This window comes from Podarcis pityusensis (genome assembly GCF_964106645.2).
Source record: "Podarcis pityusensis genome assembly, chromosome: 8".
In the NCBI taxonomy this organism is placed as follows: Eukaryota; Metazoa; Chordata; class Lepidosauria; order Squamata; family Lacertidae; genus Podarcis; species Podarcis pityusensis.
Genome location: NC_138033.1, coordinates 41355830 through 41427918, shown reverse-complemented (window position 1 = coordinate 41427918; position 72089 = coordinate 41355830). Strand labels below are relative to the sequence as shown.

The 72089-nt window shown below is 43.3% G+C and overlaps 2 long non-coding RNA genes across 4 annotated transcripts in view; one reads left to right on the top strand and one right to left on the bottom strand.

Moving 5' to 3' along the window:
• The window catches only part of LOC308482924, a 92537-nt gene extending 81747 nt beyond the window's left edge, over positions 1–10790 (bottom strand). Inside the window, exon 1 of the long non-coding RNA XR_013989506.1 lies at positions 10191–10790. This is a non-coding gene — a long non-coding RNA (uncharacterized lncRNA). The remainder of the gene's footprint in view (positions 1–10190) is intronic.
• A 7657-nt stretch (positions 10791–18447) lies between these two features.
• Positions 18448–51101, top strand: LOC308482922. Of its 3 annotated transcripts, none has more exons than XR_013989501.1 (4): positions 18448–18512; positions 20604–20832; positions 45673–45727; positions 50973–51101. It is a non-coding gene; the product is annotated as an uncharacterized lncRNA (long non-coding RNA). The 3 variants fall into 3 exon arrangements; XR_013989502.1 differs by lacking the exon at positions 50973–51101 and adding an exon at positions 47486–47539; XR_013989503.1 differs by lacking the exons at positions 45673–45727; positions 50973–51101 and adding an exon at positions 25500–26588.
• Positions 51102–72089: the final 20988 nt, after the last annotated feature.

Genomic DNA, 72089 nt, shown 5'->3' with positions numbered 1-72089 from the left:
CCTTTCAACATGGTGTCTGGAGAATGAATCTTGCTTTGCCAGATAATAGAGGAGACAAGAATAACATGAAGCCTGCAGCTTCTGGGTAAGGTAACCCTTTAGCCTCCTTTGGTCTCAAGGAGGCAGAAGGGGTCCCTCTCCCTGACTAGAGGGGGCCACAAAGCTTCGTTTTCTGCCATCTATATGCAGCTTTCTAGCCACACCCACTGCCTCCATTATCTTGCTCATGAGTAGGCCCACAAGCAGGTTACTGCTCATGAGGAAGCATTCAGCTAGGGTTGAATTTCCCAGATTAGGCAGTCGGGATTATTGCCCGGGTGGAAAATCACTGAGTGTCCTGGAAAATCCTGGGCGTATGGCAACCCATGTCGACTACTTTGCATCTCCATTTACAAAGATCAGGTAAGAGGTAAGATCTTTGTAAGATCTTTGCCTAAATCCACGTAGAGCTGAAGAGACAGTATTGGATTAGATAAACAAATGATATAAGGCAGCTTCCTTTTTCTCCCTTTGTTATAACACTAGAATACAGGTCAAGCACATCAGGCCGAATGTTGGAAGATTCAGGACAGACAAAAGGAAGTACTTCTTTGTACAGCACAGAGTTGGACCATGGGATCTGATCTGACAATAGCTAATGATGCCCACCAGTTTGTATGGCTTTAGAAGGGAGGCTTTGGCAGATGACGCTATCAGTAGCTACTAATCTTGAACTGATAAGGGGTTAGGGTTTGGACTCCACATTCTAATATGTGTTTTAAAAAAATACTCATTGGAGCCCTTGGCACCTTAAAGTTTATCTAGTTCTGGCTTAAGAGACTTCTGGACAAGGACAGTATTGGCCAGAGCCAAATCTGAATCTGCTACAGACCAAACACAGACATTGAGGACCAAAGACAGAGGGAGCAGCATGAGAATGGACTGGCAAGGAATTAACCTACCACCCCCACCCCCCACAGGGGCTCCAACATTCCGGAATTTTGCAGACAACCAACTTGCTTGGTCTACTTCTGGGACTAAGTTATTACTCCAAGTACTGAAAGGGCAGCATGTGTATATTCTCAAAATATTTTCTTGGGACCACTTTAGAGATCACCTGGAGTGGCATGGTTGCTGGTCCTTTTGGCATTGCTTCCAAGCTATTCCAGGTTCCACCCATGTGGTTAAACTGAACTTGTATGCCTACATAGTGTGGCAGTAAATGGGGGTTATTTTTCATGTTATAAATGCATGCATATGCCACTAAACCATGTGGGTGGAAGCCTTATACATTCCTGGAGTGGTGTGGGAGCAGTCATGGAGGGGAAGCAACTACATGGGCACCAGATAATGTATAAAGCAGTCTTGAGTGATTTGAAATCAGGATCCTGGACCACTGCCAATTTGGGTGGCCAGGTGTCCTACATTACAAAGGCCAACCCTCTATTTGAAGGACTGTCCAGTCCAAGTTCAGTTTCAAGATAGAGAATGGAAGGAAGGCAAAGTAGGGGCAACTTGAAGTTACCTGTCAACTGTTAGCCCCTGAACAACAGAACAAGCAGGGGCATGGTTACAGTCTCTAAGATGTATAGTATTTCTATTGAAATTATAACCATTAGCAATTATTCCTTTGCACTGAGCTGCGTAAATCAGCACATGCAAATTGTATGCAAATTTGCATGCTTTTTTGTGTATACCCCTTTTTGAGCTGAACTATATTTGTCCAGGAACTGTCTTCCTCGTTTCACTGCAGCATCAGCTTTTATTGGTGACTATGGTGTTGATTTAATTTATCTCATATTTTTTATGATAAACACATCACATTAGAATAATACAAACATTATTGTGCAAATTAACATTGTAGTCCAAATTAATAGTCTGCGTTATATTTACCAGGGAGTATGGAAAAAGGTCGTGTAGGAGGAGAGTCATATTATGGGCCCTGATTAATCATACTTCATTAGTGCAGACAGGAAGCCATAAAACAAAATTACATTTGTGAGTCAATTGCTGGAAGAAGCAGGGCCAGAGAGTTGTAGTACAAGAATGATCCCCTTTCCTCACTCTTTCTCCCAGTGAAACACCTCTGGAACACTCTATAATTGACCATGAAAGAAGCCGCTTTAGATGGGAAGCAGATTAAAAGACTTAAGGAACTTGTTTGCAAAGCTCACCTCCTATCCATTCCACAGTATTCAGGAGCCAGGCTTGTGCATGAGCTAAAGTTAGGTTAGGTTGTATTAAATTCACAAATTGCTTCCCACAACAAGAAGTCTGGAAGCAATTTAAGACAAACAAAATATACCAATACAAATCAATAAACGTACTGAAAACCCTACCAAAGAAAAAAGAAAAGAAAATCATGGGTGCTGTCCAAATGCCCAGGAAAACAAAAATGTATTTTCCTGGTGCCAGAATGATGATGCCAGGCAGGTCTCCTTGGGGATAATATTCCATAGATGGGAGCTACTACAGAAAAAGCCTATGGTTTCACCACCACCCTCTAGACATGCCTTGGAGGTGACATTCAGAGAAGGGCCTCAAAAGATGATCTTAGGACCTGGGAAGGGTCATATCGAGAAAAGGCTGTCATATAGGTACAGTCATACCTCGGGTTGAATGTGCTTCAGGTTGAGCACTTTCGGTTTTCGCTCCATGGCAACCTGGAAGTAATGGAGCGTGTTACTTCCGGGTTTCGCTGCTCGCGCATGCGTATAGGCTCAAAATGACGTCACGCACATGCATGGAAGTGGCAAAACACGACCCGTGCACGCACAGATGCACCATCGTGTCTTACGTTCTATTCAGGATGTGAATGGGGCTCCGGAACGGGTCTCCGTTCACATCCCGAGGTACCACTGTATAGGCATCCCAAGATGTATAACACTTTAAAGGTCAAAACCAAAACTTTAAATTCAGCCTAGAAACAAATTGGTAGGCAGTGCAGTCAGGCCAGAACCAATGTTATAGGTTCAGGCCTGTCCCAGCTAAAAATCTAGCCACTGCATTCTACACTAGCTACAGAAGTGACTTGCTTGGTAGGGCGAAGCTGCTATGATGTCTTCCTGGCAGGTGGGTCACAGTTGCTTACTGGGAAGGGGGGGGAGCACCAGGGAGGTTGGCATGGTCAAAATGGAAAAAAGGTATATTTTGTAAAACACCATTCTCCACTTATCTGGGAACCATGTACAGTATACTCACCCTAGGTGACAAGGTGAAGGGCCATAGCTACATGGTAGAGCAACTGCTTTGTATGCAGAAGGTCCCAGTTTCAATTCCTTGGTATTTCCAGGTAAGGCTGGAGGAGACCTGTATCTGTAACCTGGAGAGCCACTGCCAGTCAGCATAGACAATACTGAGCTAGAAGGACCAATGGCCTCACTCAGCATAAGGCCATCTTCCTATGTGTGGCTATCTACATGGTTACATCTCTCTTTCATTATCTGGGAGTCTTTACACATCTTAGGTGGGCTCTTTAACTTAAGCCATTTGGTGCTATACTGCATTTCATCTCAAAAGCCTTTACTGTGTTCTCTGGTGGTTATCCTTATAGGAGATCTGTAACTGCTTTCCATCTGATGAACAGGAGGCCTTAAAAGTTCAGTGTGTTTGTGCGTGTGTTCTTGGTTTGGGGGCTGCTTGTCTTCCTTTCCTTTCCTTTTTTAAACGTGTCATCATGATATATGGGCATTGCACTCATTGTGGCTTGTCAGGCTAGATCAGGCTGCATCTTGTCACACAGAGAAACAAATGAAGGCAATATGACTGAGTTGCAGATACATATCACAGGCCATTATAAAGTTAATAAAAACTTTCTTTGATGGGAAGTGCATTTGATGTGTTCTCTGAATGTGCCTCGGATCATGTTGCCTTCTCCCCCGCCACAAGTCAGAATCTCCAAATCTTTCATTCTTCCATTTAAAGTACTTAACTGGTTGAATTCCATGTTACTGAGGCATGCATCAAACCACCCTGCCCCTGATTCCACCCCTCTCCTTTTTCTTCTCCCCACTGAGCAATACTGTTGTTGAGGATACTGCAGAAAAGCAAAACAAAATTCTAATGAAGGTGATATTGTAATAAAAAGAAGTATATTACAATGTTAACATTTATTAATATTAATGAGATTACTATGGCTTCTTATTCATATCTGTATTAATTGACTCGACAACTGGCAGAGGGAGCCTGAGAAAATGAATGCATAAGCAGGAAGTAGAGACAGCAACTCTTTGACATTTATTGAAGGGAAGGGTGCCTCTTAAGTGTAAAAGATGAGTGAACTGGTTTTAGTGGGGGAAAGAGGGATCTGAAGGATGGACCAACCAGGATTGGAGGCAATGTGCCTCTGAATGCCACTTGCTGGGAGTGCTAGTGGGGATTCAGTTTGCATTTAAAGGTGAGCGTACCTAATTTGTACTTTCTGAAACAGTTTGTGAACCAAAAACACACGCATCCTTCAAAATTCGCACTTCTCCGAATTTTTCCATGCAGTTCTCCAGCAAAGTAATGTATGCACAAATGCAAAAGCATGTTTGAAAAGCATATATCACTGAAAATGATATACAAAAATGCATTTAAATAGGCCCAATTGCATGCAGAGATGTATTTAATAGGAGAAATTTGTACTAAAATGCTGGTGAATTTTCGCGAAGATTCAAAAAGAATTGCAAACTGACGTGGAAATTTGGGGTACTGAATTTAAGATTGGGAAAATGAGAAACAAAGAAATCAAAGCTTGTCAGATTTGCCCATCCCCAGCTGTTGTGTTATGCTGTTGTGTTATGTTATGCTCAGGTCCTGCTTGCAAGCTCCCTGTAGGCATCCAGTTGGCCATTGTGAGAACCAGATGCTGGACTAGATAGGCCTTTGACCTGATCCAGAAGGGCTCTTCCTATGCTATTATGATTCATTTTTTAGAGTCACAGAACTGTAGAGTTGGAACAGACTCTGAGGATAATCTAATCTAACCTCCTGCAATGCAGGAATATACAGCTGTCCCATATGAGGATCTAACATGCAACCTTGGTTTTAATGCCAGTCACTCTTTTGATTTAGTTCACCCGGTTCATACATTACTTTTATATATATATATTTAAAAGAAGCATGAATTTTAGATGAGAATTTTCTATCTTGCAAATCAGGAGCAGGCAGACTTCAGGCTAGTGGGTTCAGCTTTGTCTTCAAGTGAGAACCACCAAACCTGGCCTGCTTCCAATTATTAATAATTAAAGAATTCTGAGAACAGGAATTTGTTCTGAGTACCAGAACTCAATGGAGCTCACAGGCTCACACATATATCCACTCCCAATTATCCCAAGTTTTCTTCATTTCATCAAAATTTATGGTGACAGAGGGATGGTCGTTCTGCTGCTATTGTTAAAAAACTGGAAATCAGAAATCCTTGTCAACCACCCAGAAAATCTGGTCACAACCACACTATACATTTGAAACACTCTTATACACCACTTTAACAGCAATGGAGAATCCTGAAAACTATGGCTTTCTAAGGGCGCTGGGAATTGTACATTTGTGAGGTGAGAACCCTTAACAAACTACAGTTCCCAGGATTCTCTGGGAGAAGCCATGACTGTTAAAGTGGTGTAAGAGTGCCTTAAATGTACTATGCTGATGTGTACAGGGTGTATACAGGGCCCATGATCACACATACATGCAATCTGTATGCATGTGGACTCTTTTGCATCATCACTTTCACATAAGTTTGTGTGAGTGGAAGCAGGGCCTGTGGGCATGATCCTCCTCTTGCCTCTGTTCAATTGAACATGTGAAAGGGGCTTCTGTGCCTCCCAGTTCAAGCTGCATGATGCTATCTCCTGGCTGCCCCCACCTCGGTTGGGCACTGTGTTGCAAGGGCTGGAGAGATTCCCCCCAAATCAGGAAGCCATTATTATTCTTGATGAAACATCTGTCGACCTCTAAGATGAACATCAATCAATTTCTGAGCAATTAACCCAACAAAGACTAGTACCCACCATTTTGCTCTGTTTCAGCAATCAACAGGGAGCTTATGTTAAAGTTACTACATAAGTAGTACCTCACACTGTGTAGGCTGTAATACTTGAACCCTGATTCCTTGCCGAATGTAGGCAGGGTTGCTAGGCAATAGGGACATATTTACATCTATGGTGGGAATGTCCAAAAACCAAAGCTTTAAGGGTTATTGTTTTCTAAGCAATTGGATCAATTGTTTTTGGCTATACATACCCTGAAGATTATTGTATGCATTTTTTTTATACTTGCCTAGTTTTGGTCTTTGTTTGTGCTTGTGCCTGCCCCCCCCCCCCCATTATGAAATGATTTTTTAAAACCTAGTTGTGTGAATTATTGTGTAATTGATCTCATGTGTAGGATTTATCAAAACTCAATAAAAATCTATACGAAAGAGAAAATGAAACAAAGAGATGCAGCAACATTATCTCTTTTACAAAAGCAAGAAGCAAACTGCTTTGAGCCTAGGGAAACATACCAAAATTTCATTCTTAAGCAAAAAACATTATTTCCTTTTTCAACCTTTGATTTATAGAATTGGGATAATTTCATTTCTCACTGGTTTTTCAGAGGTTAAAGCATTTTAAGATGTTAACTAAATGATATCAGTAAGAATATTATGGGGAACTGGGCTACATTCTAGGGGAGCCAGGTTGTTCAGGAAGTACCTGGGAGGTTGTTCCACAGCACCTGAACTATGCTGTGCCTTGGTAACTGAAGCTTACAGGAAGTTTTGGATGAAGTTATATAAGTACAACTACAGTATATATGCAATGCCTCTTTTGTTTAATATATGCAACTTGCAAAAGTATGAAGTGGCCACAGCCTTCATTTTGCCAGCCAGTTGGATGGAGACAGATTTAAGAGAGATACCTCAAAAGGTGTTCTATTAGGCAAATTTACAGGGCTCAATGATTAATTATACCCATAATAATCCACTCCCATAGCCACAGGCCCAAAGCGGCTATTACTCAGAATATAAATACCAGCCTCTTTCTCACAGGCAACTCAAGACACCATGGAGTCTGCATTAGTGAAAAACCCTTGGAAAACATTCAGTGACTTTCCCATTCATACTAATCTCAGGAATAAAATTACAGTCTGGAGCTGCATGGAAGGGAAGGGCCATGGCTCAGTGGCAGAGCATGTGCCTTCCATGGAGACTACCTCAGGTTAAATCTGAAGCATCTCCAGGGAGGACTAGGAAAGGAAGTGCCTCACCAGGTGGGGCAAAGCTGTTATGCTAGCTTCTTGGCAGGTGGGTCCCTGTTGCTTAGTGGGTAGAAAGGGGAGGCAGAGGGGAGGCTGGTGTGGTGTAAACACAGCAGCAGGAGCGGCATATTGGCCTCACTAGTCTGTTTGCACCATGCCAACCATGCCAACACTTCCATGCATGTTTTAAGAGTCATCTGCCCACCCTCCTCTCAGGGATTTAACTTCTCATGTCTTCCAGGGGAGGGGGATGAAATCTGAACAACTCAAACACATAATGTATGCACATTAACAATATTTTTGAAATGGTATCCCAGCATGGCCACAAAATGCCAAACTGGGACATTGTCTTAGCAGAAACAGGTGCCAGAAAGTGGGGGTTATCCCTGGGAAATAGGAGAGAGTTGGGAGCATACATGTACATGTGTGCCAGTCCCACCCCACAGGAAGAATTTACCTCCGGATTCTTCCAGATGTTCTGCCTGAGCAGGATGATTCAAACTCACAGCAAGTTTCCCTCTGGGCAATATTCGGTGGCAACTATAGGCAAGAAATTACCATTGCCAAGAAACTCTGGTTATAGGGAATGAGCTTTCTACTGTGGAATCTGCCTTTAGCCTTTGGAGCATGGTAGTGCAATTAGGCTCATAACCAGAAATGCTGTGGCAAGAGGAGGTCTAAGGGTGTCTGGGGGTGGAGTGAGGTAAATCAAAGCAAAGAAGTAAGAATCTAAATATCCAGAGCTTAATAAAGTTATTTATCCATTTAGTTGTTACCTGGATAAATTCATCCCTCCAGAAGGAGCCCAGGGTGATGTACAATAAAAGATTAAAAACAACCAAATGCATCAAATAGATAAAATAGAAAAGAATGAAGCCATTAAAGCACAGAATTCAGTTGCAGCCATTGGTTATTAACCCAGCAGCATTTCATTTTCTAAAAAGCCATAGTAAACAAGGAAATCTTCAGATGGTGTTTGAATGTAAAAAATGAGGAGTTAAAGCAAATGCAACTCCTGGGGGGAGGTGTTCCGATGTCAGGGGGCCAGGATAAAGAAGACCCTGTCACACAATTTGAACCATAAGTCCTAGTGGAGTCCACAAGCAGAATATCCTCCCACCTGATTGGGTTGGCTGGTATTGGAGGAAGCATCCTGCAACTACTGGGACCCTGAGCTCTTTAGGCTTCACAAACCAACACCTTGAGTCAGTCTGGTACCACACAGCCAGTTATGTCCCTGCATTCCATATTGAGTAAATGTAGTTTAGAAAATGTAAAACGACATGTCTAGTGACTATCAGTTGTCTCAGTCCCTTTGTATTCATTAGCCGGAGCAATGGAAGATTTTTGTGGTAGAACAAAAAAACAACATGGCTAATTTGGTCCCTTAACCTGGCAATTGGATAGAATTGCTTCACAAATAAAAGGTTCAGCACTTAAAAGAAAGATAATAAGGCTAAAGCAACTCCTCCATGAGGAAAAGTTACAACGTTTAGGGCTTTTGCTTAACAGAGCAAGAAAGGCAACTCACTACCTGGCGCAGGGCTTACATGCCTTATAGGAACTGCTGCTGTGGCTACCACCCAGGAGGACTCCCCTGCTCAGTACCTGAGGGCCCCAGTCCTGCAACTCACCACCTGGCCCAGGGCGGGGCCTGATGGGCTCTATAGGGGATTACTGCCGCTGCCGCCGCTGGGCAGAGAAGGCTCCATTTTGTTTTGTTTTTGTTTTTTGTTTAAATTGCTGTTATTTTTTTACCTATGTCATTTTAAACTGTGATATTAATGCTGTATTCTTAGTTTTAGATTTTGATTTATGTGGAAATTGTTTCCCATTTGGTTGTGTATTTTTTGATGTGGTTTATTTACTGTTTGTAGGGACGCGGGTGGCGCTGTGGGTAAAACCTCAGCGCCTAGGACTTGCCGATCGTCAGGTTGGCGGTTCGAATTCCCACGGCGGGGTGCGCTCCCATCGTTAGGTCCCAGCACCTGCCAACCTAGCAGTTCGAAAGCACCCCTGGGTGCAAGTAGATAAATAGGGACCGCTTACTAGCGGGAAGGTAAACGGCGTTTCCGTGTGCTGCACTGGCTCGCCAGATGCAGCTTGTCACACTGGCCACATGACCCGGAAGTGTCTTCGGACAGCGCTGGCCCCCGGCCTCTTAAGTGAGATGGGCGCACAACCCCAGAGTCGGACACGACTGGCCCATACGGGCAGGGGTACCTTTACCTTTATTTACTGTTTATGGCTTTTGTAATTATGCAAATCTTGTTATGCTGTAAGCTGCCTTGAGCATTGTTTTTTTAACTGTGGAAAGGCGGCATACAAATAAAAAATGATGATGAAATGATGATAATGGGTGGGGACATGACAGAGGTGTATATAATTATGCATAGTGTGGATAAAGTGAGCAGGGATGTATTTTTTGTCCCTCTCTGAAAATCCGAGAACCTGTGAGATTCAAGACAGACAAAAGGAAGTACTTCTTCACCCAGTTAAACATAGGATTTACTACCACAAGATGCAGTGCGGGTCACCAACTTGGACTGCTTTAAAAAGGGACAATTTATTTATTTATGACATTTATATCCTGTCCTTCCTCTCAAATGAGCCCAGGGCAGCAAACACACAGAGAGAAATTAAAAAACAATATAAAAACAAATTTAAAACATTTGAAAACTGTTAAAAACTTCTGAAAGCAAGAAAAACGCAATAAAGCATCCAAGGCAAATTTAAGAACAGGCATAACCGAATCATGTGTCTGGATACAGAGATCTTTTCTGCAGGTGCCTGAAAGTAACAATTAGGTGCTTGCCTAATGTCAATAAGCAGGGACTTCCAAAGGACAGGGGCTGCCACACTAAAAGAATGATTCCTTACAAGTGAAGAGCAAACATTGTGTAGCACTTGAAAAGTGGAACATCAGTCAAATTAATCGAGGAGAAAGAAGGCTACCAATGGCTACTAGTCATGATAACTATAGTCTATATTACCTCCAGTATGAAAGATGGTTTGTGTGGTGTTTGCCTCCTAGGATGCGTCAAGGGAAGGGTTAAAATGGGTGTGATGTGATTGGCCAGTGAGAATGCAAGAGGGGAGTAAAAGATAGAGTGGGAGGTTTTGAAAGTCAGTTGAGGTTTGGGAGTTGGGAGTTGAGGGTTGTCAGTTGGGAGTTGAGGCTTGGGTGTTGGAGAAGGAAGAGGGAGGCTTAGGTGTGGGTTGGTAGAGTTGTATTGTGAGAAAGTGAGAGGAATTGTTAGGTTGAGTCAGATAGATAGTTGGAATAATCAGTTTGGAGTTGTTAGGAACTAAGATTAGGAAACTGACAAGAGAAAAATAAACTGTAACCATACGCTTGTTCCTGCATTTAAAAATAAAGTTGATTATTTGTCTATGTTAACAACTGTCTGGACTCCGTGTGTCCCCGTGAGCAGCGGGGTGGTGGCAGCGAAGAAAGCTAACCGCAGTGGTGGCACAGGGTTAATAGACAGTCAAATGTCCGGGGGCCCTGTGTGATCGCCACAGTTTGCCTCTGAATACCAGTTGCAGGAGAACAAGAGCAGGAGCAGTGCTGTTTTTCAAGACAAAATGGTGCTGGAATGCACCTCCCTCAGAAGACTCACCCCAGAGTCCAAAGAGGATGTATTTGGGCTGGGGGGGGGCAGGTCTCCTTGCCAGCCAGAGGGTAGTTGAGGCTGCTCAGCTGAGGCAAGCGGAACCTTCCTTGCCTGAGCTGAGCAGCTTAAAGCCCCCCCCCCACCTTGTGTGAACTAGAACAGCTGGGGGTTTGCTCAGCTGAGGTACAGCTTCCCTGTGCATCAGCTGTTAGCTGGGTGGTTGAAGAGCCTCATCAAAGCTCCGCTGTGCCTCCAACTCGGGAGGAGACCCTCTCTGGAGCCCATAGAGTATGTCCCCTTAGAGCATGGGTAGGCAAACTAAGGCCCAGGGGGTCGGATCCAGCCCAATCGCCTTCTAAATCTGGCCCATGGATGGTCCAGGAATGTTTTTACATGAGTAGAATATGTCCTTTTATTTAAAATGCATCTCTGAGTTACTTGTGGGGCCTGCCTGGTGTTTTTACATGAGTAGAATGTGTGCTTTTATTTAAAATGCATCTCTGGGTTATTTGTGGGGCATAGGAATTTTTTCATATATTTTTTTCAAAATCAAGTCTGGCCCCCCACAAGATCTGAGAGACAGTGGACCGGCCCCCTGCTGAAAAAGTTTGTTGGCCCCTGCCTTAGAGCTCTGGGGAGGGTTTCGTCATGAGCCAGAGGTCCAGCAGGGCTTTGCTGAGGCTGTTAAGGTTTCTCCCCACACTTCCAGGGGTCACCTGAGAGATTCTGGAATGCTGTTCCGGAGCAATCTGGCTGAAAAAAAATCCCTGAACAGGAGAGTGTAATTGCACACACATTCTCCTCTCTTCCTATAGGCATTTGGTTGACCCCCTGTGGGAACAGAAGTTGGACTATATGGGTCTCTCTGGTCTGATCCAGCAGGGCTCTTATGTCCTTCCTATCTCTGAAGGATCCTGCTCCACAAAGGCCCTCATCCCTGCATCTCTGGTCCCCTGATCCTTGGTCCTTGGTGCTGTCTGCCAACCACATGGTCCTTGGCCAATGTTGGAAAGACACCTAGCCTTCCTCAGATGATAAGAAGAGTGCTTGTTTCCATTCCCCAGGAATAAGATGGCAGGTGGTTTAAGTTTTAAGCAAGACTTCCCCTGCTACCCCCTTTTCATTATATTTGACATGTTGTAGCCTGAGTTTTGTAACAGACTTGTAGCCTATGGCATCAGACAGGGGAGATGAAATTTAGAGCAAACATACACAAAAAGAAAATGTACAAAACATTGAATTGACAGCTTGCTGAGGTAGCTTTTTGCCAGACCAGTTCTAGCACAGTCACTGCACGTTGATGTACAGTAGTTGACATAGCTTTGTTGCGATGTGATGGGATGAAATCACCATTCAGTGTTCCTAATACCCTATGATTTGCTATATAAAGAGGATGAGGGGGAGTCCAGTACTAACAAGTGTTACAGCAAACCACAGTGCACAGAAAAGCACATAGGGATGACTTTATGAGCTACGTCTTCTTAACAAACAAAATATCTGCACCAGCACACTAAGAATGGCATAGGTCCTTTCCCCCTGCCTTTCTTCCAAACCATCTCTTATGGATCCCTGGGTATTTTTGCTCTTCTGTTGGAAGATCAATGCCTGGTTCCACTGCAATGTACAGCAATGATGCTATAAGGTGCTCATTCCTATAAATCATCTAAAAGTCTTGAAGGCCTTAGCTAGGGAAAGATTACCCCCAGTCTAGCTCTTCTCTTAGAATTGGATCACTAAACCAGGGTTTCATGATTTGGAATAGGTTTACAGGTTAGTAAAAGGTAAAGGTACCCCTGCCCGTACGGGCCAGTCGTGTCCGACTCTGGGGTTGCTCGCCCATCTCGCTTAAGAGGCCGGGGGCCAGCGCTGTCCGCAGACACTTCCGGGTCACGTGGCCAGCGTGACAAGCTGCATCTGGCGAGCCAGCGCAGCACACGGAAACGCTGTTTACCTTCCCACTAGTAAGCGGTCCCTATTTATCTACTTGCACCCGGGGGTGCTTTCGAACTGCTAGGTTGGCAGGCGCTGGGACCGAGCAACAGGAGCGCACCCCGCTGCGGGGATTCGAACCGCCGACCTGACGATCGGCAAGTCCTAGGCGCTGAGGTTTTACCCACAGTGCCACCCGCGTCCCTTACAGGTTAGAGTGGGGTACAAAACCTCAGGTTTGTATAGGGTTGCCAGGTCAGGAGCATCCCAGACCCTGAGATTTCAGGGCCCAAACCTGAAGCCTCAGGGTGGCCTCTGGTGATGTCCTGGTAGGGTATAGAATGTAGTCTACTGTACAAAAGGAAGTATCATATTTGTTGCTCTGCCCACTATCATGTACCTACCAAAAGGTTTTCCTAAAGGAAATGCATTCCTTCTGCTGAAAAAGGTTATCCACCTTGGTGTTAGATCATGGTGACTGAACACATTTAAATCAGTGTCAAGTTCAGAAAATGTACATGATCATGATCACTGATAACCTTTAAACTTCATTTTTATTCTGAATGTTGTAATCTTATTGTACTTTATATTTATACACCACTTAGTTATTATGGATAAATGGTGGTATGGACATATTTTAATACATAAGCAAAGAACACAAACCACTTTCAAACCTTCTAGATAGGTACTGTAGTTTGGTTGTAGACTTACCCATCTGAAGGGCAAATATTTCTTCCTTTCTTCTTTCCTCCTTTCTTTCTTTTCTTGCATTTTGCTCATTGTTTTATTTAAGGCTTTATATCCCACATAATTATTGATATTTCTAAGTGGTGTACATAAAAACAATCCAGAGAAAATTATACAATAAAACAATACAAAAATTATCATAAAACTGAACACCACCTTAAAACACCTGCTGGAACAAAAAAGTCTTAGGTAGCATTCAGACAGCACTTTGTAGCACTTTCCTGATGTTTACGTACCTGAATTTTTGTGTGTGTCTTATGTGATCTTTCACACAATGTAACAACCATTTCTAGAAATCTACTGAAATCTAGTAGAAGTTTAGCACTTATTTCTGTGTTATTTGCTTTCGGGGGGGGGGGAGTTTGCGACTCTGTAACCCAGAGAATTGTGTGAGCTTTGTGCTGCAGGGTTTTCATGGCTCATGGCACAAAATTGGGAAGGGGTATATTCCAGTATACAGTTCTTTCTCATGATGCGAGCATGCACATAAAGGGTGGCAACATATCTGATTATGTCTGCTGTTGTCTGCTGGTGGTGTAGCGGTTAAAAAGTCAGGGTTCCAAAAATGCAACAGGTAATAGGCAGTGTAAAGGGAATATTAGAAACTGGTACAGAAGCATTGGCATTAGAACAAGGAAAACTAGTGCAATAGCCCCACATCTGAATGCACCCTTAGTTATGCACCTGTTCCACCTTTCTTCCATCATGGCAACCAAGGCAGAGTGCATGTGGCCTTCAGGCATTCACCTATCTGGGCACTGACCTGATCCAGACCTGCTTAGCTTCAGCAAAGTGGTGATCTCATATGCCTTCAGGCCATATCCTGGAACAATATGTTAAGTGATGAGTGTCCTGATTATAATTGGAGACTGGGAGCTCTCCAACTCACTCGTTCTCTTCTTGTCTCTTGAATGTCTACCTCCTTCTGCTGTTACCTTATTCTTCCTTTACAGGACAACCTTTAAAATACTGCACAAACATGGCATGGTAATAGCAAGGCTATTACTACTGCATTGATGATGACACTGAGTCTAGACCTGGTCATCACAAACATTCGGAATAAATTGGTCAAACATCTTGTCATAGGGACTTTAACAAGGTAAGAAGACAGAGGCAAAGTTGGATATTGAAAAACCACAGATGTGTCTTCCTCATAATGTTGCTACCTTTGTGTCACATTCAACACTGAAATCAAGAAGGAACCAATGTGCATTTTAAACCAGGGTGGTAAGCTGTGGCACTCCAACTCCCATCAATCCCAGCTAGCATGGCAGCAGTGCGCCAACAACCTCTGGAAACTCACAAGTTTCCCACCCTTACCTCAAACTAATGGCTTAGTTCAGAGGGTTGAAGAAGAAAATATCCCTTCCTAGCAGAGATGAGAACCATCTTGGACCCTGGAAAAAGGAAACTGTCTCTATGAGGTAAACTACTGCATTGCTATGCAGCAATTGCAGTTGAGCCGAAATGATCAAATCAAGTTGCTGTCTCTTGGGATAAATTTAACAGGTAAATCAATTAAATATAACTCAGGGAGACCTCAGAGCATTACAGTGAGCTGCCTCTGCAATTCACAAGTGAGGATCAGGGAAAGACTTTGCCCTAGTCTCTGTTGCCTGCTTTTCCATGGAGCTTTGAAAGCTAGGTGCACACACAGACCTGCGTTTATGAGCCACGGCACTGTGGTTTAATAATTGACAAGTAAAGCCTTCACTCAAAGGATGGGAAGCATCTTTGCATCTTTGCCATGCCACGTTTAATTTTTATTTTAATTACACTTTTAATTTGTTGTTTGAAAGGTTTTTATGCACCACCCAAAAATACTGAATGAAGACTATATTACAGAAGATAGAGAAGACAAGAAAAGGAGCTCATGGGAATAATTTGTCTGTCAATGTGTAGACAGAGGAGCATATAACACTCTGCGGAGCCATAGTGAATCCTAATAATAGGCATATCTTCTTTTCCCAGGATGGTACTGGGGAAGAGAAATGGGATTGCACCCACTGGAACTGCATGTGTTCATCTGAAGCTGTGAACAGAGCATGTTCACCAGGATTGGCCCTGCTGTTAGGCAGAGTGAAGCAGCTGCCACAGGTGGCAAATGCTGGGATGAGTGATGATATGTTGGAGGACAGAGCTAGGTCCTGATCTGTGCTCCCTAAGTTAGCCTTTTGCCCTCAGGCGAAGTAGAGAAGATGCTGTCATTAAAATATACAGCTGAAAGAATGCTAGAAGTGAGATACCGGAAATATTTTGAAGGCGTAAACAAAGAAAGATTGCATGATCAAGTATGGACACTGGCTATAAGCTCAGATAAAGCAGAAATCAAGTTTTGTTTTTTTAAAGTAACTTTCTATTTAGCAAGATTTTATTTTTCATGTAAATGCGGAACGCATCATCCACATGATCCTGTCACAATCCACCAAAATGTGGAACTGTCTCTCAGTATCTCCAGAATAATTTAGATGGCAAATTTGTTCTTCCAAAAGAGCCCCAAATGCCCAGGTACAAAGACAAAGGCATCCTACTTCTGAATTTTCACTGATGCTCAAACTCTGTAGAACTTACATGACTCACCTTTAACAACATTAACTTATGCAAGAATATGTGTCCTTTTGCTTTGCTACTCTGTTTATTTTCATTATTAAAGATCTCATTTGATCTGCTTGTCATTTGCAAAAACTGCATGTACTGCTTTCATCCAGGGGTAACCTGTGTGGTGCCCTCTAGAAGTTGTTGTTGGACTACAACTCCCATCAGCGCTAGCTAGCAGAACCCATGGCCAGGGATAATGGGAGATGTAGTCCAACAACATCCAGATGGCACAACATTGGCTACCCTGCTTTATTCCAATATTTACTTTGTTGCTCATTCTTGTAGATTTTTGGCTTTGAACTTACTTTAAAATATTTGTTTCAATTTTCAATGCATACAACACATGAAAAACAATTAGAACAACATGAAAAACAAAATATAAAAATTAAAACGTATGAAATAAGTACATTTGTATATGGGTAGAGTTTGCAATAATTACCTCTTTTCCCTTGAATTTATTGTTTAAAAGTACAAGGAGATGGATAGAAGAAGGTCTAAATCCAGAATGGGGAACCTGTGGCCCTCTAGATAGCACCAGACTCCAACTCCCATCAGCCCCTGCCAACATTGTCAATGGTGAGAGATGATGGGAGTTATAGTCCACTGGTTCCCCATCCCTGATCTAAATAAACACTACAGAGGAGATGAGCACCGTTAAAACGTATTATTATAAAATCCAAAGGCGGCAGTCTTATATATCATATAACCTTGGAGCAATGACGAGACAGAAACTTGCATTTTAATGCAAATCATTATGTGAACTAAAACACAAGTGTCCTTCAAAATGTGCTTTTCTCCTAATTTTGCAATGTAGCTCATTGTATTTGGGGAAAGTGCTTGCAACAGGCTGCATATTAGGTAAAATTGCATATAACGATGTTTAGGAGAAATTTGCATTAAAATGCCGTTAAGAGTTTTCATGAAAGGCCTTGAAAGTGTGCAAATGTGGAAGATTCAACTTAAGGTTGGAAAGATGAGAAAAAGAAAGAAACCGTAATTGACAGAATATCCTATCCCTAAGGGGCAAGACCCCTGCTCAATTTCTCTGTACGTTTCTTTACCCTTAAACAAAGTTATTTATTTATTTATTAACATTACAGTGGTACCTTGGGTTACATACGCTTCAGGTTACATACGTTTCAGGTTACAGGCTCCGCTAACCCAGAAATAGTGCTTCAGATTAAGAACTTTGCTTCAGGATGAGAACAGAAATCGTGCTGTGGCAGCAGCGGGAGGCCCCATTAGCTAATGTGGTGCTTCAGGTTAAGAACAGTTTCAGGTTAAGAACAGACCTACGGAACGAATTAAGTACTTAACCCGAGGTACCACTGTATATCCCACCTTTCTGCCAATAAGCTCAAGATGGCACACATGGTTCTCCTGCTCTCCATGTGAGCCTCACCCTTTGAGATAAGTTAGGCTGAGAGACAGTAACTGGCCCCACATCATCTGTTGGGCTTCATGGTTGAGTGAGGATTTGAATCATGGTCTCCCAGGTGTGAATATATGACACTGTTTTGTTGGAGCGGGCTATCTTTCAAATACAGGGTGCTTTCTGTGAAGTAGGAACCAGAGGCCATCCTAGATGTCATCAGGAATATAGCAATGGAGCAGAGAGGCCAAATAAGTGATGGAGAGGAAACCATTGGCACCCTGTGTATGCTGCAGTTGCTGAATTAATTTAACACCTTTTCTAATTTGAACTGGAATTCAGCAGAAGTGGAATGCAAGTAAAGCCTGACCTGAGGTAAAGTCAGGAAAGTGTCCCCTCCCACCCCCCCATACAAAAGTTGATTTTTAAAAAAACAATTCTGACAGTTGGACAGCATCATCCTAAAGGAAGCAAGCTAGCTTAAAGAGTAAGAGGCGGGCTATGTGTGGTTCACATAGCTCTGTTCTCCAGCTCATTCCCACAATTACTTGTCCCCTCAGCAACTGCCGCCTGAGGCAGCCACCTCACTCTAGCAAACAGTAGAGACAGCTCTGAATACAGGGCAAAGGAAAACAGAGGAAAATTAAGGAAAGGAGCAGGGAAAATCTCATCCTTGCTCAGTATAAAGCACATTCATCTGGAGAAACTGTAGGGTCAAAATTTCTACCCTCCTTCCCCCATTTTTTAGGCTTTTGAAGCATACCTTTTGATTTTAATCCAATTGGTTTTTGTTTTGTTTGTTTGTTTGTTTGTAAGGTTTTTTTTGGGGGGGGGGTTGTTGTTTTTTGAAGGAGAAGTGCAGGCAGAACAGCTTCCAAAATGTTCTGCCTGGGAAATAGATGAATGCATATTTGCTATGGCCTGAGAAAGAGTTAAGTGTGCCCTTTCATAATAAAAAAGCAACACACACACACACACTGCAGAATGGATGGGATCCAAGTCCTGGCTGAGAGAAGCAAGACTCTGAAAGGCACAAATCATCCTGAAGTTCGGTGAGTTGATAAAGTTATTAAAGAGAGGGAGGCAGGGAGATTGAAGACGAGGAAGGGGTGGCGGCAGGAGGTGACTTTGGTAGTACCTTAAGTCTGTGCAAAAGCAGAAAGAGGAAAACCAGAACAAGTCTGACAGGATAACAATCTATAGCAGCCCTGATTCCCTTGGGGAGAGAGAGAGAGAGAGAGAGAGAGAGAGCGCAGCACAAACTCCTTTTCTTCGGCTGCTGTCTTGTGTTCTTGGCAAAAGCATCTTTGGTTTTACTTGCACAAACTTGGCTCTGGGGTTTCTTTTACTGTTATTATTAGCAAGTAGGAGAAGCAAGACCTTCATCTTGTTGGCGGGGAGACGAGAGTGAATCAGGCTGTAGCTTAAGGGTGGGGCCGAAAATGCCCCCAGATCGGCCATCGGGCCATCTGCTTAGCAACAGGATCCTGAAGAAAGAGAGGGAGAGAGAGGAAGGCCAAGTGGAGCAATTCTACAGTTGGGCCAAATTCCAACATCTTGGTGCCAAGTGCTGAACTTTCCTGCCAAGACAACAAACAAGGGCACTTTAGAAAAAGCCTCCAGAGTAAAATATTTTTTCTACTTCTCCCTCTGCAAACTTCTTTGCCCTGGCTGTGCAAGTGATCAGTTATGCTTTCATTACACAAGTTCAAACAGGAGGATGCAGTTATATATATATATAAATTCTTTTCCTTATAGGTTGGAACAGTGGCTTCATATGCACAGTGCACATACAGTTCAGTTCAGTCTATCCATGCGAGGACCAAAACTGCCACCCACAATTCTCAAATGACCTGAGTCTGATGATGGTGGTGGTGGTGGCTCTGATGATGGTGGTGGTGGTGGCTGTGCACCAGATTTGCCAGAGGGCCGAGTGAAATTGGGCACATTTGGAGGGCCTCTCAAGTAGCTTCTTCATCTGATCCTGCATGGTGATGGATGAGGATCTTATCCTGCACAGTGCCGGTGGCTGCTCCTTTGTGAGCAGCTGTCCTTGCACGCAGAGGAACTGCTCCCAAAGGAGCTGAGGTCAGTACTGTGCAGTACAGTACAGGGAATATTATGCTATTTAGTTTATTTATTGAATTTGTATCCACATTTTTCTCCAAGGAGTTTGAAGTGGCTCACCTTTCCTCAACCCTGTAAGGTAGGTTAGGCTGAGAGGCAGTGAATGGCCTAACATCACCCAGTGAGCTTCATGGCCAAGTGGGGATTTGAACCCCAGTCTCCCAGGTCCTAGTCCAACACTTAACCGCTACACCACACTGGTCTTCTACTGTCAGACCCTTGGCTCACCTAGCTCAGTACTCACTGCTCTAAACAACAGCAGCTCTCAGACATCTCAGACAGAGGCCTTTGCCTTCACCTTTGCCTGATCATTTAACAGGAGCTGCCAGTCATGGAAGCTTAGAGCTTCTTTATGCAAGGCAGGTATACGGCCAACAAATTATGGTGCTTCTTTTTGGGGGTTGTGATTGCACAGTACTAATAGCACAGGATCCTCAATACTTATTTGTCAACATAATAGCCTGAGCCTTTGAGGTGTCCACTAGTGGAGTGAGAAAAACCCTAAAAGATATGGGGTTTATTGACTTCTGGATTAGAAGGGCCATTTATTCCATTAGGTACAATGTGTAAAGTACACCACAGTTATTTATACTTACGGTCATCAACATGTATCTCACAACATGGCGAGCCATTTCATAATTTTAACAGCCCATGTTCTATTAAATGCCGTACTAATGTTTTAATAATGCTTTATTAAAGGGTACAAAAATTGGGTCAATACTTTCTGGTGCATGGCCGCCCCATTGTTTTTATTACAGTTTGCTAAAGAATATATCACATAAACTTCCCAGCCATACATATGAAGCCATTTCATAACATGCTTTGCACAGACTGTGATTAAAGCTGTTAGCTTGATCTGTAATTACATTTGCAAATACATTTTTATTGAGTTATGCAATGGGGGGGGGGATTAAACTTGCCAAAAGCATAATGGATTATATAGTTTGAATTCCAGAAAAGAATGGAAAGAGAGAATACAGAAATCTATATCTTATAATCTAATGCAACTTCTGCAGGGGTCCAGGTCTTTGGTGTCACATATAGGATATGAAGTGAACCATTGAGTAAACATAAGTGCATAAGAAGAGCACTGTGGATGGATCAGTGAATCAGTCTGAAGGTCCATCTAATCCAGCAATGGGTTCTCACACTGGCCAACCAGATGCCTGAGGCAAGGTCACAAGCAGGAACTAGAGCGCAACAACGCTCTTCCCATATGCGTTCCTCTGCAACTGTTCTTCAGAGGTAGGTAGAACACAGCCATCATGGCTAGTGGCCATTGATAGCTTTATCCTCCATAAATTTGTCTAATTCTTCCTTAAAGCCATTTAGGTTGGTGGCAATCACTGCCTCTTGTGGAAGCGAATGTCATAATTATATGTGCTGCATGAAGAAGTACTTTCTTTTGTCTGTGCTGAATCTTCCAACATTTCGTTTCCATGGATGTTCTAGCATTATGAATGGGAGAGAAACTTTTTCCATATTGTGTAAATTCATAGACTCTTATGTTATATGCCTCTTACTCACCTTCTATCTAAACTAAAAAAAATTTAAAGCAAGACTAAAACACTAAGAAGCAGACACGCATGGTAAAGACCCATTTATCAAGCTAGCAAAACCCTCCAGGGCAAATATTTCATTTCAGGTAAGATATAGCAATCTATATACATATATAGTGGGGATCCTCAGGCCCATGAGCTGAACATGGTCCTCCAGGACTATCTGGCCACTGGGACTCTCCTCAGGCCACTCCCCCTCCCTAGGACACACCCCTCTTCCCAGACCCCACCCTTGTTGGCTCTGCTCCATGTTTGCCTGGAGTAGTGGTAGGTGAGGAGGTGCTCTGAGCACTTTTGCCTCTGAATCACACCCACCACTGGCAAGGGGACCCCTGGAAGTTTTCCCATGAGGGAATGTGGCCCTCAGGTTGAGAAAGGTTCTTGGGATAGGCACATGTCAACAATATATATGAAAAAGAAATGAATTTGTATGTTTGTGTGTGTATGTATACACACACACACACACACACACACACACACACACACACACCTATGTACACACAAACCTAGCAAAATAGTTCAGAGGATAATGCCCAGAAAATAATGACTCCTGATAGCTGAGACTCTTGTGCCTAGAAAATGACCACCCTTACATTTACTTACCACTTTAAGACCGCATAATTTAGTTTGGAATATACAACCAGAGGAGGTGGGAGGAATAGCCCATTTTCTCCCATTTCACTTAAATTCCAGTAAAATTGAAGTTCACCCTTGGGCCCACAGTCAAGGTGACATCTAAGAACACGGTTCCATTATTTTCTCTGTGTGGAAAGTTAATACCATTGCAATAATGACAGATAATACGGTGGGTTGGACAGTTGTTTTTAGTAATGTCAAGAGCTGATCAGGAGTATTCTGCAAGGGTACTTGAGCCTGAATGGAACACTTGTGATGGGAGCTAAGAGGCGTGAGCTCAAGCCTTTAGCATATTTTAACTGTGCATGTCTGATTGCTCTCAGTGGAAGTGATCTGCTTTGTTTTGAGTGGCTTTCTAAACACCTCACTTGAGCTCTTGTGCTCATGCTAAGAAATAAAGGAGCCACCAGCCTTATTCCAACAGGACATCCTTTCCAAGTGAGATTGCTCATACCAGTCTGGTGCATCCATGCATAGAGAACTGAAAGGAAACCACAGAGCAGAACACACTGTGCATCTGGGTGCTGTTTATATGGCAACAGAGCAGTTGCTTAATTAATAGTGCAAGGGGGCTGCATTTCCAGAATCCCACACAGACATTGTTTAATGAGGTAGAGAGTGATGTAATTTTGTAACGTGCTTGCAGGAATACAAAATGACTTAAAGTTGTTGCTTGGCTAATTTTGATTCAGCTGGACACACACCCTTTTTAGTTTCTCTCTCTCTCTCTCTCTCTCTCTCTCTCTCTCTCTCTCCTAAAATGTTTCCCAGTGCAAGATATGAATGAGCACTGCTGGGTAGGGTCAACTGTAAATGCTCTTGTATAATTTGTTCAATTAACTTGATGCATTTTAACCATTTTATACAGTCGCCGTGATCTTGTGACTAGGGTCACTTTCTTGTCTGAAGCATTAGACAAGATGGCAGCTCCTCCTAGGTTCCATGTTCAAAAACTGATCAAACTGGTAATATTGAATCTTGCTTCAACACAGACAAGTGCCCTTCACCACAGCAGGCTAGCTTAGTGGAATTGTGTGGAACACATAGCTCTATTCTGCTGTTGCCTGTCCTGCAAGTATCTACTGCTTGAGGCGACTGCCTCACACTGCCTAATGGTAGGACTGACTCTGACTAGAGGACACTCAGAAGTCAATTGATAAACCAAATTAGTGGATTGTGGTTTTGAGTGAAATGTCCAGAGCTCAGGGTGTGATCATACGACTGTTTAACCAGATTCTCAAATGAGTTGAATTTGCATAAGTCACTTGAAACCAATGGACCTAAGTGCGTTTGCAGGCCATGTTTGCAACTCAAACTGCATTTACGACAACCCACACTTATCTCTTCTGGACTCAGCACAGATACATGCAACTGACATCAAGTGTTTGTCAGATCATGCGAACACAGGTTCAGAAATTTCAGGTGGTGGGATGTGAGGTCTATAGACTTTTATCAACATGTTGTTGCTCCTGTTGGAATACCTATCTGGTGCAACAAATATACAAATATTTGGATTTCTTTTTTAAAATATCACTTTGTTAGTGTCACAGACATCATTAAATCAAGTTCATATGGCTTTGTATGACAGACTAGGCAAGTCAAGTCAGGTTCACTTGGCTCATGGAAAGAGTTTGGTGTAGACATGTGTGATTTTAAATACTCAGAGGCAATCCCATATCTCTTGCCTTTGATGTTCTTGGAAAAACCTTGTAACACAGGGATTTATCCTACGCCGCCTTCTTCAATGCTTTGCAGATAGACTGTTCAGCTTAGGTGTGGGAGGGCCAGCATCAGATCCATGCTTAGCCATGAAACTAACTGGGTGGCCTTGAGCAAGATTTTCTTTCTGAGCCTAACTTGTCTTCCAGGATTTTTGTGAAGATCCAGGACAATTCCGATATTACATTTTTTTAAAAAAAAACCTAATACATCTTAAATGTTATAAAGTCCAATCGCACAGTAAGCAATCAGTGAATGGTAGTTTCTAAAAGAGCAACTTATCCAAACTGAAACCAAAGGGGTGGGTTCCCACTCACCCACCCTCTGCCCTACCCTGCGGTCCCAATCCTGATCCCTTCCATGCCTGCTCTCTGCTTTGAGAGGGACATTCCCATTGGTGCAAAAGGGGGCTTTTCTACCAATGGGTTATATCTATTACTAGCCATAGCCAGAGTAGACCCATTGAAATGAACATCTATTAATGTTAATGGGTCTGATTAACTGAGTAGGATACATACCAATCCTAATAGCAGATGTGGTAGAGGGATTCCTGATCTGAATCACAGGAAGGCAGTGAAGGTTTAAATTCCCTCTGTCCCATCCAGGATTCTAAACCAGATTGTCCCCCCTCCCCATGCCTGCTATTCTATCTGTCTGTCTGTCTCTCCATGCACACATGATAAATATATATTTGCAAGTTTATCAGCGCATGAATCCCGTGAGAGTACATGAATCCTGGACACCCTGAATATCTTCCCCCTCCTTTTTGGCTGCTGTCCAGAGTTTTAGGAGGATGTGGCTTCAGTGTGGGTTGGGCATGTGCTGGGAAGTTCTTGAGCCATTAGCCTTTCACTCCTTCCAGCCTTGTAAATTGGGCTGGTCAGGTTGCAAAACTGCCAGTGAGTTTCCTGTGGTCCAACTCCCTGCCCTGCTTTGCACCAGGAACATAAGGAAGCTACTTTATATTGAGTCTGACCATTAGTCCATCTAGTACAGGACTGTCCACACTGACTGGCAGAGGCTCTTTTGGGTTTCAGATAATAATCTCTCCCAGCCCTACCTGGAGATGCTGGGGATTGAATTTGGGACCTTCTGCATGCAAAGTAGAGGTTCTATCCCAGAGATACAGCTCTTCCCTGATTTAGGTCATTGGTCCATTTAGTTCATTTCTGTCTTTCCTGACCATTAGTGTCTCTAATTTCTTGGGCAGAGGTCTTTCACAGAAATGTCAAGCCCAGGACCCATCCTATTCAGAACAAGCTTGGTCACAAAGGCAAATATAGTTTTTATTTTGAAGCTGTAGCTAATCTGGGTTTTTCTTAACCACCACACGATTGGCTTTTCAAAGGTATCTGCTCTAGGGAAACCAGAAATGGAACATGTGCTGGCAGATGGCTGCAAAGAGAAATTTATATAATGTTTCTTGGCACTAAGTTTGGCAGCTGACAGAATTACAAGTTTTGCCATTGCATAACCAATACCATGTGGCACCAAAGAAAAATGAATTGCAAAGTCATGTGAGGACTTCTTTTCAGAAGAACTGTGCCAATTCCTTCATTATCCTCTCTTTGCCAGCTCATAGCATCCTGTGTTTTGGCCCCTAGCTGTTTGGATCTGTTCTTTCACGGACAACCTGGTTCCTTTCTTTGATACAGGGGAAGAAGCAGTGGCTCAGTGGTAGGGGATCTGCAGACCTAGCATAAAGATCCTCTTTTCCATCACTCACTCATTATGTGGTGTTGGGTATACTGCTCAATGAATATTTTCAGTCAAAGGGGTAGCCGACTAGTCATAACTTACAGCACAATAGCACCATTTTAGAGGCTACTCAATGTATTATTCCATAAAATGTAATGGATTAGCAAGAATGATGCATCTGATGAAGTTAACATTACTTCCCAAAAGTTTTTGCCATACTAAATATGTTAGTTTTGAAGATGCCTTATATAATATACCTTTCATTGTTTTGCTCAAATTTCACTGTGGTCTATTTTACAGGGTTGTTGTGAAGATAAAGCACCTCTCTGTCCTATCCGCCAATTCTGTCTTACAAGTGACCCTCTAGCTTTACATTTCCACTGTCACAAGAAATGCTGGTTATGGGCCACATGTTTTCCAAGGAGCAAAAGAGGGGAATCTCAAGGAAGCAGCTTGCAGAAGACTAGAACAAGTGAAGTAGGGGATTCTCCCTGTGTCCCATTTTACAAAGATCATTCTTCTGTGGACATAGTCTTCCTCCCAAATACAGTGGTACCTTGGGTTACAGACGCTTCAGGATACAGAAGCTTCAGGTTACAGACTCCGCTAACCTGGAAGTAGTACCTCAGGTTAAGAACTTTGCTTCAGGATGAGAACAGAAATCGTGCGGCGGCGGCGCGGTGGCAGCAGCAGGAGGCCCCATTAGCTAAAGTGGTATCTCAGGTTAAGAACGGTTTCAGGTTTAGAACAGACCTCTGGAACGAATTAAGTTCTTAACCCGAGGTACCACTGTATAGCAAGATTTGTTGTATTTCTCCTTCAATTTCATTAAATATTTCTAATGTTGCATCTAAACAGATAAATTGACATATGCAATTTTTATGCAAATGTGATAGATAGATATTGGGGTGGAGGAGAGAGGCTGTCAGTCATGGGAGAGATTCTGTTTAGAGGCTGATATATCACACGGAGCTCACTGGCAGAGGATCTGCTTTCCTTACATAAACTACCAGGTTCAATTCCTGACATCTCCAGGTAGGACTGAGAGAGAATCTTGTCTGAAACTCTGGAAAGCTGCTACCAGTCAGAGTAGATAATACTGAGCTAGGTGGGCCAATGGTCTGATTTGGTATAAGGCAGCTTGTTAGGTCATATGCAACACCTGACAAACACACAAGCCGTTCAGAGTAGCTTTCAGGTAATGGCTACCACACCACAGGGAGTCTGTTCTGTGCTTATTTTGTCTTCTCATAGGACAATTGTGAGTACAAAGATCCGTTTATCTGTATGTCTGTCCAGCTATCTTGGCTATGCTTGCCACCGGTCAGCTACTTGAGTGCTACCTATCATTATTTTCTCTAGTGTTCTCTGTTATTTCTGGTCACTCTCCATATCCATCATGTGGGGAAATAGTTGATTTGTCGGTTTCTCACAACAAACCACTTTTCAAATATCCAATATGCAAACCTGGAGCTGTCTTGGGAAGTTTCCATTGGACACGTAAGGCCATCTTTTTAGAATGGCAGAACAACCACAATTATTTCTGACTGGAGTCAACAGGAATCTGAACTTCAGGCCCAGTCCAATAACTATCATTCTTGCAACGGATAATTAGCACCTTAGTTTTATGTGAACACTTTGCAATCTTACATTAGAAAAAGCACTCATTTGATCTGGAATTTCTAAACCCTTTGTGGAATGTCAATCTTTTGGTGGGATGTTTCCTCATATTCAGGAACACAGCTGCCAGTCATTTTTTATATGACAGCAGTTTCACCATATGTCAGATCTAACACCCTTTTAGAATGTGGCTTTTGGGGGGGGGCAGGTTATTGGGTTACTGCTTTTGGTTTGATTTTATATGTTGTGGTCTTGTTGTGAACTGCCCTGAGACCTCTGGGTATAGGGTGGTGTATAAGTTGAATAAATAATAAATTAATAAATAATAGAATTGGACACTGGACACTTTGGCTGGCCATGTTGGGTACTGGATGGAGCAGCAAGTCTTTCTCTTTTTCTTTTCTTGGCTAGCCATCTCTATGTGTTCCTAAGTCTTTTAGGATCAGCTAGGCTTGATGTTTAATAAGCAAATAGCAGAAGATAAGATTAAAATGTAGTAGCAGTGTTCAAATATTTTTAGAGCATCACACAGAAGATGAAACACACTTGATCCAGGACTTGAGCCTATGCTCCACCTGCACTGTTCAAAGCAATATGCTTCCTAATACCAGCTGCTGGAAACCACAGGTTAAGAGAGTGCTGTTGTTGCTTCCCCTGAGCATCTGGTTGGCCACTGTGAGAACAGGGCTAGATGGGCCACTGGCCTGGTCCAGCAGGGTGGTTTTTTTAATATTCTTAGGTAACTGGTGGTTGGCAATTGCAAGACCACCCACCCATTCCTTGTACTTTTCGTCATTTTAAAATGACCATTTTATTTGATGTTTCTGTCCAGTGGCAGTTTTTTCAACACAGAGAAAAGCTGTGCCAGTGTAATGTTGGTGAGAGGGAGGAAAACTTGCCCGTGATGAGCTTATTAGCACATGAATAGGTTGTGTAAAGCAACCACTGAGAGCAGCAGATGGGAAGAAGAAAGAAAAAGTAGCCCATTGCCAAATTTCTCATAGAGGGGTTTGGGAACTCCTAGCTAATTAGTTAAATAATTTGAAAATATTTATTTCTTTCACAATGGAAGAAAATGATGGCCTCTGTGCTTTAATCAGCAGCATGTCTTCCTACACGGCCGTCCATGAAAAGTTATTGCTTAATTAACCCCTTTAAATGAATACCTGATAATTAATAAACCCATTGGATTGTACCCCAAGGCTGGGAGCTGAAGAAGCCTCCTCTGTTCAAGTATGAAACGAGAAACCATGCTGAACTAATGGGAAATAATTCCAGTAGAAGGCAAACCAATTAGGATTAGTGAATTCCATTTCATTTAAAGTTTCAAGATACAGAAGTAATTTATCTAGTAAATTAATAGTGTTAGTGACTTTCCTAATATATTAGCAAGTGTTTCGTATCAAATTAATGAAAACCAAACTGGTTAATACAGAATGAGACTTATTATAAAGGTATAAATGTTATTGCTGTGATAAGATCCAAATGGTTAATATTAAAAGGTTCATGTTTCTCTAATGGATAGCTATTTTTAATTTTTCCATATGCCAGAGCAACTCAATTTTATTAGTTAAATAAATAAATTTGTCAGTGCGGAAAGACCTGTTTATTTTGGCATATGGTTATGTTCTCCTGAATTTGGGGTTAGAAGAAGGGCAGCCACTTCCCATCTTATATAGCCAGTACTTATATGCATGGGGGTGGGGACATATCCCTCAGATAGAGTGTGTTTGAAAAGAACAGCAGTGAACACTTTTTGCTTCAATATATGACCTTAATAGAAATAAGAATAAACACCCAGCATTTGGGTGTTGGGTCCTATCACTATGCACATGATACCCAGCCCATGACCCCCATGTTTAACTGATGCCAAGGAGTCTGTTATCTGGATCCAGTGATGTGGGCTTGCAATCCAGACAAGATGGAAGTACTGTTGGTCAGTAGACAAGTTCAGTGGTGTCCAAACTTTTTCAAAGAGGGCCAGATTTGATGAAGTGAACATGTGTGAAGTTGTTGAGCTTTTTAGGATTGCACCCCACAGAAATTGTTGGTTCTAACTTACATTGCACTTAGGTGTTGAGGAGACAGACGAGAACAGTGACTGTGGTCGAACTTCAAAGAAACAAGCTCTCCGTTATTACTGGCATCTCCTTTCCTGGGCTGCTTCAACTCCTGAGACTCTACAGCAGGCTTTGTCAACCTGTTGCCCCAGATGATGGAGACTACAACATGCATGAGAACTGAGGCATGATCCCTGTCCCCTCCTGCTTGCATGCAAGAAGGAATGGGATCGGGGCTGCTCTGATGGTGAGGCTTCATGCTGCCTAACTGAGAGATCCTTGCCCCCTCCTGCTTGCATGGAAGTAAGGGGAAACGAGGAAGGGGAAACATGGTGGTTGAGGTCAAGGCAGCGACCACCCCTCTGCCACTGCCATCGCTGCAGCATCAACGTCCCAAATGTGTACCGTAGTATTTATTTATTTATTTAGACACTCCCCCCAGTTGACTAAATTGGTCGACCCAAGGCGTGACGCAGCTGGGGACTCCCTAATGGCGCGGGGGCTAGCCCTGCGCCCCGCACAGAGGGGAGAGCTCGTGACAAGCCCACAAAAAGGAAATGGCTTTGGTGGGCAGGTGCTCGGGGGCCACAAGAGATTGCTTTTTCAAAATTGCCTGGGAGGCCATTTGAAACCAGCCCGAGGGCTGAAAGTGGCCCCTGGGCCGGACGTTGGACATGCCTGGACAAGTTGATTCAGGATTGGGGGTACAACCTGTTCTGTCTAGGGTTGCACTCCCTCCGAAGGTTTGAGTTCACAGCAATGTTAGTCCTGGAAGGTCAGGTGATTGTTGAAAGATTAGATTGGGTAAGGGATGTAGCTCAGTGGTAAAGCATCTTCTTTGCATGGAAATGCTCCCGGGTTGAATCCGCAGCATCTCCATTATGTCTGGGAGAGACCCATGCCTGAAACTTTGAAGAGCCTATGCAGGTCAGGGTAGACAATACTGAACTAGATGGACCAGTGGTCTGACTTAGTATGAGGCAGTTTCCTATATTAGCTTCCTGTATTCCCATACTTTAAGAAATCTATCTTGAAAACATGTGTACCGTGGTACCTCGGGTTACAGACACTTAAGGTTACAGACGCTTCAGGTTACAGACTCTGCTAACCAGAAACAGTACCTTGGGTTAAGAACTTTGCTTGAGGATGAGAACAGAAATCGCACGGCGTTGGCTCAGTGGCAGTGGGAGGCCCCATTAGCTAAAGTGGTACCTCAGGTTAAGAACAGTTTCAGGTTAAGAACGGACCTCCAGAACGAATTAAGTTCTTAACCCGAGATACCACACTATTGCAATGCAGTTAATGAATATGCTTTCTTTCACAAAACTCAAGGTAGTATTTTGGGGGTTTTCTTTAAAAAAAAAAAAATTATTAATAATTTCAGAATTACAAAAAAAAACAAAAAACAAAAACCAACACTACAATACATAAAAAGAAGAAAAAACGCAAAACATAAAAACCAATACAACAATACAGCAAAAAGAAAATAAAAAGGGAAAAAAAGACACAAATCCCATATTACATATCTTTAACTTCCATTTGCTTGTTTCGTTGACCTCCTCACACCTCCCTTTTTGTGTTCTAGTTTAGTTAGTTATTTCAGCAAATTCTTTCCATCTTTCTCAATTTTTGATTAAATAATTTATCTTAACAATTTAACCTATTAATTAACTCGACAGATCCTTTCCATCTTTCCCCATATTCTGTTATTCAAATTACCTTAATTTATTTAACCTTATCTTACCATAAAATACCTTAAAGCTTGAAACTTATACTCAGTTATACATAGCTCCTGATATCATTTCTACTAGAGTCATATAGTTTCATTCCAACATTTTCCCTAATATTCATTAATTTTAAGCTAATTCCCTAAATAAAAAATTTCTTTATAAATTTTCTTCCAATCTTCATCCAACGTCTCTTCTTCCTGTTACCATAAAGCACCAATGCTGCAGCAAGCAAAGGCTCTAGCAGCTCAGCCAGCTGCTTGTGGCTGGAAAGCCAGACAGGATGTTTGTGACTGTTGCCATGGAAACAAAGGGGCAGTCCATTCTGTACTGAGCACCGGATGTTAGCTCAGTGTGTGTGTGTCATATGACCCGTACTGGATGTACTTGGGAGGAGTTTCTTCTTGCGGTTGTTGAGTGCAGACATGATTCTCTGTACTGATGTAAAAGGCAGAAATAAATGATGTAAATAGTTTTCTGTCTGCTTCTTTCCCCTCCCTGGGGACACCAAAGGGGAGAGAGGAAGAACGGTGTGTTCCTCTCATACATCTGAGAAGAATCGCCGGACCTCGCCTGCTTATCAGCAGAGTGGAGACGCGGGGAGGTCGTCAGGAATATCTGCCGGTGCCTACGATGTGGCACATTCCTCTGACCCAGGCAGAATTCCAACAGTGGCAGCCTTCGGATGGTTGCGATTCATCGAACATCTGCATGAGAGGCTGGTGGATTGTCCTCCTCTGCTCCAAGGAGGAAGAGAAGCGTCTGAGAAAAGCCAGAGGCTCCACAGACAGCTGGTGGAAAGAAGAGGTGTTTTCCAGAGCAACGGAGCTCAAGGTATGCTGCATTTCGGGCTAAAAGTGTGAACGCAGGAAGATTAATTCCCTGGTTCACGGAGCTGCGTTTCAAAGAAAACAAAAGCTCCGGAGGAAGAGGCCTGCAGCTTGAAGGCTGAAGCCTGCATTCCACAAATTTTTGTGGTAGATAAGAAGTCCTATTGAAATGCATTGTTGCTAGGTAACGGTCCTGGAAAATTACTGGCAAAGGGGCTGGACTCTGCGTGTAAGCCTGGGAAAGCGAAACAAAACCAGAGAATGTTTTGGCTACAAGGTTTACGAGCTCTTGGAAGGGACTTTTCGATAGCAGCCTGAGTTTAGCTGCCAGGTGCAAAGAGCGTAAACAGTTTGCAGTTTCCTGCGTGAGAAAGACAAAAACAACTGTTGGATTTTACAGTTTGTTTGACAGAGTGAGCTGGAGGCTTGGCTTCAAGATGGATGCCAAGAAAGGGGGAGGTTTGCCTTGCCCACCTCCCTTATCCAATGACAATTATTCATCTTGGTCTGTAAAGATGAAGGCCCTGCTGCAGAATCAGAGGCTTTTTGATGTAATTGAAAACCCCATCCCTGCAGCACCAACCAGAGGTTGGGAGTCACAGAATGTAAGGGCCAGGACTGCTATAATTCTGTGTGTCTCAGATGATCAGTTGGTGCATGTTCAGCATTTAGAAAATGCGAAAGAGGTTTGGGACACGCTGCGTACAACGCATCAGAGAGATGCTGGTTCTTCAGCGTTGCTGTATTTTGAGAAATTGACCAATCTGAGACTTGCGCCTGATGGAGATGTTCAAGCGCACCTGACAGAAATGAAGTTTCTGCGTCAACAGATGGTGGAACGCAATTTCCGTCTTCAGGAGGAAGTGTTTTGCTTCATGATGATAAACAGCCTTAGCCGCACCTACAAGGTTGTTGCCAGTCAGCTTGGTTCCCTACCGGCCGCGCAGCTGACCGCGGAGAGAGTTTGTGCTGTGGTCCTGAATGAACACGACAGACTTGCTGCACTGGAAGAAAAAGACAGGGGGAGGGAAGAACAGAGTTCTAATTCCCCCCCTGCTGATGCTACTGGGGAGCATGGTGTAGCATTGAGTGCTGTCCGATGCTACAATTGTGGACAGACTGGGCATCTACAGCGAAACTGTAAGAAGCCGCGCCAGTCAAGAGGAGCAAAGAGCAGCTCTACGAAGCCTCAGGCGTCAGGCAAAAGCCGTACCAAGTGCCAGGTGAAACCTGCAAAGGCTATGGTGGCGAAAGGAACCACGCCAGATGTTGGGAACTCGTTCATAATTGACACGGGCACAACGGTTCACATGTGCCCGCACAGAGGACTGTTTTCGACGTTGAAGAAGCAAAGCTTCACTGTGAAACAGGCCAACGGTCAGGAGTTGGAAGCGACTGGAATTGGGACTGTGTATCTTGAGAGTCTGAACTTGACTATAAGTAATGTTTACCTGGTTCCAGAACTGAGATTTAATCTGCTGAGTGTGTCGCAGATTGCAAAGAAAGGACTAAAACTGTCCTATGATGCTAAAAGCTGCAAGATCTACAAAGATGGAGAACTGTTTCTTACTGCTAAAGAGAAAGATGGACTGTATTTGTTGACTTTTGATCAAAGTGATTACATGAGATGTAATTCTTCTGTTTCTAACGAAATCTCTCTCGCAGGTGTGACCAGTGTGAGCACCAGGAAGGTGACTAAGACCAAGAAGGTCGACAGAGCATTTCAGCGGGTGTATGCTGATGTGATTGGTCCTCTAGAACCATCTAGAGGCGGTGCAAAATATTACCTTGTGTGTGTGGATTGTTTCACTAATTATTCTTGGGTTTATATGATGGAGAAACCGCAAGAAACTTTAGAAAAGTTTCAGGAGTTTTGTGACAAGGTTAAAAATATGCATGATGCTAACATTGATTGTCTTTTCACAGATGAGAAGCAAATTTTTCTGTTACAGAAGTTTCAGAAGTTCCTGGATGGAAAAGGGATAGACCACAAAGTTGCAGTTTCGCAAGAAGCGTGGAACAGGGGGGTCTGTGTGAGAGTGAACAAAGAATTGCAAAAGGGGATGAATGCGCAATTGCTGAGTTCACATTTGCCACATGAATATTGGGCCGAATCGCTAGCGTCCTATCTTCATGTGTGGTTGAGAAAAGTCTCAACAGAGTTGGGATGTTCTCCTTTTGAGAAGCTGTTCAATAGAAAACCTTCTGTTGCCTACTTTAAGGTTTTCGGGTCTCATGTGAGAACAGAAGCTCCAGGTGGAGTAAAGAATGCCAGAGGCATTTTTGTGGGTTATGAAAAAGGTCTCTACAGAGTAATTTTGTCTGAATCTGGTCAGGTGATTCTCACAAAGTTCCTAGAGAGTGCTCCAGAGCAAGAGCGGGTTGTAGAACACACATTTCCCACAGGAAACGATTCAGATGATGATGATGATGAGTTTGATCTTATTGAGTTCAGTAGTACTGATGATGACAGCGATAGCTCAGACAGCTCAGTTGTCACAGTCATTGAGAGGAAATCTCACATAATGACTAGACCCTCAGAAGAGGAGGATGAACCATTGATTAAGCTTAGTACTGGTTCTCCAGAGAGTTCAGAGGCTGAACCAGAAAGCAGAGAAGAGCAGCAACTTTTTCCTAGGTCTGAGAGAGCAACGAAGGGTGTACCACCCAAGAGGTATTCAAAGGAGTTTGCTAACCTTGCATATGTTGCTATTGTAAACGACCAAGGACAGATTGAAGCTGTGTCTGAGTCAGAGACAAAGGCACAACAGAGAGTTGTTAACCAAGGTAATGCGAAGTCACACAACCAGAGAGGTACATTGGTTAAACCAGTGGCGGGTAGTTCCAAGGGTGGAACTGAAACAACAGGGGAATGTTATAAATATAACAACTGTTTGTTTTCTTCTCTGGATGACGCTTTGCTCGCGGCACACATTGATACTTTAGGGGGAGTATGTTACCATAAAGCACCAATGCTGCAGCAAGCAAAGGCTCTAGCAGCTCAGCCAGCTGCTTGTGGCTGGAAAGCCAGACAGGATGTTTGTGACTGTTGCCATGGAAACAAAGGGGCAGTCCATTCTGTACTGAGCACCGGATGTTAGCTCAGTGTGTGTGTGTCATATGACCCGTACTGGATGTACTTGGGAGGAGTTTCTTCTTGCGGTTGTTGAGTGCAGACATGATTCTCTGTACTGATGTAAAAGGCAGAAATAAATGATGTAAATAGTTTTCTGTCTGCTTCTTTCCCCTCCCTGGGGACACCAAAGGGGAGAGAGGAAGAACGGTGTGTTCCTCTCATACATCTGAGAAGAATCGCCGGACCTCGCCTGCTTATCAGCAGAGTGGAGACGCGGGGAGGTCGTCAGGAATATCTGCCGGTGCCTACGATGTGGCACATTCCTCTGACCCAGGCAGAATTCCAACACTTCCTGGTCTCGGGTCGTGTCAGTCCCTACTGTCCATTCCATCTAGTCCATCAACCTGGAAGTCTTATGTCCGAGGCCCTTAAGTCTCTTCCATGTCCCTTCTGCAGATCTTCTTCTTGTTGTTTATACTTGCACTTTTCCTTGTCTTTTGTTGGTCTCTTTCTTAATTTCTTTCCTTTCTCATTGAGGAGTAGGTCTCTGGGGGGTTCCAACCCAAAATTATCTCCGTCTCCCTTCATCAAACCAGCCCATTCCCCACAGTCCCACTCCCCACAGTCATCAATATAATCCAAAAAATATTTACGAGCATATTTCGAAGTCTCTCCAAAGTTAAGAGCCTCCTCAGCTCCAGACTCCCCCTGGCCCACTCCAACTTCAATCTTCAAAAACAGCGGCTTATGCTCCTGTAGGGCCTTGGGTCTCTCCATTTGTATTATTTGAGGTGCAACCGCAGCCTCCTCCATTATCTTCTGCACTTGCCCAATCAATACAGGTTCCTGAGTTGGTCCCTGGATGGTTTCTGTATTACTATTCACTATTTGCCCACGGTTATTGGCCACAACAGTCATCAAATCCATTTTCTCATTCATCAAATCCATCTTCTCATGCATCTGTTCCAACAAAGCACTTGTCTTGCATAAAGCAAGCACCAAAACTTCCTCCCAGCTCATATTTAGTCAAGGTCAAAAGGACTAATCCCACGATCCTAATCTCACAGCTGTCGAGTCCTCAAGTAGACTACAGCAACAATTTAGCAAGCTCCCTCTAGAGGAGACAATTTCTATTTGTATCCATCTTTTTAAGGCAAGTCCAACAAAGGAAAATTACTTTCATTTTTCAGATATTTTGTTTCTTTAGAATGCAAAAGGCAACATTGGAATCAGTTTATTTCTCTTCTTTAGCTATCTGTCAAAGTATTCCATTCACAGTCAATGAACCTCTCCAACAATTTCTGTCTCTGACACCCCGTTCCCAGGTTAGAGACGGTGGAAACTTATCTTTCTTCACTCCCTCTCCTGCAGGCGTTACACAAAGTCCCCCCCCTTTTCTCCTGCTTCCAAGGGGGTTTCAGTAGTTATAAATGAAGGAAATTTAGGCTTTTTTAACGACTTTCCAGGCTTTAGCTTACAAGGTTTTTGCTTCAGTCTATATACAAAAAGCGGAAGGCGGACTTCCTGTTTTGAACCTTCCCACTTCGATGTCAAATTAAGATATTTCTTGATCCAATTTTCCGTTTCTACTCATGGGTGCTTGTTTTAAATCCAATTGTCCACAGGAAAAAGTCAGCGCTCTCCGGCGATGGCTGTGTGGCTTCACTCCGTGAAAGTAGCAGTCAGTTCGCAGCACCGTGCCGCTCACCCCACTTCACTCCGGAATCCCAAAAAGGGGTTCCCCGTGAGTGGGGGGGGGGCGTTCCTGGTGCCCTGCCGAACCCCACGTTCCCAGGCTTCCTCCGCCTGGAATTTCTAGCGGGTCCCCACCTTTGCCGCGGCGGGAAGACCCAGTTTCCACGGAGCCAGTTCCTCCGGTTGGAGGAACTCCGCCATTCGCCGATGGTGCTAACCCGGAAGTCTATTTTTGGGGTTTTCAAGCAAGCTGTCACCCAGGTAGTGATCAGACCCAGACCTCCTTAGCTTCATCAAGGTTGCTCCATGATGTGTCTTCAAAACCAATTCCTGGGGCCAATTTTTGGAAGTAGTGATGGTGATGATCAAGCTTTAGCTACTGATTGGCAAAGCAGTCCTGTTGTCATAGTGAGGAAACACAGGCAGAAGTTGCTCTGGCTGGCACCAACTAGGCAGTGGCAAAGCTGCATGCTCTGCTACTGGGGGCAGAGAGCAGGTGGGGGCATGGCTGGCACCCTGGGGGAGTGGCATGCATCCCAGGTGCGTGGTACGCTGCCCGTGAGGGTGTGATGTGCCACCCGCAGGGGTGTGGTGTGCGTTCTAGGAGCGTGACACGCCACATGAGGCATGGAGTCCTGTGCGTGCACAGGTGCACAGCGCATGTCGGGGGGGCGCCACGATGGCACCCTACCGGAATAATGGTGCCGGGGGCAGTCCACTCCGTCCGCATCCCTGTTTCTCTGCCAGTGCAGCTAGGCCATGTGTTTGGAACTATTTTGAAGCAGAGGACCATATTCTCTTCTGAACAACTTTCTGGGGGCCACATGCCACTCTGTTTTCTGGACATTTTTAATGTCCCTGAAACATAGTGCTCTTGATCAGTTTGAATTAGTTTATTCTGAAAGAAACCAAGAAAGTCAGTTTTCTGCTGTTGGAATACAGGTAGGGATGTGCTATAGCTCAGCAATGGAGCATCTGTTTTGCATGCAATAGGTTCAAAAGGTTCAATCCCCACTGGTCAGTGTTGCTGCTGGTCATTGTAGACCAGGCATCCCAAACCTTTGGCTCTCCAGATGTTTTGGACTACAATTCCCATCATCCCTGATCACTGGTCCTGTTAGCTAGGGATCATGGGAGTTGTAGGCCAAAACATCTGGAGGGCCGCAGGTTGGGGATGCCTGGTGTAGACAATATGAGTTACATGGACCAATAATCTGATTTAATATGAGGCAACTTCCTATTTTCCTATGTTTCCTGGACTTCTCTGCGACCCTTCCCCTCTGCAGGGAGGTGGGACCGATTCAGATGGTCCGCCCCTGCCACTTAATGGATCCAATTGGCTTCCAGAGAGTGGTAGGGGATGTTTTATCCCAAGTTGATGGCCTTTCAGCTGATTCCCTGGTGGCACGCTGGAATGCAGAGTTAACCAGGGCTATTGAGTGTCTGGCTCCGAAGCACCCTCTCCGATTGCATGGAACCCGGACAGCCCCGTGGTTTCCCCCGGAGCTGAGGGCGATGAAACAATCGTTGAGACGGCTAGAGCGCCGGTGGCGGATAACTCATTCTGAATCAGACCGGACACGGGCTAGAGCTCAACTTCGAGCCTACCAAGTGGCAATGGCGACGGCAAAGAGGGCCTTCTTCACCGCCTCCATTGCATCTGCAGAAAACAGCAGCAGGAGACTTTTTCAGGTGGTTCACAATCTATCGGAACCACCTGTACCACCGGGGCCTGGTAGGGACCCCAAGATCTCCTGCAATGTTTTTGCAAAGTTTTTTTGCAGATAAAGTCGCTCAGATTCAGAAGGAGGTAGACACCACCGTGGGAGCAGGGCCAGGGTGAGAGAGTGCTAGAGTTCTGTCTGGTCCTGTTACATGGGATCAATTCCAATCTGTTACCTCCGAGGATGTGGACAGGCTGCTTGGATGAGTGAAACCGACCACCTGTCTCCTTGATCCTTGCCCATCCTGGCTGATAAAAGCGAGCCAGGAAGGGCTGGGCGATGGGCTCTGTGGGGTGGTGAATGCTTCCCTCTGTGAGGGAGCCTTCCCAGACCCGCTGAAAGAGGTGGTCACTAAACTGCTTCTTAAAAAACCATCTTTAGACCCGGCCAATTTGGCCAACTATCGCCCAGTCTCAAATCTACCATTCTTGGGCAAGGTGATTGAGCGGGTGGTTGCCGAACAACTCCAAGCACGCCTGGAGGATGCGGACCATTTGGATCCCTTCCAATCGGGATTCAGGCCTCACCATGGGACTGAAATTGCCTTCGTCGCGCTGGTTGATGATCTCCGGCGGGCTAGGGACAAAGGTGAGAGCTGTTTCCTAGTTCTGCTGGATCTCTCAGCAGCCTTTGACACCATTGACCATAACATCCTTCTGGACTGTCTAGAGGGGCTGGGAGCTGGGGGCACTGTTATACGGTGGTTCCACTCCTTTCTCCTGGGCCGTGTCCAGAAAGTGGTGGTGGGAGATGAGTGTTCAGACCCCTGGGCTCTCACTTGTGGGGTGCCTCAGGGTTCCGTCCTCTCCCCCATGCTTTTTCATATCTATATGAAGCCGCTGGGAGAGATCATCGGGGGGTTTGGACTGGGTGTTCATCAGTATGCAGATGACACCCAGCTCTACCTCTCCTTTAAATCAGAACCAGTGAAGGCGGTTAAGGTCTTGTGTGAGTGCCTGGAGGCGGTTGGAGGATGGATGGCGGCTAACAGATTTAGGTTGAATCCTGACAAGACAGAAGTACTTTTTTGTGGGAACAGGGAGTGGGGGGGTGTGGGGGATTCCCTGGTCCTGAATGGGGTAACTGTGCCCCTGAAGGACCAGGTGCGCAGCCTGGGAGTCATTTTGGACTCACAGCTGTCCATGGAGGCGCAGGTTAACTCTGTGTCCAGGGCAGCTCTCTACCAGCTCCACCTGGTACGCAGGCTAAGACCCTACCTGCCCGCGGACTGTCTCGCCAGAGTGGTGCATGCTCTAGTTATCTCCCGCTTGGATTACTGCAACGCGCTCTACGTGGGGCTACCTTTGAAGGTGACCCGGAAACTGCAATTAATCCAGAATGCAGCAGCTAGACTGGTGACTGGGAGTGGCAGCTGGGACAACATAACACCGGTTCTGAGAGATCTGCATTGGCTCCCAGTACGTTTCCGAGCACGATTCAAAGTGTTGGTGCTGACCTTTAAAGCCCTAAACGGCCTCGGTCCTGTATACCTGAAGGAGCGTCTCCACCCCCATCGTTCAGCCCGGACACTGAGATCCAGCGCTGAGGGCCTTCTGGCGGTTCCCTCATTGCGAGAAGTGAGGCTACAGGGAACCAGACAGAGGGCCTTCTCGGTAGTGGCGCCCGCCCTGTGGAACGCCCTCCCATCAGATGTCAAAGAGATAAACAACCATCTGACATTCAGAAGACATCTTAAGGCAGCCCTGTTCAGGGAAGTTGTTAATATGTAACACTGTATTGTTTTTAACACTTGATTGGAAGCTGCCCAGAGTGGCTGGGGAAACTCAGCCAGATGGGCGGGGTATAAATAATAAATTATGATGATGATGATGATGATGATGATGATGATGATGATGTTGATGTTGATGTTATAAAGATTGATCACAATTAAGAGGATTGCTGGAGTCACTTCTCTTAGCATCAATGATGTAAACAATCCAGATGAATTTTATTTCCCAAAGTCCCTGGAAATTGTCAAGCCTTGAATTCTCGATTTACAGTTTGTTACTTGAGCGGCGGTAAAGAGGCATGCTTTTAATACAACACACTGCCTTGGATCCTTGCCTGATTCAGTAATACAAATAATTCCAGCCCAGGAGAGCTATTGACTAAAATGAAATTGTCCGGAGATGGAATGCAAAAATTGCCCACAATTTGGCAGAATTTCTATGCAAGAGTGTCCAAGGATTAGGATTATGCAACCTCAGAGAGGAGAATTTCATTAGCCTGTTCTTTTTATCATGCTCTTAAAACAAGATACAATAAAGCGAAATAAAATGCAACGTTAAATATTCTGAGAATTGCAAAAGTACTTGTTTTTTTATTTATACTTACGCTATTGGTGTTGATTTCTATAGCTGGGTCTGCATGCACTAGGGAATGCCTGTGAGTTAATAGCAGGTTAACTGTGATATCATCCAACCCGTAGAATCTAGGCTGAACTGAAACTGGCTGAGTTTCAGTTCACATATTGTTTCAGAAAGTGTGAATTAGGTAAGTTTAAATGCAGACTGATTTGAATTTCTCCCTGATCCGTAGATGTGAGAGGTAATTGCTGAAGAGAGTCATGTAGCCGAGGCCATTGCAAGCTGTAATTACAAGTGAGAAATGACTATGAGCTATCTACTTGTTGCAAATCTAATAATGAGACATTACTGGATAGAGTTCTGCCATGTACTCTCTCCCGCAATCCCTGTCCCAGTCCCACAATCCCTCCTTTTTTCTCTTTGATGATTAAAACAGGTGCCGTAGCCCTTGCTGCTTTACTTTAAAATGTGGAAAACCAGACAGAGACATAGAAACTTGCAGGCCAAGTGCTATTACGGCAGTCTGTGATCTCGGGTAATCTGATTAGTCTGATCAGACTCTTAGATACACGCTTCCTTTTCTCTCAAGGGATGTTACATCACTTAACCACCATACTGCAACATTACACAAATTGCTTTGTTAACTTAAGCCGGCTTGGCATACAACTTTTTTTGGGTTGCTTTTTCGGGGTGGTTATTGTTGCTTAAATGCTTTCTTCCTGTCTTGCTGGCTGTCAAATGATAAATGTTGAGGGTTGCTCTGTTTTGCATGCCGAAGTCCTATCTGCCAAATATCTGCCAGATACCTGCCTACCTGTCTGTCTACGCACCCTTAGAGCTTTGAAGCTAGCAGCAGTCCCAAACTGAGCAAGGAGTCCTGTCTATATTAGAGTGCTTTAGACTTACAAGATGCCCTTTATTGTTCCTGTAGAACTTTGCAGTCCACCAACTGGAGCCAGATGTGAAATTGGGGTTCAGGAGGGGGCACACAGAATGTCAGAAAAATGTGTCTTTCACAGTGTTTTTCACAGTGGCCTACCATGTATCCCAATGGGAAGTCACCAGCAGGATTGAAGCACAGTCATGCAATGGAGCTTCCTCTCTCCTCACCTAGGCTCCCAAATTCTGCTCCAGAGGGTCCCCTAATGGAAGGGCAGTGCTGGATACAACCTAGCATCAACACAGTAGATCATGCACAAATCCTTTTACATAAATTCTTCTACTCCAGTCAGGGCTGGATTTAGGTTGGATGAGGCCCTAAGCTACTGAAGGTAATGGGGCCCTTTATTTATCCAGTTGTCCTTTGTCAACAACAATTTTTTGCTGTTTTTTGTGTTGAATACATGCTATATGGTAATTTATGGACCTAATAGGTATCTAAAGCCATTTTATTTGTTTTTTATCTTATATTTTGGAAATGTACATCCAGTTTTTTTGCTTTAAATTTTTTTGGGGCCTCCCTAGAGAGTAGCTATAGCTTAGCTATAGCCCCAGACTATAGCTTGTTTAGCTTATACGTAAATCTGGCACTGACTCCAGTTTCCCCTCCAAGCTTTCTTGGTTTCACTTTCAGCAGCTTAATTTAGAAGGAAAAAATGTATTTCTGTTGTTCCTTCAGTTACAACTGGGAGTCAGAAATCCTTTCTGAACTACTGCAAATCACCTGAAAATCTAACAATAGACCCTGAGCAATTTTTTGCCCAGTCCTCATCTGCTTGACAAGTTCAAGGTGCAGCCTAGAAACTAGAAAGGTGGGGGCAATGGTCTATCCAGCATTTTTTTTCTCCTTTCACAGTCCACTTGAAAATTGCTAGAGGTTCCAGAGCGCCATTTAATGAACTATGTGTGTGCTTTACAAAACAAAACGTGTATCGAATGCTAGCTCTACTCACAGTAGACCCATTGGGGTTAATGAACCTGAATAACTTGGGCTCATTAATTTCAATGGGCCGACTCATTTCTAGGTTTGCATTGCTACATATAGATTAGCCTATGCAAATTCTATGCAAATCTGTGTCCTCTTAATTGGTCTTCCTAAGTAGCTTATCAGGAAGGAGATTTACTTCTGGGTAGCAGCCCTTTTTAGGCCATAAATTCCCATCTGCTTCATTCCCATCCCTACTTCTCTGAAAATATATGTGATGTCCAGCAGCTTTTTCCGAAAGAAGTCTTCCAACTATATTCTTGCACAAAACCAAGATGAGCTGATTTTGTGGCACATGGTTTGGCAAAGGAGTAAAAAGTAGGGGAGGGAGAAGGAGAGGGAGAACTTGAGACTGTGGCTGTCAATGACAGGAAAGGAAACTTTGGGAGAAAAGACGAAGCATCTGATGATTTCCTTAAAAAGCACAAGAAATCAGAGAAGCCAGGAAATGCCATCCAAGCCAATATGCTTGCCCATCCCAGTTCTTAATCCCATTCAGCACTGATGACACATGGATCAGGACTAGATGACATGCCAATAAAAGGAAAAAAGAATAGAATGGAAAGAAAAGGAAAGGATATCCTTCTGGTAACCATTCAAGAATGCAGATTTACAAACTTGTATATTCAAACACTGCTATATATAGTCCCTTTTCAAAGAAGAACCTCTTAGCACCAGTAATGCACCAAACTCTGACTGCTTAGAGATAATGCATCTTCTTTTGGTACCCACTATTCTCTCAACATTTTTTTTTAATTACAAAAAGTAACTTTTTAATTGAGGAACTTTTAAGTCCTCAGAGGGGTCTTTACTGAGAGATTCTTAAATAATAACAAAGATTGCAGGAACACGTGGGTCAGAAGCCCTGAGCAGGAGGACAGAGCTGTTATTACAGAGGAACTCTACCTCACTGTCATTTTAAATATACCCCAGAACTTTGACTCAGTTTTGTCAGAGAATTGGGACAAGGTGGGATGGAATTCACCTTCAGTGAGAATGACTCTTGTCAGATCCAGAAGGGGAGCGTGACTGGTTTAGTTGCACTGGACACTGAGCCTCAGAGGCACTGCAGGAGATGCCACAATGACACCTTAGAATGGAATATGGGAGACAGGGGGTCACCAAATATTGATTCCACACAGGGCATAGCTGCCAACGTTTCCCTTTTTTAAAGGGAAATTCCCTTATTCCGAATAGGATTTCTCGCAAGAAAAGGGAAAAGTTGATAGCTATGACACAGGGCACTTCTGAAATTTGAGACCCCAAGGACTGCCCCTGTCAGATATGCATAGTAGTGTGAGACCTCTGGGTAATGCAAATGCCTTCCTTCTTCTCTGTCTGACCTCTGTCCTAATCACCCCAAACATATCCTGATTTGTCCAACCTAGACCCTGAAGGAGAACGCTCCATTCCAGAGGCACTGCACACTGCTGGCAAACTTATTATAGATGCCTAAGCACCCAATAAGGTTAGGGACTTTCATCTAGAAAGCTGCACATGCAAAATATTCTTAAGGCCTGTACTGGGCCTGACTACCCAACACGGCCTTTGGGCTCTCCTGGACAGTGAGAGCTTCCTGTTTGGACCAGTGTTTTGCCTGAACAACCGTCTTCTGGACTCTGGTGTGGTCTTTGGTTCTGACTCCCTGACACAACTCTTGGTCCCTGACCCCCTTTCAACAGCTGTCTACAGCACAGTCCTAGCACAGGGTAAGATTCCATGGCACTACAATGCGCATAGGAATCCCAAAATCCCAGTGATGGAGCCAGCTACATATGGATGTTCCTACTCAGGTTTTGCCTGGCCTAGAAGGGCAGGTGCGACTAAAGTCACTCCCCACTGGTCTGCCTTATAGCAACTGGTGCCTCTTATACGTATGGTTCCAGTGATGACATGTATGCTGCTGTACTCAGCATGGCAAAGCAGTTCCTGTGCTGTTGTGTGCGTGATGGGATCACACAATTCCCACTCAGATACTCCTTAGCCGTATGTATTGCACCCACAGTCCTTGAGTGAACTAAAATTATTGCTCAGTTTCATCTAGCTTGAAAACACACACACACATTATGAATGGCATAAAGCATAATGAATTGCATGAAGAAAGGCCCAGAAGAAGTCTTAAGTGGATGCTTTCTTTCTGCATTTAGGTTGCTCTGCTTTGCCAGAAGGTCTTTCGGTCTCCTTGTCATTTTTTCCCTCTACATAACCTAAGTAACACTGATATATTGCATATTTTCATTTAGCTCTTTGAAGCACAATCCACTTAGTGATTAGAAACCTCACACAATTTAGCAGATACCATCAGTGCAGAAACTTGCTACAAGCATGTCCCTTAATAAGCAAAGCGAATATTTGAAGTGTGGTTTGTGGTTGCTGCTTTTCGTTCCTGGATTATAAAATGAGGACGAGACATGTTTGATGGGTACTCTAGATTACCTTTGCCCAGTTCCTGTGACTCAGATGATATGTAAAGGATGGCTTTCCATTACTTGCCAGAGGCCCATTTACCCCATTATAACCCAAGACCATTGTGCTGAAAAAATGTCTAGAAGCATGAAAATGTGGACACTAGCAAACTTTTAGCAACATGTAATAGACTGTAACTGAGTCTAAAGGAATGGGGTGAGCCCTCAGCCTTCCTGAACCCAGGCCAGTTAGAAATGAGTCCAAAACTGGAAATTCTTGGCAATATGGGGAATGCACTGTTTTTGTTTCCATTTGTTTGAAATATGTACTTTGGTTATAGCTCCTTCTATTTGTGCTCTTAAATGGTTTATTAGGTGGAAGCTATCAAGGGTGCAATTTAGGGAAGGCTGGACAGGAGTGGGAAGAAAAGTCATTAACCCCTACGTTTCAGAAGAGATGTGCATATTCTTCAGGAAGACATATCTTTGGTTATCATGTGAGGTACCAAACTGAAACAGCAAATGCTTTTAAAATACACCAAACCAGGCTGTGGACCTTTCTGGGAATCTCACCATACCACTGATATAGCTCTGCTTCCAACAACTAAACCTTTTAAGTGGTACTTCTGGGTGGTGATAACTATGGCCAGCCTAGTGCCTCCCAGATGTTGCTAGAACTTCAACTCCCATCATTCCTCACTTGGCCATGTTGGCTGCTGTTGATGAGTGTTGTAGTGCTAACATCTTGCGGGCCTCGGGTTCAGGAAGGCTTGGCTATAGTCCTGGTCATATATTAGTCTTTAGTGTGGAAGAGACAGGAGGCCAAGCTTCCAGGACCCAGCCCAAGTTGTGTGCCCAGCTATCCCTCCCACTCAATGTCTCTATTAAGCTTCACTCCTATGACCTGATTTTGGTCACTAGAGACTCTTCTCCCTCCCCCCCCCCTCTCTCTCTCTGTCATAGAACTATTAAGCCAATGATTTCAAGAATCCATTCAAGCTATTTTTATATGTGGAAATGTATGAAAAACATAGTTTTACTTCTGGTAAAACACACCATGATCCCAAGGATTCCATTAATATTTTTGTAATCTCTTTCCCTTGCAGTGGGATGATGACCTTGCATCTTTGACACTATTGGTGAAAGGAAATGGATCAAACTGTGAGTAATAGGTTACTTCCTCACATACCAAACACAAAAGTCCTTTTCTCTCCCCACCCCCCAGCCCCACCCCCACCCCCGCCACTGCCAATTGCTTTTAAGGCCACCTTTTATCATTGTTTTTCCTTCTGAAACATGCATTTAAGTAACTGAGGACTTTGGTTTCGCCACTTTCTCCTCTCCTGTCAATGAGGGTTGCACACAAGATTGAATCTATTGTGGGGAGGCATGGGGCTCAGTACGTGAAGGCTGCCGTGCAGAACAAAGGAAGTTCCTTGATAGCAAGTGAGACCACATCTCTCTCTAGCTGAACATAAAAAGGCCAAAAGAGCCTGCTGGATCAGACCAGTTGCCCATCTAACCCAGTATCAAGTTCTCAGAGTGGCCATCCAGATGCTTGAGGGAAGCTGTGTATCTTCCATACTGACTGACAGCTGTTCTTCAGAGTATGAGACAAGACCTTTGTGATGATGCCAGGGGTTGAACCTGGGATGTTTTGCATGCAAAGCATGTGCTCTGCCACTGCCCTATGTACATTAGCTCAGGATCATGCATGTACAGTGGTACCTCAGGTTAAGTACGTAATTCGTTCCAGAGGTCCATTCTTAACCTGAAACTGTTCTTAACCTGAAGCACCGCTTTAGCTAACAGGGCCTCCCACTGCTGCCGCGCTGCAGGCGCATGATTTCTGTTCTCATCCTGAAGCAAAGTTCTTAACCCAAGGTACTATTTCTGGGTTAGCGGAGTCTGTAACCTGAAGCGTATGTAACCTGAAGTGTATGTAACCCGAGGTACCACTGTACACACAAACACATAGCACCAGGCTGGGACCTTCAATACACATAGCACACCAGAGTCAGAAGATTCTGTTGGCTACACAGCTGCTTGCAACCCTGCTTGTACTCTGGAAAGCATTGAACACACTCATGGTTCTATAAATAAATACATAGAAAAGATGGAAATATTCAAATGCAGAGTGTTAATTGCCATTGGCATCTCTTATGAGTAGAATCAATTCACCAAGGATATTCTAACCAGAACAACCCACTACTTCATGCTCAAATGTCTCTCCAGTAAAACAAGTTGCTGTTAGGGATGAATGTGGCATGTCCCTTTGAGGCAACTGTATTGACACTGTACTTCTAAAAAACAGGGGTGCTGCATACTCCCCACCTTCCAGATTCAGATTCAGAACATGGTGTGATCCAAAGTGTCTTTGTTTGTTACAGCACTGTCTGGGCATCTGGTGGTGGTCCAGAGAGGCTCTCAGCAGAGACAAATGTTGGAATGGGATGGTTCTACAGCCCTCACATAGGAAGTGGCTTGTAGGTCCAGGAGGTGTCTCAGGTACCAACTACCCTGTCCCTCTGTCTCTGGGGACCCAGAGAGACACTGCAGCCAGTTAACGATGGACTCTATGACAAAGGCTTTAGCTTTGCTTCAGAAACAGAAGCAGGTAATTTAAAACTCTCAAATCTGGGATGAAATTTGGATGTGTATAATTTTGGAGGTGTTCCTAATAGCTAGCCAGGATCATATATGCAAAAAGATGTATTCACTTACGAAGGGATGGGAGTGAAGATGCCTGCCTGCGGACTATATTATTTGTGAACACAACACTTGTCTAAAGCGTGTAAAACAAAGTCAAGCCATACTGAATGCATTCATTACCAAGCCATCAAATTTACAGAACGGGGATGAAATCTGTTTCTGTTTAGGCTATATCTGGAACAACTTATTATTATTATTTTTTTACAGTGTTGCTTGTACCATTAACGTGCACGTGTGGAAAATGTAAGTTGCCCTTTCCAGTCCAGAACTGCAGCAGTACCATTTGGTAGTTATTAGCATAAAAACAACATTAACTGTTTCTCCATAGCGCTGAACTCTTTGTGGCCTTCCTAGAAATAATAGATGAAAACTATCCCCAAATAAATACCCACACTTCTAATAAATATTAACCATGGTGACCTTTAAATATGAAGCAAAGAGTTCTGCTCTATTGCTTTGTCCCCGATAATGTGAAAACCACCCCACGGGGTTGAAAAATTGACTGTTCATCGGTCCTCAGGCTGTGTTTGGACGTTTGTTCCAAGAAGGCTGTGTGCCAATGTTCATGAGTGGCTTCATCTTCAAAACACATAGTCTTGCTTTCTTTCAGCTTTCCTAATTCTTCACATTCTTTCCTAGCAGGGGAAAAAATAATATGTTGGCTGCATTAACAGCAGAAACATTTGGAAGGGTAAAAACAAACAAACAAAAATAATCAATTTTCAAGGTCCACTTGCAGATGGATGGAAGTGTTTATGAAACATTTATTGTTCGGTCACAAGAGAAAATGTTGCTGTAATAGCAAAAGAGAGGCATGAAAATAGTGGGAGATTATTTCTACCACCCACCCCAATATGCATTAAAATATGCTACTTTTCAGTTTGCAGTGATTTTAGGGGAAATGGGAATTTGGAACAAGGCAGAATTAAATAGGGTATCTACAGTATCTTACAATATCTTGAAAGTCATAGAATAAATAGTATCAATAGAGAAGACATGATTCTCAGCAAGGTTTAAACCAGGGGTATAGAACCTGTGGCCCTTGATGCTGTTGGATTTCAACCCCCATCCAATCCAGCCAGCAATAGCAGTGGTCAGGTATAATGAGAGTTGCAGTCCAGCAACAGCCAAAGAGTCACAGGTTCCCACCCCTACCTTATATTCAAAGCCAAGACCTAAGTTAGGCACAATAGTCTTTGGTGACAAAGCTGCAGCAGAGATTTAAAATCACAAAACACGCAGCAAAGAAAAGTGTGTAAATATAGGCTGTAAAACCTTTTAAATGTGCCCTTTCCAGTGAAAGTATCCCACTTTTAATGGTTCTTTCCAAAGTATCCCAATTCCCTAGCACAAAGATAGACCACATGTTTAGTAACTCATAAAATGGTTTACTTACAAAACTATTCAAAGGTCAGATTCATGTGCTTTTCCATACAGCAGACAGAAAAAAATTGCACAGTCAATAAAATGTTGCTTGGTTACAAAACGGTAATACACACCACCATTTAAACAACTCTCCCCCCTGCTAAGACCATTCATGCAAAATGCATAGGTAGTTGCCTGCAACACCAGGGCATTTGCCAGGAATAGGAACACTCTTGAGTCGGGATATAAGAAGGCAACAATTTTCATTCTAACTTGTATTTGTCACAATCAACAATGCTTTCATTCTGTTGCAGTTCAACTTCCACCAGACACTATGTTATTATTTTCACTGTCCACTGTTTAACAAGACTTATGTAACATACATAACTATTTATCTAATACAGTGGTGCCTCTGGTTAAGAACTTAATTCGTTCCGGAGGTCCATTCTTAACCTGAAACTGTTCTTAACTTGAGGTACCACTTTAGCTAATGGGGCCTCTCGCTGCTGCCGCGCCATCACCGTGCGATTTCTGATCTCATCCTGAAGCAAAGTTCTTAACCTGAGGTCCTACTTCCGGGTTAGCAGAGTCTGTAACCTGAAGCATTTGTAACCCGAAGCATTTGTAACCCGAGGTACCACTGTATATGTAACTTACATTCATTTAAATGTAAAGGAAACACCAAAATGAAATAAAATGAGATTAATTAATTCTTTGGACATTTAAAAACAGCAACAATAAGAATACTGACTATCTTCCCTTGAGTGGTTTCTCTTCCTGATCACAGATGAACTTGCACACTGCAGCCATTTCTGCTTCCTCTTCTGCACTTGTCAGTTTTTCAACATCCCTACCCTTGAGGAGTAATCACATTTAATCTAAAACATTTTCCTGAATTGAATGCCCCCCTTGCCCACCCTAAAAAATATCCCCCATAGGGCCCAGGGCAGGTGTGCCTACTGAATTCATCCAAAGATGCCTCTGAAAGGGACTTTTGTGAAAGGGTTCATATGTTCCAAATATTGCACTTAGAAATGAAAGCCTCTGTTTTAATTATCGCAGCTCCTATCAGCTTGTCTTGATCTTGGCTGCACCATTTGAAAGAGATGATTACAAGGCCTCTGTACAAATGTGACTCTCAAATCTGAAAAGATAAAATGACCAGTTTTACCGAAACCAGTTTTGGTCTAGCAATCTTGTTGAAATTATCCAAGGGCCCTAAGGGACATTAATCAGATCAGTTTGCATCTCTCTCTGGGTGTGCAATTGCACAACTATTTTGCATACAAACTGCTTGCATGAATGCATACAAAGAAAGTGTTTGCATGGGCATGTAATTAAATAAGATCATATCTGACAAGCAAATCCCAGATAGAATAAGCACTAATTACATGGTTACAGTAGAATCTAGCAGCGTTCCATGGTTTAACAGAACCACATTTCTCTCTCTCTTCCAAATCTGACCATGACTGGGTGTGTCTGTTATTAGAGAAAGGTTCCTCATAATTTGTGAAAAAGGAGGGGGAAACCCTCCTCCATTTCAATTGATATAGTTCCCAGGAAATGAAGGAAATACAAGACACCAGTACAGGAAGCAAAGTAGTCTTTTTCTTCTTCTTTGTCTTCTTCGTCTCCTCCTCCTCCTCTTCCTCCTCCTCCTTCTTTATCCTCCACCCCTGCTGCATCAGGCCAAAGCCCCATTTGGTCCAAAAACATGTTCTCACAATAGTCAATCAGATGCCTATGGGAAGCCCACAAGAAAGACACAACAGCACTTTTCCTATTTGTGATTCCCACCATTATGACCATATTGCCTCTGGGAGTGGAGGTAGAGCATAGCCATATCCTCAATAAAACATCATAGTTAGCAACAACAGATTCAAACTCACATCCCTACTGTCCTGCTGTGGCTCCCAGCCTATTCCTGTGTTGATGTCAGGGAGAACCCATCCTCCAGTTCATCCAAACCCTCTCCTACCAGGACAGGGGGAGGCTGCATCAGTGCTTCTGCTGGGGGCTAAAAGTGTGGCTGGTTTTATGGAGGATGCTCAGTCACCTCAAGGGAACGCCAAGGACGCTTGCTCAGGGTTTGCCAAAACATGGAACTGGACCTGTTCAGGTGTGTAACCATTTGGGTTTTAAACACAGGTATGCATAGACACAGCATGAATGCAAGGGCTAGTGACTTAATAGGCATGACTGACTTAGCTTCATATATCTATTAGTCAAGGTCATCTGGCGAGACCTCAGTGCTGAATGGGGAACCCAAGCAATGGGGCTCCTGGATCTGAACTGGAGTCTAACACTCTTTAACTATTGTGTTATGCAGTAGATCAGAGATCTTCTCTGCATCCCAAGCAACAGTCCATGTGAACTTGGTGAGAAGAAGGAAAAAGAATGAGAGACAGTTAAGGGAGAAAATTCAATGGGTGGAATAATTCAGAGAAAACTGGCAAGGTAATCTACCCTGTTATTACCCTCATGAAATACAAGGTGCCATCTTTCACAAGGAAGAGCTCTAGGCCCATAGCTTATTGGTAAAGCCTTTTGATTTGTATGTTGAAGTCCTTAGGTTAAATCTCCAGCATATCTAGGTAAGCCTGGGAAAGGCTCCTCACCTGAAACTCCGAAGAGCTACTGCCAGTCAGTGTAGACAATACTGAGCTAGGTTGGCCAATGGTCTGCCTCAGTATAAGGCATCATTCTTAAGGTGTGCATAAGCCTCACATATAATGTCTCTCAGGCCAGAGACCTTTGAATATTTACACCAGTGAAGTATCAGGCATACAAATCTCAAGATAATTTTTTGTTGTTGTCCCTTCAATATTTCTCAATAGTTTAATTATTGTTTTAAGTAGTGATGCTGTGAAGCAGGATTTTCAGATTTTTGCCTCTTCTGTCCAATTCCCAGGCATCCTTTCCTGAGAAACATGCTGATGAAGCAAGCATTTAGATATCTTCCTTGAAATCTCCCTGTCTTACAAGTTAAGGGGAGACACCCCTATTATTCTTAGCAAAGGGGGGGGGGGAGGAAAGTTGCTCCTCTAACTAAGTGTTATGTAAAAGCTCTGTTACTTTCCCTCAGTAAAGATGGATAGATGTTTAGGGCACTATAAGCAGAATGAAAGACTGTTCCAACACAACCCGAGTTGGGTTGCACATAGGGATGAACAAAACTGTCATAAGAACCTAAGAAGACCCCTACTGGATCGTGTCAAAGGCCCATCTAGTCCAGCATCCTGTGCGCACAATGGGCAATTAGATGCTTATGGGAAGCCCACAAGGAGCACCTGAGCACAATAGCACTCTCCCTACCTTCACTTCCCAGTATTTGCGCTAGGAAGGCCTACTGCCTCTGACAGTCAAGAAGGACCATAGCTATCATGGCTAATAGCCGCTGGTAGCTTTATCTTCCATGAATCTGTCCAACCTTCTTTTAAAGCTACCCAAGTGGCTATGTTCTACCTCCACTGTTGGAGGACACCTCTGAACATCAGTTGCTGGGAGTTGCAGGTAGGTGGAGATTGCTGTTTTGCTCAGGTGCTGCTTCCCCGTTTCCCACAGGTATCTGGTTATCCACTGTGAGAACAGAGTTCAGGTCTAGATAGGCCTTTGGCTCAATCCAGCAGGGTTCTTTTTATGTTCTTATGACAGTTTTGTCCATCCCTAGATTCTTGATCTTTGGCCATGGCTGGTAAACTTGATGCTCAGAGCCTAGCTGTTTGCACAGCCATCAAATTGAATGTAAAATCCTGTTGGTGGAAAGCTTCCCCCTTCCTTTGTATATTGCCAGCCTAATGGCTGCAGAATCCAGTCCTTAATTGACTGAGTAGCTTGTATAATGCGGATGGTTAAAATGACGAGATTGGACAGTTATTTCTTGAAATTTGTGTGCCGTTCTGTGACGGCTGTTGTTGTTAAATGCCCTACTAAAACTAGCAAGTCGTAGCTATAGCAGTCATTTTGTTTAGCTGAGGATTATTACACATTTTATGTTCCTGGTCTTTACATTTTATTGGGAGTATTTTGTTAGCTTCATAAATTATTCCATCACTAAGGAGGCAGCAGGCATGTAAAGACCAGATTCAACATAGCTTCCTCTGTGGCTTTTGTTTGTCAAAGCAAAATGGGTTCTCCTCTACTTCCTGGCTTGAAAATAAAACATCATCCTATTTTATTTTTAAAGAGGCACGTTCCCTCTGCAGGGAAACTTCAAAAGTAGAGACTCAGCTTAAACTAATTTGCTCCAATGCACACATGAAGCTCTGGCATATTCCATATTGTGTGAGAGAGAGCTCCATGCACAAACTGCACCTCCTCCTTCTGACCACAATAAATTATAGGGACTGGGTTGTGCTGTATATTAGGGATGGGGAAGAAATCCAATTCAGTTAGCATTTAAACTTCATCTGCAGTTTCCAAAATAATACGTAAACGGAAACACATCAGTTCTCCAAAATTGCAGTTATCTGAATTTTGCAGTGCAGTTCTTCCACCAAGTAATGTACAGTGGTAGTTTGGTTCCCGAACAGCTTAGCTGATGAACAAATCAGCTCCCAAACACCGCAAACCTAGAAGTAAGTGTTCCGGTTTGCAAATGTTTCTCGGAAGCCAAACATCTGTTTTGGCTGTCAGCATTGTTTCCAGGGCCAATCAGCCAATCAGAAGCCACACCTTGGTTTGCAAACGTTTTGGAAGTCAAACGGACTTCCAGAATGGATTGAGTTTGAGAACCAAGGTACCACTGTATATAAAAATGCTCATGCTAGGGTAAAGTGTACGTAAAAGGGCATACATTTGTGAAAATAACAAAAAATGGGAAATTGCTTTACAAGATTGTATATACCAAAATGTATAAATTCAGCAGAAATCCGAACTAAAATGCTGATTTAAAGAGAATGCATTTCAAGAGAAGTCAACAGGACTCATACTGGATGATGAAAATCTCTCTGGGCATTCTTAGACACCTTTATGTTGTTGTCAGGCAACGTTGCCTGGAGAGCAACATGAAGGGAGAGATTGGGAGGAGTATTGGAAAAGTTACCAAATGAAAGTTTCCCAAGGGGGTATCACATGTCCTAGAGATTGGCATCAAAGCAACCAGTGCTGGTTTTGAACTATAAAGTCTTAATGGGCTCAGAACTGCAATACCTCAAGGATGGGTCTTTCCATATGAAGTGACCTGGACCCTGGGATCATCATTTGAAGTCCTCCTTTGTGTGCCTCTTCCATGACAAGACTGGAAAGTGGCAGCATGGGCCTTTTGTGTGGTGGCTCCCCAAGGAAGCTTTTCTGGCACCTTGATAACATATCTTTAGGTGCCAGGCAAAAATATTCCTCTTCTCCCAGGCCTTTGGCTAATTAAACAATCTATGGCCTTTTAAACTGTGTTGGGGAGTGTTGTTTTTGTTTGTTACTATGTTATGTATTTTTGTGTTTCTATAGAAATTTAACAAATAAAGTAGTAGTAGTAGTAAAACCAGGTAAAAATATTAATCAGTATTCAAAGGTTGGTTTGTTTTTAAACAATTGCTTGCATACATGAACCTCATAGAAGCATTCAGCCTGAATGTGGAAGGCCAAAATGCAGTAATGGATAATGTGGTGGAGCAGCAATGATCACATCACCTTCCAATCGCTGAGCTGCACCCACTTACTGGGAAACGGAGAGGCAAGGCAAAGTGACCAGAGGTCAGCACATCTGCACTGTGTTCATCTTACCTTATCCCTTCCCAATAATAATAATAATAATAATAATAATAATAATAATAATAAATTTTTATTTATACCCCGCCCTTCCCGGTTCAGAAAACTGGGTTCAGGGTGGGTAACAACAAATTTTAAACACTTAATTGCAATACAACATAGAAGCAGCATAAAATACAGTATAAAAGCATGAATAACAATAAAATTCAAAGTTCAAAAATAAATTCGGGGAAAATCCATCCAATAAGCATTAGTCACCAGGGCTAGCTGGCTGAATTAGTCCTACTTGGGCCACTGAGGAGGCCAGGGGAGAATTAGCTGTGGGGTCTCAGGGACATCAGCACAACTCCTCCCTGCAGGCAGCACCTATACTATCCTTTTAATGTACTTTCTTACAAAACATGTATTTATGCAATGTGGTTTATTGTAAAATATGCATTTTATATTAAATTTGTCACTTTTCTTTCAACCAAGAAGTGCATTGCTAAATTTAGAGAAGTGCAAAGAGCAGGCAGTCATTTTAACCATTGTTCTTTACTGCCTTCAGTGGGTATTAAGCATTGTTGTTCCCTGCCCTGATACCTTATAAATACTTTTATAAATAACTAAGGAAAATCCACAGGGAAACATATTAACCCAGGAGGTATGGAACAGATTAGTTTGTATCAGAATTTGAATGATGATGATGATGATGATGATCCCACAAACATCCTTAGTACAAAAATTCCATAAGATTCCAGCATTTAACCCTAAAATGGTGGTCTCCCTGTCTGAGAAAAGCAAACTTCTGGATACCATTTCTCTGGCATCCACTTTGTGTGCAAGGCGCTGAAATGATGTGCGTCATTCCAATCTAACATTTTCTGTGAGTGATGCTTACATTTTGACTCTACTTTTTATTCATATTTTTCATAAGGAGAAGCTAAAGTTGCTGCTCTCCGCCAGGGTCACCAAGAGTTCACTAAATGCTGATAGACTGTGTTCTGTATTAATGGCGCTAAGCTAACTGCCTCCCAGTTCTGCCAGATCCCTTTCTTTAAAGAAATAGCTCTGTATTTCACGAGGAAATATTTTGTAAAGCTTTCCCTGCTGATAATTTGTCTGAAAAAAGAGACAGGCTTAATTATTTATATTGACTTGGAAAGTTGGGTATTAGATACGTTCAATAAGATCTGTGCTTTGTTTATGTAGAAATATATGGAAAGAGATAAATATATCCAGATTGTGGAAAGAGCTGATTTCTTATTTCTGAGCTTCATTTCTGCAAGTAGCATTGTTGCCTAATTGTTTGCATTTTTAGCCCAGTTTGCAACCCGGAACTTAACTAACAATTGGAAGTTAAATTGGAAGTGCTGATTTGTCAATAACCTTTAATATAGACTAATGAACGGGGGGAAAGGCTTGGAGAAATGACTTCAGATCTCTGCCATGGTTTCATTGTGTGGCCTTGGTCAAGTCTCGGCACTTCAGTATGGGGTATGTGTAAAGCAAAGCAGGAACCAAGCAAGCTAACAAACATTGCTCAGGGGAGACTTGTTCCACCGGGCAAAAGTCCTACCTGACTTGAAGCTTTTTTTATTCCTTCCAAGTCAAAGGGAGGCAATGGCCAACTCTGGCTCCTCCAAACACTGAGAATGACTTAGCCAGTAAGCTAGCCTTGGTTGCTCACTAGCTCTCTGGGTTCTTTGTTATAGCCCTCCCTGCCTATCTCATGTGATACTAGGGGTGGAGGAGAAATTCAGTTTGGTTTTGCATTTGAAGGCAAACTTTCATAATTTGCACTTCCCAAAACAAGATGCAACACGAAACATAGCTGTCCTTCAAAAGTCTCTGAGTTTCGTGGTGCAGTTTTCACCCCCCAAATGTATACAAAAATGAGTATGTAAGGGAAAGGGGTGCATAAAATGCATATATTATTGAAAATAAACATACAAAATGCACTGTATTGGGGAAAATTCCTTGCAAAATGTGTATATTAGGAGAAATGCGCACTAAAATGCTGATAAATCTTCAGAATGGCTATTTTAAAAATGCAAATGGATGCAGAAATGTGGTGAAGTAAACTCAAGAAACTAAAAAGAGAAACTGAGAGAAGCCACAGTTAACAGAAATGTCAGTCCTTATATGATGCAGCTTTATTGTTTAGACTGTTAAACACTTACATGGTTGCCTCATTAATATCTGCCTTTGCCCAGACAAGAACTGCATGCATGTTAAAGCACTGCTGTTGTTATTGATGTATTTCCTATAATGAACAGTTGCTTAAATATCCTATTTAGGGAGAAGATAAGAAGCTCGGCCTTTCTGAGTAAAGCGTCTCTGTCCAACTTCTACTCTATTGCTGATTGATTAGTAGCACAGAAACCCCCACACTGTGCCTTCTGGTTTTGTGCCATGCACTATGAACTGGCAAGTCAACTGAGTTCAGACAGCGAGCGTCATTTATGGTTTTGAAGAAGCAAATAAGCCTGCCTCCCAACCACTCGAGATGGGGGGAGGTTATGAAGCCCTTGCAAATTGCAGTCACCTTTACGTCAGGAGGTTAAAGATCATGCTTGTCAACAGGTCAAGCTACAGTGCTAATTCACCTCACTAATGAGTCCCAAACATCCCATAGAACATATGTCAGCAGCTCTGGCTTGCCTCCAGTGAGTAAATAAAATGAAAACCTTATGGAGGACGTTAGCCTAGCTTTTTGTCACACTTGCATGGGAATTTTCCCTTACTGTTATCTCTGCCATAGCTGCATTGCTTTTACCATCCTGTTGTATGTGTTTCATTCATGTGCTGAGTGAAAATGAGGAATTTTATCATTATTGCTGGGCTATAGCCATAGACCACTTTTGGATGCAAATGGAAAACATAAATAAAATAAATTAGAGCTTTAAGGGGCTTAACTTTCCTCCCTTCCCAGAGAAAATGCAGATGCAAGAGCCAGATTGGCTTCCACCTCCCCATTTCTCTTACGCTCTCAGTTCCCTGGCCAAATTGCCTCCCTTTTCTAAAAGGTAAAAGTCAGATTTGGCTATGCTTGCTGCCTGAGCCAGAAGCTGTCTCAGAAATCTCTCAACTGCTACAATTTTTAGGGACAATTTACACACTTTCCAATCCACTGACCTGGGACAATCACAACTGAGACCATGTGTGTGTCTTCTTTACAGATGACAATCCTCGATTTGAAAGAAGCGTTTGCAGGTGGGACCTTAAAGTTGCCCATCAACAGGCAGCACTCAGACAGCAGACTGAGGAAGCGCACAGGTCAACTGGCCACCTTCTTTCCAGGAATTTATTTACTTTTATTTAACAAGATTTAATTATATACCACTGCGCACGCACACACACACGCACACACGCACACACGCACACACACACACACACACACACACACACACACACAATTGGTGTAAAATAATAGTCTTTAAACAGTAAACATAACAAATTTATCAAAATATAGATAAAACTAAGAGCTTTTTTAAAAACTGTTTGTTGCACACCACCTCAGTCTCCAAGTGGTATGAGATTCCTGGGGTTCCAGGGTTCATAATTCTTTCGGAATGAGATACAACAGAAACGGTGGGGTCTTTATGATATATGGTTTATTTATACATATATACAACCTGAGCTTACAATGGAGGGCTCACAGCATTAACACCCCAAGAGGGTCTTGCTTCACCCAGAGCCACAGTATCAGATTCAAGCAGAAATCAGACATGGCTCGGAACCTCTGCCTTCCCAGCCGACTGCTTCTAGCTTCTAGCTAGTAACTCTAAACTCTTACCTTTGTCTTTGTCTTTCTAACTACCAGTGAGTTGTGTCATCTGGCACAGAGCCACTTCCCTTTTCCCCTCAATGGCCCATTACCTAGGCTATCTCCTCATCAAGAACAAAATAAAAAAATTCCTTCCAGTAGCACTTTAGAGACCAACTAAGTTTGTTATTGGTATGAGCTTTCATAACAAACTTAGTTGGTCTCTAAGGTGCTACTGGAAGGAATTTTTTTATTTTGTTTCGACTACGGCAGACCAACATGGCTACCTACCTGTAACTATCCTCATCAAGAAGTTAGGCTGGCTATTCCAGGTATCTGAATCCTTGTTTAAATTGTAATACGTGCTGTATCCAGGAATTAGAACAGTCTCAGCATATATTTTACACACACACACCTCGAAAAAACTCATAGCAGTACATATTAAGATCACATGTCTGGTCTGAGTACTTCATTGTATTTGTATCTCACCTTTCATCCGATAAATTTAAGGTGATGTACATGGTTCTCCCCTACCTCATTTATTCTTTACAACAACCCTGAGAAGTAGGTTAGGCTGTGAGGCAGTGACTGTCCCAAGATCACCCAGTGAGTCTCAAGGCAGAATGGGAATTTTAACCCTAGTCTTCTAGGTCCTAGTCTGGCACTCTCACCACTGCATCACACTGAGCAGGCATCAAAACCAGTACAATGATGGCACCAGCCTAATATCAATAGGCAGGGAGTGCTAGATAACAGGTACTGCCACACTGAAAGATTGATTTCTCACAAGTATTGTCTTTCTGCTTTGGTTGTATTGTATTTTTATTTAACTTCTAGTAGTCCCCCCCCCCCCGCAAACGTGCCTCTGTATGTATGAATGAGCATATGCAAACAGATGCACATGGTGTCCTCTTTGTAGGCAATGATGACATGCCCTGTTCTATCATCAGCTGAAGAATAATGTGGGGCACTGGATTTCTGCGAATACTAGAGCAGCCATCATGGCTTTTGAACAAACCTCCCCACCCCAGAGTTTCCTTTTAATGCAACTTTTCCTATCTGGTGCCTCCCTGATGGTATTTAAAAACCTTGTTGCAACAGCTCTGCAGCCAGAGGCCTGCAAATAATTATGGCTCGGATTCTGTGGTCATTTTGGATTGGTGCGAACATGATAAATGGCAAGTTTTAATTTGAACTATTGCTCAGCAGACTCACTCAGGTAAGCAATAACTCACTCCAGCAGGCAATAAACCAAAGCAAGAAAATCGCCCACACTTTCTTGAATGTGCTAACAAACTCTTTAGCAGTAAAATAAATATGGTCATGAACTTCCTTAATAAATTGTCCTTTGAAGAGCTAAGGAGGCAAAGTCTTAGACTCACTAGGGGCCTTCAGGGTAAGTCAGAGAGGGTTTATTTCTTTCTTTTTAAAAAGAAGTTTTTTAAAAAAACCATTTAGATTTTTTAATCCATTATTAGGTTGTGGGTCAGGGAGCCATACATAAAGCTAAATAAATACCTGCTACAACATTGATTTTCAAACTGTGAATCTTTTCCATATGTGTGCCTCTGTTTTGCAGAGCATACTGGGGCAAGTTCTAGAGCTCACTGAAACAACAATTGGTGCTCAATGAGGTTTTCATATGGATGTTAAACAGGGGAATTATGCCTAAATTATGAAGGGCATGGGAACTCTTAGCTACGGATTTAGAGTGCTATGGGGGCCATGACTTGCCCCCTACCTATATTCAAGTGCTCCCACAGTCCCTCTGTCTGGAATGTTTCATCATAATCCTTCACTGATGAGACTTGGGAGTAATAAACAGCGCCCAGACAGGGCAGGGCAGGACCCTGGACAGCTCCCAGTGGTCCCTCCTTCCTGACCTATAGAAGATGTTGTCTCAGCAAAGGTCCAGAGCAGCTCAATGTTTTAGGGAGGCTGACATAGCTTTCCACTCCAATGTCGGCCATCTGCAAATCTTGAAAGGCTTGTAGACAATTCAGCAGCTATGTGTTCCTGAGTGGCTGTGAAGCAGGAGAGAAGCTACTGAGGAGTCATTCTCGGGGTTTGAGGATAATGAGAGAGCCTCGTCCTCAGGCCAGGAGGGTGTAGAAGTGGGTGCTGAGGGCTCCCCTCCTGTTTTGACCTGTGATTCACCCAAATCTGAATCCTCTGATGCTAGGACTTAGGATGCAGAGCTCATGACAATCTTGTCTCATTGTAGCTCTGTGTTTGGCTGTGGAGAACAATGTGGTCTCAAGCTCTGAATTGCTTTCCTTACTCAGACTATCTCAACAAATACTGACCTCTGACAGCAAATAGCAACCACTGACATGTCTCCAAACTATCCTCTGTGAGGTAGCTCACATGACCACCCTACCCTTTAAAGCAGGGGTGGGGAAACTGTGGCCCTCCAGGTGTTGCTAGGTTACAGCTCTCATTGTTCTTGAGCATTGGCCATGCTGGTTAGTGCTGATGGGAGTTGGGTCCAACAATATCTGAAGAGCCACGGTTTCTTCATCCTTGCTTTCGGGGCCACAAGATTGCTCGATATAGGCCTATAGGCACTTGCAATCGATTCTACCTGTGTACCTGTGTGATACACATTTCTAAATCTGTTTTTCAATTATTTTTAGGTGCACAAGTAGGTGTGTGCTTTAAAAGCATAGTGTGGGAAAGAACCATGGGGGGAAATGGTATAAGCACGTTAAAGCAGCCTAGCTGGGTCAGATCAAAGTCTCATCTGGTCTGGTATGCTGTTATCACACTGGCCAACTAGAAGCTATTAAGAAGCCTACAAGCAAGACGTGAGTGCAGTGACTGGTACTGAGAGGCATATTGCCTCCAACAGTGGAGCCACCATAGCTGTTAGCCTTATCCATAAATTTGTCTCATCTTTTAAAGCTAGCAGTAATACTTAGCAATGTAGCCAGGCCTGATCTCTGCACAGAGTGGGTTTGCTGAATTTTCATTTTCCCCTCTAGAGATTTTCAATCCCTTGTTGGACTAGATGACTCTTGGAGTCCCTCCTAACTCTACAATTCTATGATTTCCAAAAAAAGAAAAGAAAATACAGCTTCTGAGAGTCAGTATAGCTTGCTTTAGCAGCCTGTTCGTTAGGCCAAATAACAGTTGTATTTGCATACATACACACCACACCCCCTTTTTTGGTGTAGATTATGTAGGACATCTGGTTTTAAAAAGTGTCGCAATTTCTAAACATATTCTAACACTCTTGGGATTGGAATATCAACAACTGTCTATTGCGGTGAACCGCAGGTCTGGAAAACATTCCTGCAAACTGAGTTCTTAAATAAACATCATGCATCCATAACACATAATGCAAAGCAACGTTCCTCCCCCTTTCTCCCCACCACCATAAACTCAATATTTAGACCAGATGAGGTGCAAAATATGACTTTCCAGGATGAAGCTGCACAATTTACAGAAACACGTACTGTCTTTTCTATGTATACAGAGGAGGGCATGTGGGTTGCAGCTATAGTCAAAGCATTTCAGTTTACTTTGCATTCTCTCTAGAACATGATTTTTTTTTTAAGTGAAAGGTTAGGGAAGAAACAAATGGATGCATCAAAAAGGAAGGGGAGAATCTGATACTTACTATATAAAATAGGCATTGTAAATTTGGCTCATTTGCTTCTCTCTATCCATTTATTCCCCGCATCCAACAAACTTCTAACCCATATTATCAGCTTCCTGAAAGTATCCAGCTGGACTAGAAGGACTCTAATGTTCTGCTATGCCACACCTCATGACAGCCATTTTGTGACTGGCACCAACAGCATTCTCTCAATGTCTGGAATGTGTCCATGGGTCCACAAAGGTTTGTGACCCCATTCTATCCCAAGTAAAGCCTCCAAATAGGACAATTAATAGCACAGCTAGAACAGCATCACACAAAGCTACAATATGAGTCAGGGATAGACAACATGGTGCCCTCCAGATGTTCCCAGAGTTTCAGCTCCAGTCAGCCCCTGCCAGCAAGGCCAATGGTCAAGAAAGATGGCAGTAGTAGCCCAGCAACATGGGGGGGGGAGCTTCATGTTGGTTGGCCCTTGTATAAGGTTGGAGTTACTACCAAAAGGCAAAAGGAAAAGCAGCCTAATCTGATCCTTGTTAACCCCAAGCAAATCCCCATTGCCTAGAAAGAAATGTAGCCCTCAAGCTGAAATAGTTTTCCCATGCCTGACTTTCTGGGTGGGGCAAGATGGCTGGTGATTTGTGGGGGCATTTGCAGGAGCACCAGACTGGTTTTGCCAATGCCATGACACAGCGGAGACCCCCCCTCCTGACCTGCTACCTCACCCTTCTCCTCCCAATAAGCAGCAGATGTGTGGCCCTGCCCCTCTTCACTCCCCTCTCCTGCCATGATGTATAGGATTGCACCATAATTGTAAGGGATTTAGGGGTTACTCGTGCGTAAGTTGCTGCCACTGCTGGCGAGGTTACCTGGTTAAACCCTTTCTGACTGAACAGCCTCCAGCATCGTGACTGTCTCAGTCGCTGGCAGAATCCGTCAGTGGGCGTTTCTTAAACTTCTTCCAGCACAAAAGTTCCTTGACGCCTAGTCTCCGCCTAGACTCCCTGCGCGGAAGTCTTCTGCGCAGGGAGGGTGTGGGCAGCGGAGGACCCGTACTCTCTCCGCTGGTCTCCGGCGAGGAGTCTTGGAGCCTCCTCTCCAATTCCCCCATTTGCCCCCCTTCTCTACTGGTGTTATGCTGATTTCCTTCCCCAGTGGACGGGCTGCCTCTCTCCCTACTGGGACCCTCTCCGCCATCCCTCTGGAGCCTTCCCTCCGCCTCTAGCTCCGATGGCAGTTCCCTGACAATAATGCAGTTAATTACCCTAGAATTGGAGCTTCTGGAGTGAACTAGGCATCTTTTAAAACTATCTTTCTGTGACTGATTTCTCTGACACAAAATATTTATCAGACAGCAGCCTCCAAAGACATATAGGGCAGAATCCAGTGTAGGGCTGTTCCCTCTGGTGTAACATGTAAAATTGTGAACAATGATGAAAGTGCAGCCAAATGATAGTAGCACATAGTGAGCTTAAGGGGGAAAGAGGGTAGCAGTGGTGAAGAGTTCATTTTCTCCTTTCCCTCCCCCTTCCACATTGCAGTGGGAAGTCTTTGACTAGGGATCTTCCTTGTAAACTCAAAAATCTACATTTAAATGTAGGCATTTTGCAAGCTATAGCCTAGAGAAGCCAGTGAGTATCAACATGGCACAGCTATTGAAGAGAAAATAAGCCTTCACAAAATAAAGGAAAGGTTTTTGATTGGGCTGGGGGGAGGTGGTGGAAGAGAAGTAAAAGAGACGGATCATGGATTGACTTTTCAAAATATTGACAAATAGAAGCAGAGAGAAAGCTCTGTCCATAAATAAGAGGACTATTAACCATAATGTTGCTTTCTTCTAACTGTAATGTGACAGCTTTATCTTTCTTTTAAAACAAAAAAAGGATAAAGCTGGATATTACCTTCTTTTTAAAAACAAAAACACCCAACATTGATAGCATCAAACCTCATAAAATATTAGTATCTGTCTCCCCAGCTATTAAAATTAATGGCTATGGATTCCTTTGTGCTCATTCTTCAGCTGTTTTATCACCTGATACAGTGTGTGTGTGTGTGTGTGTGTGTCTGTCTGTCTCTCTCTCTCTCTCTCTCTCTCTCTTTTTCTCTCTGTGTATTTCTCTGCGACTTTGTGTGTTTCATGACCAGCACCATTGAGCAGGAACTAAGTGCGACAACTCTAATTGGAGTAGGAGCTGTGATCCAAACAAGAGCTCATGAGCTACTGCAGGGACGGGGTACCTATGGTTCTCCAGATGTTAATTGAATCTCTGTTTATTAGCCATTCTGGTGGGTATCAATGGGAGTTGGAATCCAACATCTGGAGTGCCAGAGACTCCCCATCTCTGAGCTACTGAGAGGCTTATTTCCTCACTGCCACCCCCTTTTCTCCTGGCCTTGCACTGGGTCACTGTTAACAGATGAAGCTTTTCTGATTTCTCAGTGGCTACTAGGCATGATGGCTATGCACTACCCCCAGTGTTGGAGGTTGTATGCTTCTAAATGCCAGTTTCTGGGAAGAACAAGTGGTGAAGAGGGCTGTTACATTCATGTCCAACTTGTGGGCTTCTCAGAGACATCTGGTTGACCACAGTGAGAACAGGATGCTGGACTAGACAGGCCTTTAATTTGATCTAGCAGGAATATTTTTCTTGTGTTCATTTCCATAAAGGCACATGAAGGCAGCTCAGAGTCTCAAAAATTAGAAACACAAAAGCACTGATTAGAGAAATGCAGCCTGGAACAGATAAGTTCTAAGACCCACCTCAAGGCCACATTGTGAACCATCCTGTGATCTTCAGAGGAAGGGTGGGTATACAAATTTAATAAATAACATAATAAATAAATAGTTCAGTTGGAAAGAAATTTCATAAACATGAGACCACCACCAAGAAGGCCCTGATTTTATAGGTACTGTTCCCAGCTTGATGCAACATCGTAAATTTCCCTAGATTAAACTCAATTAATTTTCAAATGATTTGATTTATTATACACGGTTATGTTTTTTTCCCCTTCTACAGCAAATACATTCCAAAACTCCCCATCTCCTGGGGCTCTCCCTGGCCTTTCAGACAAAAATGTTTTGAGAACAACTCAATTTTGCTATTTGCATACTCTTATATAATATAACTTTCCCCTAGTGCTTAATCAATCATGCTGAAATGTCTGCAAGATCCTTTGGGTAGGCCTCTAGAAAGTTAATATCAATGACAATAATCAACTTTTCTTTTCATGAAAAATAAAACCTTAAAAAGTTGCCTCAAGTTGAAGTTGGATTTTGACACTGCCATGCAAATCAAGCCAAAATATAGTGAAAAGGTGTGAGATTCCATTCAGAAAGAACCTTTATATGTAATCTATGGGATTCAGAACATAAGCACCCAGATTTTTGCAAGATACTAGCCCTCTTCATGGGCTCAATCTGTGCAGGGGTGCAGGGGCACATGCACCCCATAGTCTCAGGCCATCCTTCCTACTTGCCCAATCTTTTGCACATTGAGGTGGTAGTCAAACTACCTGCAGTCCTTCATGCTCAACACAAAATAAGTTAAAAGAAGAGTCGACTGTGCATGCCTGTCCAGTTCTTGGAAGTTGAGCTTGGAGCTATTGCTTCAGAGCTTACATAGGGCCTGGAGGATCTGAATTCAGCTTCCATAAAAGGAAGTTTTCAGCCACAGGTTTTTGAGTGAGGACTGGATGTGATGAGATGCCATTCACACAATTAGCAATTTTAATTCCTGTGGCATGGCGTGACACATTAACAGGACCCCCCCCCCCCAGTTTGCCCATAGCCCACTGTTAGGAAATGACTTCTCCAGCATCCGACGAAGACGTGGTGTCCCACCCTTTGATCACAACCACGTCTTTCATTCTCCTGCACAGAATTCTAACAGGAGGATATTTGTGGGAAACTTCTCTGATTTCACTTTAATGTCCTATTTGAATATAGTAGTGTATTGGGCTAAACTGACTTTTTTGCAGACTCGTGGGTCAATGCTGCTTAATGGTCCAGCCAGGAATGAACCAATTTTGGCCACTGTGGGCTGGCAAGGGGATTGAGTGGTTAACCCACTTTGTTTCCCTCTTGACCTTAAAAACCAAACTTGAACTTTCATGGGACAGAAATCTCTAGAGCATCCCATAATCCTGCCTTGTTTCCCCCCAAGAGGTTTTTGTTTTTGCCTGTGACCCACCAACTATGAGGTAACGTCTCCTGATTTGGAGGTTGGTAATGCCCTCAATTATTTAATGACAGGGGACAATGTTTGTGCTGAGACTACAACTTGGATCTCTAGTTTTTGGTTCCAACAAGGGTTTAGAGGAACAGCTCCAGCAACCTGGAAACAGGCACGACAACTTTGGTTTCCAACATACTCTGTAGCAGGGCATTTGCATGTTCAGAGGAGGTCCAAGTCCAACCACCACAGCCAGTTGTCCTACTGGAGTGCACACACACACACACACACACACACATGCATGCATACCTTCTATCTAGTGAATGTGGTGCCCTTCAGAAGTTGTTGGACTACGACTTCCGGGGTGGCGCCATCGACTTCCGGGGTGGCACCATCGGTAATGGCAGATTCCCTCTGATCCGGAGGGACTGGCTCCATGGAAAACGGGTCTTTCCTGCTACGGCGAAGTGGGGACCCTTTGAAAAATCACAGGCAGATGAAGCCTGTGACCATGGGACTCGGCGGGCACCTTTCGCGCCCCCCCAACTCGTAAAGGAACCCAGTTACGGGCTCCGGAGCGAAGAGGGGCAAGTGGCGCGGTGCTGAGAGTCAACTGCTTCTTCCATGGAGCGAAGCCGCACAGCCGTTGCCGGAGAGCGCTGCCTTTTTCCTGGGACAATTTGGCTACTAAAACAACTACCCGTGAGTAGCTTAATTTCGGACAATTGGACTTTAAACAATGACCTGCAAGTAGAAAGGAAAATTGGACTAAGAAATTCTTCTCAATTTGGCACTGAAACGGGAAGGTCTAAACAGGAAGTCAGCCTTCCGTTTCTTGTAGATAGATTAAAGCAAAGACATGGCGAACTAGAGTTCAGAAAATCGTTTGTAAAGGATTAACTTTCATCATCTAAAATTCTTGAACCCCCTTCGGAAGCAGGAGAAGAGGGGGGATTTTTTCCGGACTGTTTAAACCTGCAGAAGAGAGTGTAAAGAAAAGTAATTTCCCACCGTCTTGAACCTGGGAGCGGGGTGCCAGGACTGACGTTTTTGGGAAGTTCATTGACCATAGACAAACGTCTTTGACAGACAGTTAAAAGAAGAGAAACATAGTGATTCCATTGTTCTCCTTCGCATTTTAAAGGAACGAATATTGACAAAATATCTGAAAAAGGAAACTTTGTTGTTAGATCTGCCTTTAAAAGAAAAGAAAAAAAAGAAAAGAGATGGATACAAATAGAAGTTCTTCCCCTAGAGGGAACCTGTGAAACTGTTACTAAATCTGAACTGGGGAGCTCTGCAGCTGCAACAGATTACGATCGTAGGAACAGACTTCTGACCTTGCATAACAATGTATTCAGAAGCTCTGGTGCGGGCTTTCTGTAAAACAAGTGCCCTATTGGAACAGTTACATGAGAAGACGGACTTGATGACTGTTGCGATCAGAAATTTTGGACAGGTAGTGGGTAACTATATAGAACCCACCCAGGAATCAAATCAGGAGTGTGCTCTGACAGATCAGATGAGGGAAGAGGATGTTGCTGGACCTCGGGTGCCAGAGATGGAGGGAGCTGTGGCCCAGCAGGAACATGAGTTGTTGGATCTGACAAATGAACTTGGAAAAAGCCAGATTTGGAGAGATAGAGTTTTGTTTGGTTTGGAAATGGGGGGGTTGGATAGACCCCCCTATGCAGGGATGTTTTGACTTTTCAAGTCTGGCAGTGGGCCGTGAGATGTTTGGGGTTGTGGGGGCTCTTAATTCTGGAGGGACTTTGAAATATGGTTTTAAATACCACATGGAGTTTAGTGCGGACTATGGAAAAGGGGCTGATTTGTCGAGAAGGAACAAAAACACTGTCAAGTTGGAGTTTCCACGAGTGAAAGGAGCAGGAGACAAAGTAAAGTACAGGTATAAATATGAAGAAGAGCAGCGGAAGGGACATGGAAGAGACTTAAGGGCCTCGGACATAAGATTACCAGGTTAATGAGCTAGATTGATGGGATAGAAAGGACTGACAAAATCCGGGACCAGGAGGAAGAGACGTTGGATGAAGATTGGAAGAAAGTTTTTAAAAAATTTTATTAGCATTGTTTTATAAAATTGATGAATGTTAGAAAAATGTTGGAACGAAATTATTTGGCTTTAGCAGAAATGTTAAAAGAATTATGTAAGAATATGTTATGGTTATGAGAAATTGGTATAAATAAGATCCAAGTTTTAAGTTTTAGGGTGTTTTATAGTAAGATAAGGTTAAAATAGATTAAGGTAATTTAATGACAGAATACTATGAAAAATGGAAAGGATTTGCTGTGATAATTAACAACTAGAATACAAAAAAGGGAGGAGTGAGGAGGTTGATGAAATAAGGCAATGACAGTTAAGGATTTGGGAATATTGGATTTGTTTTTAAATTTTTGTGGTTTATTTTTGTTTTTTGATTGTGTTGTGTTACGTGTTTTGTTCTTATTTTTTGATTTTGATTTTATCAATTTGTATTGTTTGATTGTGGTTTGTTTTTCTTTTGTTTTTTCTCTTTCTTTTTCTTTTTCCTGTAATTTTAAAATTCTTAATAAATATTTTAAAAAAAACAACAGAAGTTGTTGGATTACAACTCCCATCGGCCCCAATTTGCATGGCTTATAATAAAAGATGAAGGGAGATGTGCCCAACAGCATTTGGATGGTGCCACACTGGCTATCCTTGACAGTATGGAAGCAGCTCCTGGAAAAAGTTATGGAAGGTTCTGACTCCTGACACCCCATATTCTTATTGTGCAGTCTCTAACAGATATGGGATAATGCCTTAGAAGGAATCAAACTTTATCCAGTGCAGTGCTCCAGCATATGTCATCTTAGCACCTGCCATTCATCTCTGTGACTGGAATCACGCCAGCTGGCTGTGCTTCCCAGGCTCTAACACACTCACTAGCCACACCTCACACATTTGACAATAGAATGAAGGGGCTTCTCCTAACTGGTCAGGATTCCTTCTTGCTTATAAGGAGGAGCTCCTACACGCTCACATCTGTACATTCACTGGGACCCTTTATGCCAAAGGTATCCAGCATGGAACCCTCCAAACACTGCAGACTACAACTCCCATCAGCATGGCTAATAGGAATGATGGGAGTTGTAGTCCAAAATATGTGGAGATCCCTGCTTCAGGCTGAATGCATGCCTACCAAAAGGCATAGCACTCATGCCAGCACTAGGGCCAAAGTTAGAGGGCTCAATTCTGTTTCTGCTCATGAATTGAAGTTAGGCATTGGGTCGTAGCTGTTGTGTGAGCTCTCTTAAGGTATGTGCATCACTTTGAATAATTTAAAATGCTGAATATTATCCCTCTGCACCTCCCCCTCACCATGACGCGCCTTAAAAAGAATATGAATGAGCAAATGGAGATTATTATTTTAAAAAAAGCAAACCTCTCATACGCAAGGCACATTAAAACATTAGTGGTAAAACCAAGTAAACAAGCTGGCAATTGACCCGTCAATTGTGAGGTTTAGCCCCAATTTTTGTGTGTGCATAGCTGAAGGTTGTAAGCTGTACAAACCTTTATTGATCTGGGGTCTCTTTGTTTAAACAGCCCCTACTGTAGTTATTTGTGCTGCTTCTCTCAAGTCAAACAAAAGCGGATGGATTGAAGTCAATCTCGGCATGACATCGCTGCCATGTGGTTCATTCACTCTGTATACAGATGTTTTCAATCTGCAGAGTTTGTCTTGCACATCCATATGAGATGAAGCAGGCTTGATTTAGGCTGGGAACAAAGCCAGAAAGAAATGAGGAGATACATCATTGACCCTTAATAAACAAGTTACAGAATGGCCTCGTTTTAGTCATTAGATCAGAAGAACACCTTGTGAGCACTAAGGCACTCCTTTAAAAAGTGCTATTTACCGCTGTTCGTGTTGAAATCAGATATCTGCGTTGGGTTGGGGTTTTTTTTTCCTTTTTGCATATGTGTGTTGTTATTTTTTTGCAAGCCAGAAAAACAGTACCAGTCTTGATTTAACATTGTGGGCAATGGCCACTTGCCAGATATTCTAGTATTCTGAAAGCATTCTTTTATTATAAGCAGCAATCAGCAGCTTCAGCTAAGCATGCAGCTTCTGCATTTAGGAAAAGAGAAGAAGGGAATCCCTCTTTGAAGAGCCACAGAGTTTATCCACATCACCACTTGGGTGTGTCTAGCAGGGCTGGGTCCAGGAGCGGATCTACTATGAAACGAATGAAGCTTAAGCTTCAGGTCCCCTAATCTTGGAGGGGCCCCAGAAGTGACTTTATTCATGCATGTATTCCATGCATTTCCTTACTTTTAATCCCCCACAAAACTTGAAAACTACAAGGCATAGGAAATATTTTTTCACACCAGTGATGTTGACATGTGAGATAATCCAGTACAACAGTTTTAAGCAAACTCTTGAGATGTAGTGGAACAACCCCACTGTGGTTACCCAGACCTCATTGCTGGTTGCCAATGGGCTCCCATAACAATTCAAGCTTCAAGGCCCCCAACATGTAGGTCTGCCGCTGGCTGGGTTCTAGGCTTGAGATGGTCCTGAGTCAGTGGAGGCCGGTACATTTGGGTGAATTGGGCACTGGCCCACCAAACTCAGTCAGCCACCAGCTGCTTGCCTTCTTTCTTAGAACTAGTCCAGGGGGTGGCAGTACCTGTCAGCATCTTCCTCCTAAGTCAAAGTGTTGTCTTTGTAGAAATCAGCAGGGAGGAGGATGGTGGCAAAACTAGAATTAATTGACCCTGGCGGTCATATTGCCCTCCTTCCTGCCTGACCACTCCCAATGGACACCAGCACTCACTGCCCTCAGCAAATGCGCCACCTCTCATGCTATAAGCCCCCCCCCAACTTGTGTGGCAATAGCACGTGACCATTGGCATTTCTTACAGTGGTCCAGGGTTGGGGCAGGGAAGGAGCCATGTCATACGTTCTGTGTGAGCTACCCAGAAACCACTTGGTCCTGGTCCTGAATTTGCTCTTAAGCTTTTAAACCCACCAAGCACGCCAAAAAGCAAACAAACCTTCATGATCCAAATGTGTTGCCCCACTCCCCATTCACACTCTCTCTGTGTGTGTCTCCTAGTAGGATCCTCTAAGCCAGAGACAGAGAACTTGTGGCCCTTCCAGACCTTGTTGTACTCCAGCTCCCATAATCTCTGCTCATTGGAGCTGGGGGTCCAATATCTGGGGGCCTCCTACACTAAACCATGTGTTTGGTAATCATAACTACCCTTCAGCCTAATCTTACAATTCTAAGGCAACATCCTGCTTATATTCCTGACTCTAAAGTATATTTCAAGTCCATTTTAAACATAAAGAACTCTAAGAAGAAGGACCTGCAGGGGCCTTGCAGTCACCCATCAACTGTTAGTCCCTGGATAGCAGACAGAGCAGGCACACAAGCTGCCTGGTCACAGTCTTCTACAATACAGCACTATAATTATTTATATTCAGAATGTAAAATAAAAAAAGCATCTTGTGGCAAATTGAAAATGAGTAAATTTTATTAAGTTTTCATGGACTAGAGTCTGGTTCATCATAGACACTAGTTTTTGATATATTCATAAAACGTGTTATGACCTTTCTTGCCTTCTTGTAAGAACAAGAGTCTCAGTGGGTTGTAGTGGTGCTATGAGCCGGTGTGAATGCACGAGAACTTCTAAATGATTAAAGGGTTCCATGCCTGTCTTGTCTGTTTTTTAAAAAATGGCTTGTCTTACTCAAGACAGATCAGTGCACTTGTTTTGAATCCAGGGATATTAGAAACAGCTGGTAGTTCAGATACAGCAAAAGTTCAAGTTGGCCTCTTTTCCAGCCTTCCATTTTACCCCCTTATATCTTAAAGGAGGAGAGTGTATTATCTATCGCACTGCTTCAGTGTAGAATTTGCTGATTAATGCAACTATTAGAGAATCAATCAGTGACTTGTTGTATTACTGAAGCAGGCAAGGCATCAAGAAAGAATTGTAGCATTCTGTGCCAACAGTTAAATCTTTCAATTTTAGCAGGCAGTTCAGCATAGCTTGGCAGCATTTAAAAAAAAAAGGAAGTTATTATTATTTTGGTCTTTCCACTCCAGTGCAGATAAAATAAAGAAAGTTGCCTTCTGTCTTTTGTTGGCTTGCCCTAAACCAAGCCAGACCCTTGGGCATGGTCTTGCCCAGCATCTTGCCCAGTGCTGCCTACTCTGGGTGGG